At 39.0% G+C, this 72,089-nt stretch overlaps 4 protein-coding genes and 1 long non-coding RNA gene across 11 annotated transcripts; 2 read left to right on the top strand and 3 right to left on the bottom strand.

Annotated features, from left to right (window-relative positions):
* The first annotated feature begins 23,310 nt into the window (after positions 1 to 23,310).
* Positions 23,311 to 25,146, top strand: LOC122040826 (protein IQ-DOMAIN 10-like). Of its 7 annotated transcripts, none has more exons than XM_042600273.1 (5): positions 23,311 to 23,507; positions 23,719 to 23,799; positions 24,083 to 24,320; positions 24,397 to 24,510; positions 24,585 to 25,146. In XM_042600273.1, the coding sequence occupies exons 3-5, from the start codon at positions 24,204 to 24,206 to the stop codon at positions 24,780 to 24,782; spliced, it is 429 nt and encodes a 142-aa protein (XP_042456207.1). In that variant the 5' UTR covers positions 23,311 to 23,507; positions 23,719 to 23,799; positions 24,083 to 24,203; the 3' UTR covers positions 24,783 to 25,146. The 7 variants fall into 7 exon arrangements, with proteins under 7 accessions (XP_042456207.1, XP_042456205.1, XP_042456202.1 ...); XM_042600271.1 differs by having other exon boundaries at positions 23,719 to 23,993; XM_042600268.1 differs by adding an exon at positions 23,889 to 23,993 and having other exon boundaries at positions 23,311 to 23,799.
* A 113-nt stretch (positions 25,147 to 25,259) lies between these two features.
* Positions 25,260 to 26,717, bottom strand: LOC122040825 (transcription factor PCF5-like). Its single transcript, XM_042600267.1, has one exon. The coding sequence runs from the start codon at positions 26,633 to 26,635 to the stop codon at positions 25,457 to 25,459; it is 1,179 nt and encodes a 392-aa protein (XP_042456201.1). The 5' UTR covers positions 26,636 to 26,717; the 3' UTR covers positions 25,260 to 25,456.
* A 24,209-nt stretch (positions 26,718 to 50,926) lies between these two features.
* On the top strand, positions 50,927 to 53,216 carry LOC122040823 (GDSL esterase/lipase At5g45910-like). The gene is made up of 5 exons (XM_042600266.1): positions 50,927 to 51,197; positions 51,284 to 51,499; positions 51,610 to 51,758; positions 51,831 to 52,107; positions 52,864 to 53,216. Exons 1-5 carry the CDS (start codon positions 50,981 to 50,983, stop codon positions 53,094 to 53,096), a joined length of 1,092 nt encoding a protein of 363 aa, XP_042456200.1. The 5' UTR covers positions 50,927 to 50,980; the 3' UTR covers positions 53,097 to 53,216.
* Positions 51,008 to 52,503, bottom strand: LOC122040824. The gene is made up of 2 exons (XR_006128729.1): positions 52,231 to 52,503; positions 51,008 to 52,136 (listed from the first exon to the last, which is right to left on the bottom strand). It is a non-coding gene; the product is annotated as an uncharacterized LOC122040824 (long non-coding RNA).
* Positions 53,217 to 65,172: 11,956 nt separating the features above from the next.
* Positions 65,173 to 66,892, bottom strand: LOC122044422 (GDSL esterase/lipase At5g45910-like). Its single transcript, XM_042604902.1, has 5 exons — positions 66,599 to 66,892; positions 66,301 to 66,513; positions 66,051 to 66,202; positions 65,700 to 65,976; positions 65,173 to 65,618 (listed from the first exon to the last, which is right to left on the bottom strand). Exons 1-5 carry the CDS (start codon positions 66,846 to 66,848, stop codon positions 65,389 to 65,391), a joined length of 1,122 nt encoding a protein of 373 aa, XP_042460836.1. The 5' UTR covers positions 66,849 to 66,892; the 3' UTR covers positions 65,173 to 65,388.
* Between the last annotated feature and the right edge of the window lie 5,197 nt (positions 66,893 to 72,089).

Below are 72,089 nucleotides of genomic sequence, written 5' to 3'. Positions count from 1 at the left end.
CGAAACAGAAGGTCAGGATACAAACCTGGCCTATACAGGTCGCGAAAGTACTTGTCAGACAAAAGCAGGTCGGGAAACAGACCTGGCGTATAGGTCGGAACGTACAAGCCATAGATAACAGTAAATGAATACATGTCAGGAAACAGACCTGGCGTACAGGTCGAAATGTACACGCCATGGATAACAACGAAAGTAAGTCGGGAAACAGACCTGGCGTACAGGTCGAAACGTACAAGCCATGGATAACAGTAAACGAATATAGGTCAGGAAACAGACCTGGCGTACAGGTCGAAACATACAAGCCATGGATAATGGTCAACGTATATAGGTCGGGAGACAGACCTGGAGTACAGGTCGGGAAGTATAAGCCCTGGGTAACAGCAGAGGCAGGTTAGGACACAAACCTGGAGTACAAGTCGGGACATACACGCCATGGATAACGACGAAAGTAGGTCGAGAAATAGACCTGGCATACAGGTCGAAACGTATAAGTCATGGATAACAGTAAACGAATACAGGTCAGTAAATAGACATGACGTACAGGTCGAAACGTACAAGCCATGGATAACGGTCACCGTATACAGGTCGGGAGACAGACCTGGAGTACAGGTCGGGAAGTATAAGCCCTGGGTAACAGCAGAGGCAGGTTAGGACACAAACCTGGCATACAGGTCGGAACGTACAAGCCATGGATAACAGTAGACGAAAGCAGGTCGGGAAACAGACCGGTCGAGCAGGTCGGAATGTGCAAACCATGGATAACAGTAGACAAATGCAGGATAGGAAACAGATCGGTTGGGCAGGTCGGGGAGTACAAGTCATGGATAGCAAGGGATCGAAGGTCAACGTATACAGGTCGAGAGACAGACCTGGAGTACATGTCGGGAAGTATAAGCCCTGGGTAACAGTAGAGGCAGGTTAGGACACAAACCTAGCGTACAAGTCAGGACGTACACGCCATGGATAACGACAGAAGCAGGTCGGGATACAGACCTGACATACAGGTCGGAATGTACAAGCCATGGATAACAGTAGACAAAAGCAGGTCGGGAAACAGACCGGTCGGGCAGGTCGGAATATGCAAACCATTGATAACAGTAAACAAATGCAGGAAAGAAAACAGACTGGTCAGGCAGGTCGGAATGTGCAAACCATGGATAACGGTAGACAAATACAGGACAGGAAACAGATTGGTCGGGCAGGTCGGGACGTACAAGCCATGGATAACAAGGGATCGAAGCAGGTCAGGATGCAGAACTAGAGTCCAGGCACTATTCAGACAAATAAGCCAAGGAATCGCAACTGCTCGTCAGAAAACGTCAAAGAATCATCAGTGTGTCAGGGAATATGCTAACAGTCGGGGCTCATTCCCACTTTGGTTCTGTCGCCAGCCTATCAGGAGAAGCCACGTGTCATTCACCACTAGACAAAGCCTAACATCCGACATTTCCTGACACCTGCCAGGTCCCAGAAGTATCAGTTGTGGTATAAAAAAGGATGCTTTGTCCCTTATGCAGGTACGCTCACTCGTCATTTCTCACTAGTCTTTACTTTTCGTCCTTTCTCTGTGCTTTCAGGGGGAAAAGTACCTGACTTGAGCGTCGGAGGGCCTGACCCGGGGACTTTTTCACTGGTTTCTGGTCTCTAACAATTCGTGGGCTCGTCTGAGTGTCCACAGAGCCGCAGTGTCATCGTCCTGATCATCCTCCTTCGTCAGCCACCCGTACGAACCTTTCCAAGGAGTACCAGGTAGATCCGACGCCTCGATGACTTTCCATCAACTTCCAGTATACCAAGATTCGTCTCCATCCGACTCAGCTTCCAAATGGGATCAACTACTATGAAGATATTATCGAAGTCAATATTTAATTATTGACTAAATCCTTTGACTTCGAGATAAGTTTTGTGGTGTTTAAGGAAATTATCAACCTGATACTTGAGGTGGGAATTAAGTCCACTCGAAGCCCTTAATATTTATAAGGGAACTAGGTGAGATAAAATTCATATTCCATTGCGAAAAAACTAGCAAACTTTGCGGTCATTATTGTACGTCAATTTAGATCTTTAACTAGTTGCGTAGAACAAATAGGTGGTTCAATAGCTATTGAAGAGACCACCGGAGTTAATGGAGATAATATATATTATACATAATTGACTTTAATCAATAAGAGTTCACCATGTATATGATATTTGATGCTACAACTGCATTTATATATAGTTATTATAACTTTTGTAATTGTATATGAAATCAATTATGACTGATTGATATTCATATTGTCTTTTTTGCTGACATTAATGGGCTAAGGGACATGCCACTCAAAGACACAGGATGATTCATATTGTCTTTTATCTTTCTTTGCCTTGTATTACGTGTATTATGGGTTGACTTAAGATGCTGAATTGATGTTTTTCACTAGAAGTGCTTTTTAATTTATCTGTTGATGGATGAAAAATTTTCATAGGATTAGATTGATCCTTCAAAATTAATCAATGTAAATTAGATAGCTAATGTCAACTAAAATTAATTATCATCAAAATATCATCTCTCTATCAAACTTCTTCGGGATAATATCATACTCACACCAAAAAGGATAACTCCATCTGCAGAATTTCAAATTCAATCTCATAAATTGGACTATTTGTGTAAAATAGAATCATGCGATCATGCTCCCGTGGTAATAGTACAGCGACTAAGCCCTTCAAATGATTAACCAAGTATTTAAATGTCACAAAACGCTGACTGCAATCCAACCACTGACTTTCACTCCTTGCCACCACCAGAGCCGTACCTGTATTCGATGGGGACTGAAACACATATTAAAAAATTATCCTTTTACTCTGTTAAATAATGATAAAATTTAATTTACAAATAATATATATATACTAAATATATAAATAAATCAAAAATAATATATTATTATAAACACTACTTGTCTAGCTATTTTAGAGGTAAAAATTATATAAAATCTGAATAATCCAATTGTCGGACTATTTCTTTCTCAATCTATAACAATGATAGCTCATTTAGTATATCCTGTAACATTAAGACCAATGCGGTGGGTGCATGTAGTAGCAAGACGACAAGCAGTAATCACTATACAATTAGATTGTCGTTCGCACAAGCGACCGGGGTAACGTACGACAGTCACCGCACCATGCAATTAGGTCACACGAGCAAAGATCAACCACCAGCCCGTATTGCATGAGATAGCCACTGTGAGAATCGACGTGATTAGGTTGCACAAACAATCATTGTTGCACAATTAGGATACAGTTGGTGTCGTGTGTTGCAAGACGAAGAAGACGGTCAAAGAAGAAAATTAGGATTACCTCTTGTTTAGTGAATCCATGCATTGGTAGAAAAGAACGCTGGAGAAGAAATCACTTGCAAAAAAGAGCAACATCAGAGAAAAAATTACATTCAAAAAAGAGTCGTGCATCGGTATGTGCCTTGAAGCTGTGAGAATAGGTTTAACGGTCATTTAGAGTCAATGTCTCTCATTTTGTTTTAGGTATAATTAAAAAATAGACCCTCATTGGGTTGGGCCATGAGACAATTACCTCTCTGACCTTATGGAAATTAAGACTCTGGCCACCACTCAACTATGTAACCACCATATTAAATACATTAAATCTGGACACTTTTATAACTATTGACTTTCACTCTTTACCACCTCATCAACCTACAAACTCACTAACATTTATATTTAATTTTACCTGTCGAACTGAATAACGATTATTCAAGGCTTATTTCCTTAGAGCTAGGAGTCTTCAAGAAGGACACAGAAATCAATTAACATAGAGAAATTGTCTCTAGGTTACACGAATAGAATGTATTCAAAATCAAAAAGTTCTCTCAACATGAACCAAACAAACATTTAAATAGACTGCAAACTCTAGTAATAAAATTGACAAAAATAATTCTAAAATAATAACAAAAATTAGTAAGATCCTTTTGCATCAGTCATCCCAGATTGAAAATAATTCATCCTCGAATTTAGAATAGTGACCAAGTAGCCTAGGAGAAAGATCTTCTAGTATAAACTTGGCAAAATCTCCTAGTAGTTGCTATACTTATGTTGGCAGATCAGGATTTATGACTATTGCATTGTTCTTGGATGGTAAAACACACAGTAAAGAACCATTTACCATTAATTCTGTCACGGTGGCTAAGCTACCACCTAGTTTAGCTTTAACAACTCCATAAAAAGCCACCATGGTAAAGCATCTCAGCCTTCGGCCAAAACTCTAAGGTTAATCTCTCCACTTCAATCTCATTGTTGTCTGAAAAAGATACATACATGGCCTGCATTCCTTAAAGTGGATGGAATTGGTTCAGTTTCACTTCTGACGGGTTCCACGGCATTCTTCTCATTATTGATCAAAAGGTCTTGATCTTGCATGCTTTCTGAAAGTAAAATTGATATCCAAATATGTTCGTATTCAAAGTGTTGGTAGTCATATACTCATATATATCGTGTTGGATATATGTGAATGAAGAAGTGGAAGAGGTATGGAATTTTATTATGAATGAGACTTTAGTTCCATATTTGGAGCTTCAAGATAAATTAATTGGTTTATATTGATTCACATGCTTTGATGATGTGAACAAATGTAAGGGGGTAGACTCTCTCTTAGTTCGCCCGGTCATTCGCTTTTTGGTCCTCTTCACCTAGTTAGTTTTTTGACTGCTCGATAATTCACTCGACCACTATACCTGAGATTATCAGTTCAAGTCAATTCAATAGATAAGTTAAATTTAAATTTATCTATTTAAATTCGATTAAATTCTCAAAATCTCTGACAGAATATTTTATTCAACCTATCACTCTCCTAATAGATATGTCACAATTTAGCATCTTTTGTTCCCAAAAGATCTTTCTCACTCGTTACTATTTTGTCTTAAACATAGATATTATCCTCCGGCTGCAAGATTTGTTGTTGTTCTTGTTACTCAACATCTTCATTGATAAAGGCAAAGTATTCCTCAACTTCAAGCATTTTTCATAAATTGATGTTGTCATGAATCATATCCATGTCATGTTCATGGCAAGCCTTCATAAGATAATTATCATATTCCTGATAGGAAAGATTTGTGGTGTTTATGGTATCTACAAGATCACTCAACTGCACATATTCTTTCTTGATATTGTTGTTCTCGGTATTTCTCGGAGTGCGCAAACTGATACTGATCGTCGAGATTAGTGTTCAACACTATCTCCGTAAACGATATTGCTCCGCTACGGTGTTAACGGATAGCAGCAATTCGATCCCAAGATACAACGACGAACGTCTCCGAATCGTAGCACTCCGAATTCCGAGACCAGCGAACCTTCTCGTAGGCTTTTTGGACTCTTAAATGCACAAGATGAGATGAATGCTCAAGAGAGAGTAGAATAGATGAATTTGATGATTCGATTGATCTTTCCAGCATCTGGAGGGTTCTATTTATACCAAATGAAGAGGTTGAATGCCTTTTTGAGTGAGAGGATGTGTTCTTTGGGCTGGATCGATCTGGATCGTCCATTCTGAAGAGTTATAACCCTTCACATATTCCACTTTAATCTCATCCATTAGATCTGAAGAGTTGTGACCCTCAGATCTCGCCTATTGTCATCAGCCATCGGATCTGGATCTACTGATCCATTCGATCTGACGCTTCAGATCAAGTCTCATCCCAAGCGGTCAGATCGTGACTCTTCGCGATCCAACGCTCTAGATTGCATCACAAGCGATCCATCACACCTCTTTGATCAACAGTTGCCATCCGTTTACCCAATCAACAGTCCAGTCATCTCTTCTTGCCCACGTGGATGCCACATAGGCATTGTCATGTCAGATACGAGCCTGATACGTCACCCGAGTGTCGGTACTGCAATGTCCTCTAGAGCATAAATTGCAATGTCCTCTGGAGGATAAATTTAAGCTCCTCAATGCTCCTCGCGACGACGCGTAAGTGCAAAGTGCGCCTACAAAGCACCCATTGCGCACGTGGCAAGCTCACAGGTGCGAGCACCTGCTCGCCCCTGAGAAGAGAGCACCTGGTCTTTTTCTGAGTTAAATCCATTAACATAACATCATTAATAAGCAAAGAATGCACATCGAAAATTTCTGATGTGGGACTATTCTCCCATGCATTTCCTTGTATATATCATTAATGAATAATTAATGTTTAGTTGGGTCGACTTTAAACAATTAATTTCTCATTCACCTTTAATCGGTTTTGAGCAAATTAATAGTCTAAATTTATCTACTCGAAACGTAGATTTCAATTTTGAAGTCAATTATGACTTTTATCTATTGATGGCATTCCGATTTTTCCACAAAATCGTATTGGTCCATTAAGGCCCCAATATCCAACAATCTCCTACATGAATGGAAATTAATGCAATGCGTGTATGCATGCTGACACTTTACAAGAGTCTAATCGATAAGTCACTGCATCGGGAGAGGTAGCTTGTGGCTTTGAACCTTCCGTAGTGGAATGCTATCGAGTATACTAGGCTACGCAGTGAACGTGATGTTTTGAACTGCTCAGCTGTTGGTGTATACTAAGACAATAACACCCACACAGAGACCTATCTCACCTACTTTAGGTTCTCATGGTTGATTCCGTTTCGGCCATGGACACCATCTTGGATTCATGAGTGTTTCATTGAAGCGGTCTGTCTTCACACTCATATAGGTGACACTTCTATCAGAAGTATCCTACCATACTCCACCTTATAAGGTATAGAAGTCACTAAAAGCATAAGCTTTTCCTCACTACATGAGGTAAGACAACACAAATTCATCCTAGGATTGGGATAGAGATAAAATATCTCATGTGCTGTAACACAACTTCTGTAACTTCGTTGTCCCATTGAACCAAGATCTTGGGATCTCCAGTCAACAAGGTTGGGTTACCGCTACAGTCATTTTTTAGTTGTAGATTTTTAATTTCATTTCTCTTGATGAGCAGTATACTTGATCTCGACTCAACCCTTTCGTAAGAGGATCTGTCAAATTATCTTTGGACTTAACATAGTCGATTACAATCACTCCATTCGAGATCAACTGCCTAATGGTATTATGTCTACGACGTATATGTCGTGACTTCCCATTGTACATATTACTCTGTGCCCTTCCAATTGTCGATTGACTATCACAGTGGATCAGTACGGCAGGCACAGATTTCGTCCAGCTCGGAATATCTTCCAACAAATTCCACAGCCATTCAGCTTCCTCAGCTGCTTTGTCTAGTGCTATAAACTCGGATTCCATAGTTGACCGAGCAATGCACGTCTGCTTAGGGGATTTCCAAGATACTACTCCCCCACCGATTATGAAAATATATCCACTAGTGGATTTGGAGTCTTTTGTATCCGATATCCAATTAGCATCACAATATCCCTCCAGCACAGCGGGATATTTTCCATAATGTAATCCATAGTTCATAGTATATTTCAAATATCTAAGAACTCGCATCAATGTTTTTCAATGGGTGTCGTTTGGATCACTCGTAAAATGACTCATCTTGTTGACCGCACAAGCAATATCCAGACGTGTGCAGTTTGTGAGATACATCAAACTGCCTATTATTCGAGAATATTCCAACTGCGATAAGATCTCACCATGGTTTTTCACTAAGTGTTGACTTAGATCCATAGATGTTTTTATTGTAGAGAGACCGTACACATTGAATCTTTTCAATACCGACTCTACATAATAGGATTGTGTGAGAACTATCCCTTCTGATGTCCTAAGAATTTTAATTCCCAATATAACATCTGCTTGACCCATATCTTTCATATCAAATTTTTTGTCAACATTTTCTTTGTAGTCATGATTATATCATGATTACTGCCCATTATTAGCATGTCGTCTACGTATAGACAGATGATTACATAACCGCTAGGTGTGTCTTTGACATAAATACATTTGTCACATTCATTTATTCTGAATTTGTTTGACAAAATTACTTTGCCAAATTTTTCGTGTCATTGTTTAGGCGCTTGCTTAAGTCCGTATAATGACTTAACAAGTCGACACACCTTTTTTCTCATTTCCTGGAGCTACTAACCCCTCGGGTTGCTCCATATAAATTTCTTCTTCCAACTCACCATTTAAGAACGCAATTTTAACATTCATTTGATGTATTTCAAGGTCATACAGTGCTGCAATGGCTATTAGCACTCGTATGGACGTAATCCTTGTCACCGGTGAGTAGGTATCGAAGTAATCAAGGCCTTCCTCTTGTTTGTACCCCTTGGCTACAAGTCTGGCCTTATACTTGTCAATTGATCCATCAGCTTTATACTTGCGTTTTAGTATCCACTTACAACCTAATGGTTTATTACCAGAAGGAAGGTCTACTAATTCTCAAGTATGATTATTCATGATGGATTCGATTTCACTGTTGACAGCTTTTTTCCACATTGGAGCATCGAGACTAGAGAGAGCTTCACTTATGTTCTTGGGTCTATTTCCGACATGAAAATCATAAAATCTGGCCCGAACGATTTCTCAGCTCTAGCCCGTTTGCTACGACGTGGCCTTTCGCTTTGATCGTCAATAGTCCTTTTATAACAGCTAAGTTCGGTAACGTCATTTTCGTTTGAACTTCCGTTGTTATCATTTTTAACATTTTCCTTCTTATTTGGGAATTCGTTTTCAAAGAATATCGCATTCCAAGATTCTATGGTTGTTCCCACATGAATATCAGGAATGTCTGATTTGTAAATTAGGAAACGATATACACTACTATTATGGGCATATCCAACAAATATCGCATCGAATGTTTTAGGTCCGATCTTTACTTGCTTTGGTTTAGGTACTTCGACCTTTGCCAAGCACCCCCACACTTTCAGGTATTTGTACGATGGCTTGCGGCCTTTCCATAGTTCGTATGGAGTTTTATCACTTTTCTTATGAGGGATTTTGTTGAGAATGTGATTTGCCGATAATATTGCTTCCCCCCACAAGTTTTGAGGTAAGCCTGAATTTATCAACAAGGCATTCATCATCTCTTTTAGTGTATGATTTTTACGTTCAGCAATACCATTCGATTGAGGTGAGTAAGGCGCCGTTGTTTGATGGATAATGCTAGAATCTGAACAAAATTCATCAAATGGTGCACTATATTCTCCACCTCTATCGCTACGAATTATCTTAATTCGTTTGTCAAGTTGATTTTCAACTTCTGTTTTATAGGTTCTGAACGCCTCTAAGGCTTCGTCTTTACTTATTAAAAGAAAGACATAACAGAACCTCGTGCAATTATCGATAAAAGTAATGAAATACTTTTTACCTCCTTTGGTTTGCACAAATTTCAAGTCACATAGATCACTATGTATTAACTCTAGAGGAGTCGTTGACCTTTCCACCGAATGAAAAGGTAGTTTCGTCATTTTAGCTTCTACACACACTTCATATTTGTGTGTTTCGTCAACATTGACGTTCGGTAATAAATTTAGTTTGGCGAGACGTTTCAGAGTATTATTATGCACATGTCCAAGTCGATCATGCCACAAATTGAAACACTCAACCACATAGACGGAAGCAATTATTTTATTACCATCAAATTTTCATAGTACAATCATTACAACCATTTTGAATAGACTTTGTTCTAAGTACCCCTTCCTTACGAAGACACCATTCTTCGTAAGGACAAAGTTGTTGGACTGGAACACTAGTTTAAACCCGGCCTTAACAAGTGTCGATCCAGAAACTAGGTTCTTTCTGATGTCGGGAACATGGAGCACATCAATCAGAGTTAGTTCCTTTCCAGACGTCATCTTCAGAACAATTTTTCTGAGTCTGACGATTGGAGATGTCATGGAATTGCCCATATAGAGCTTCCTTCCATTTATCGGAGTATACTTGGAGAACATCGCCTTATCTGAACAGATATGACGAGTTGCTCCAGTATCGATCCACCACTGCTTCGGGTTATCCTCCACTGTATTGGATTCAAACACGACTGCAGTGAGATCCAAGTCCTCAAGAGAGGTTGCGACGTGGTTTGCAGCATCTTTTGGCCCCTTGGTTGGCTTCTTCGGGTGTCTGCAATCCTTTGACATGTGTCCTAACTTTCCACAGTTGTAGCAAGAGCCCTTGAACTTCTTTACTTGAGCCTTCTTCTTGAACTGCTTCAGCTTTTTGGAGTTTGGCTCGACCAGGTTGGACATTTCGTCAATAGTCCGCTTGGTTCCTCTAGAGTCGGATAATTTTCGATTATCCTCCTCTATTCGTAGCCTCAGGATCAGGTCTTCCAGTCTCATCTCCTTTTGCTTGTGCTTTAGGTAATTCTTAAAGTCCTTCCATGACGGAGGGAGCTTCTCAATTACCGCAGCTACTGCGAATGACTCGTTTAGCTTCATGCCTTCGGCGTCCAAATCATGCAGTATTAATTGCATATCTTGGACTTGAGCTGAGACGCTCTTAGAGTCCACCATCTTGAAATCCAGAAATCGGCCGACGATGAATTTCTTCAATCCGACATTTTCGGTCTTGTATTTCTTCTCAAGTGATTCCCACAAAAATTTCGCCTTCTCCAATGAACAATACACGTTATACAACGTGTTGTCCAAGGCGTTGAGAATATAGTTGCGGCACAGGAAAACTTCGTGTGACCACGCATCGCAAGCAGCCTTATTACCTTCCGTAGAGGCTGGCGGGTTTTCCTGTAAAAACCGTACAAGATTTAGCTTCGTTAGATAAAACAACATTTTCTGCTGTCATCTTTTGAAGTCGGCTCCGCTGAATTTCTCCGGCTTTTCTCCGTGTGGAATTGATGTTGGCGGAATGGTGGTCAGAACGGCCGTCGGAACGTCGTTGGAAGTAGTCATATCAGTTTGCAGAATATCGTTTATGACTGTTATTCCCGGTATCTCCCGGAGTACGCAAACTGATACTGATCGTCGAGGCTAGTGTTCAACACTATCTCCGTAAACGATATTGTTCCGCTACGGTGCTAACGGATAGCAGCAATTCGTTCCCAAGATACAACGACGAATGTCTCGGAATCGTAACACTCTGAATTCCGAGACCAGCAAACATTCTCGTAGGCTTTTTGGACTCTTAAATGCACAAGATAAGATGAATGCTCAAGAGAGCACCTACAAAGCACCAATTGCGCACGTGGCGGGCTCACAGGTGCGAGCACTTGCTCGCCCCTGAGAAGAGAGCACCTGGTCTTTTTCTGAGTTAACTCCATTAACACAACATCATTAATAAGCAAAGAATGCACATCGAAAATTTCTGATGTGGGATTATTCTCCCATGCATTTCCTTATATATATCATTAATGAATAATTAATGTTTATTTGGGCCGACTTTAAACAATTAATTTCTCATTCACCTTTAATCGGTTTTGAGCAAATTAATAGTCTAAATTTATCTACTCGAAATGTAGATTTCAATTTTGAAGTCAATTACAACTTTTATCTATTGATGACATTCCGATTTTTCCACAAAACCATATTGGTCCATTAAGGCCCCAATATCCAACAAATATTTGGATTGTCTTAGTTATGAATACAATCATGAGCAGGAGGTTGCTTCTCCATTTCATGAGCAATAGTAGCTATACTCTGCTGCTTAGGCTCATCATTCAAGTTGGTAAAATTATCATTTTCAATTATTTCATCTAGGAAATTGGTTGCATCTTCAGCAAGCAAGGCTACCACACTCCTTCCGGTCTAAATCAGCTCTAAAGTTAGAAACATTCTCCTGTGGATTCTTTGAGTCTTCACTCTGCATGAAATCATTGAGCTCAAAAAATTCATGTTCTGTGGCTACATAATCTCCACTATCTAGCAACAAAACGACACTGTCCACTCCTCTTTCTTAGATAAATTATTTCAGACTATCAACTGGTGAATTTCCATTGTATAATCATCAACTGGTTTTGCATCCTGCCTCAACACGTGACATCGTTGAAATAAAGTCTGAGTGTAGCTAAAAGGATGAAAGTGACTCTTCATCTTCTCCCAATCAGTGATCTTGGCTTTGCCTTGTTTGTCTCGTGAGTGTCACAATTGTTCCTATCATGCCGATGCAACCCTTAAGTCTAATGGAAACCAACTTTACTTTCACACAATTGAGTACTTCCTTGTAATAAAAAATCTTCTCCACTTCGTTAAGCCAATCAACAAATTCTGCGGTTTATAACGTACTACAAAACTTGAGAAGATCAACTGGAAACCCGACATCTCCATAACGTTCCTCTCGACCACGACTTTCATGATTGTGATAAGAGTTTTCAAAGTGGAAATTGAATTGAGATAAGAGAATTTACCATCTCTAAGATCTCGCGATGCTAGACGTTGAGTTAATTTTGTGACTTATCTTTGTAGATCTTCAAGTATCTCATCTTAGGTACTACAATCATGATACGAGACTTCCTCAGCTAGAACCTGCCTATCACGATGGTGATGATGACCATTCATGGGATCTAAAGGCTTTGATATAAACTAATGCGAGGCAAAATAATGATTATTCTCAAGGCTTGTTTCCTCAGAAGAGTTTCAAAGAAAGACACAAGAAATCGATAAACATAGGGAAGTTGTCTCTAGGTTAAACGAATAGAATATATTCAAAATAAAAAAGTCCCCTCAACATGAATCAAACAAATGTTTAAATAGACTCCAAATTGTAATAATACAAAATATGAAAATAACCCTATAATAATAATAAAAATTATTCGGGTCCTCTTGCATCAACAATCCCTCCCTTAAACTAATGTTCCAAATGCAACCAACAATCAGTTTAATAAAAGTTCAAACTTTAAAACTCTATGTAGAAACACCAAGTAGTTTTTAAAGTTTTTGAAATGTAGAAAATTTGAGAAGCTTGGTTAATATATCAGCAATTTGATCTTCACTTTTCGAACATGTAGCATTGGACTTATAAAAAGCTTTATTGTTGAACTATTATCAAAATAAATTTGAGTAGGTCCATCCTCTTTAAAATGTAATTATTTAAGGATTTTCTTTAGCCTTCCTTGAAAATCTACTTTACACCAATTCTCTTTTGCTCTTTAAGAAGATCGCATAACTCCTATGTAATTTCATAATCCATAGCCTTTTTTCATTTTAGTTCTTTGACAGATCACATTCATAATAATAGTATGATTCCTCCTTTTACATATACCATTTTATTGGAGTATGTACTATAAGTTTCCTCTTGATCCCATAATTCTGATAAAATTTTACAAATTCATATAAGTTATATTTTTCATCGTGATCCATATGCAAAAACTTAATCCAGTTGTCAATTTCTTTCTTAACTTATACTTTATATAACTTTTAAAAGGTGCCAAGGCCTCATATTATTCTCGCAAAAAATAAACAAATTCATCAATTAAGATAATTATATATCTTTTACTTCCATTAAAATGTGATGTTATTGGCCTGCAAATATCTGAATGAACAAGCTCCAATGTCACCTTTGCTCTCTAAGATTTTCCTTATGAGAATTGATTATAGTATTATTTAATAATAACACAATCTTCACAAACTTGAGAAGGAATTGTAATTTGAGGAAGATTGATTATCATATGTTTTTGTTGTAGAGTTTTCAACCCGCTAAAATTTAGATATTCATAATGAAAGTACCATAACCATACATCATCATCTAATTTTTCTAAAAAACAACATGGATGAGATGCAATGTAAAGATAAAGCGGAAACATACGATTTGTTGTCATGTTAACTTGAACAATTAAACCTAATTTTGTATTTTGAATCTGACAAACTCCTTTAACAGAAACCTCATATCCTTTTTCTTGTAATTGCCTCACACTAAATAAATTAATCTTTAAATTTGGTACACAAAACATTAGAAATACAATGGGTAGAATTCCCTTTAGCTTAGATTGTTACCTTTCCTTTTTTCATAACATAAATTGTAGAGTTATTATCAAATTTGATAGAACTATGAAAGGATTCATCTAAGTTAGAAAATATCTTCTTTTCTCCACACATATGATTACTTCAGGATAAATCTAAATATCATACATGTTGTTGAGTTTTCTCCTTCTCATGACATACCATCAAAAGAGACATTTCTTCTTCTTCTGCAAAGTTAGTCTGATTTGTATTGTATGTCTTCAAATTAGTATAACATTCTAATCTATAATGATCATACATATAACCAGGGGTGGACCCCCCCCCCCCTTCCCGTGGAACCCCCCTGCCAATGCACCAATTGTCGCGACATGCCCTCGGATGACTCAAATTCTGACAAGGATAAGGACGACCTTGCAAATAAGTCTAGAATGTCTGATTGATTTCTAAGGCAAGCGACGACCTCTATTATATTACCTTGTATCAACGAGTAGTGTTTTGCGTTTCAATCGGATAACAATGTGCGTATTTATGTGATCATAGTAGGTCTTAAAAAAGAAGAGCATTGTTGTTGTTCTTGCTTTTCAGAAAATGAATCACTCTCTGTGTCTATTGATGATTAAGGTTCTTTATTTCGCCTAAACTTGTGTGTTGGTCTGTACAGTTTTGAGATTATTTTATATTTTTGCAAAAGCATTTTGTAAAACACTATTTGTCTTTAGATTAATCATAACTTAATTTGCAATAATGTTTTCATTGAAATTCTTGTGTCTGATCATATTATATAATAACAAAGACAATAAAACATGCTTGCAACGCAACTAAAATAAACAAGAAATAAGTGCAAATTCTAAAGGAAAATTCGTAAGTGTCTAGATAAATGTTAAAGCAATCTCATGTTTAGGTGTCGGGTATTGATTTTATTAACTCGGTTTGAAGCAATTCGAAAGGATTAAGTATTAATAAAATTATGTCGTTAACGAAATGAAAATAATGAAGCATTAGCACCAAAAAGGTGCATGTAAGTTTCCCGATGTTGAAAGATGAAAGGAGCATGAGCATTTCACTGCATGAAAAAGCCTGAATACATCAATATGTAGATCGGAAAATAACACAAGGACAAATACTAATTCTACAGTCGCATCTCTTCAGCAATGCATCTGAAGTTACAAAATACATTTGCAACTATCTGCTACATGAACTTGGTATGTACAATCCAGCATCAAGGTTCTGCTACTCCTTCCATATACGGCCAGTGACTCGCAATTGTTAAAGGGGTGTTTCGACAATGCATATTGTCAAAATAGATTGTGAAATAGGTTTGAAGATGAATGGATGAATGATAGTCTAATAGTCTATAATCGAAAAAGATATTTTTAATACTATCGATAATGAGCCACTTTTGTAGCGTTTTCATAACATGAAGTCTCGAAGAATGTAATTATCATGTATGCATTAGTAGACTACTTTAATATTATTGTACGGATTTTTTCATATATTGTACTTTTTTCTCCTGTATATGAAGCTATTTAAAAAATATATTTTTTAATTACATATAATTTATTAACCGTTTAAAAAAGGAAATTAGTCACGCTCAGCTTAAATTGTGATCGCTCCTCCATGCTTGAATTCCTGGATCCGCCATTACATATGACATCTATAGTATTCAACATTGGACTTGTCTATTTACTTTGTTCTATTAGTTGTTGAGTAATGACCTCCACATCCTCTACCTCTTCTTTGAAAATAACTTTGTTGATGTTGATTTCGTTGTTGGTTTCTACAATCATTGTTATTTCTATCTCCTTTGCCTCGACATTCACCTCTTCCTCATCCTCTATTACTTCTACCATTTGTTAAGTGATCTTTTGATAAAATATTCAATGTTTACTTCTCTTTTTCATATTGATTAATTTTTTTCTAATAATTCAATAATAAACTTTGTAATTCATTAATCAAAAGTAGATTTACATCATTAGCTTCTTCGATAGAGCATACAATAAAATTAAATTTTAGTGTCATAGATCGAAAAATTTTCTCAATAATGAGAACATCTGTAGGATCAGTGTCGACCATTTAGAAGGGGGTGAATAGCCTATAAGTTAGAAATTTAAAATCTCTCGCTTTCGTACATAGCAAGGAGCACACAGTTAATTAAAATAAAAACAAATAAACATAAAGAAGTAAGAGGCACAACAAATTTACTTAGTTTGCAACTGGGAAGGTTGCTAATCCAAAAAAATGGAAGCTCAACTAGAAGATCTCCTTCATGAAGGTGGAGTAATATCTTACAAACGTTGAAGCACAAAAAGAAATTAAACCAAAGATTGCATAAGTTAATATGAGTGTGTTGTTTGAACTTCAAGTATCAGGGCTCTATTTATAGCCTACTTGTCGAATCTAGCCATTTACTGATGTGGCACTTCCCGGGTGCCTGGACTCAGTCGAGTCGATCCACTCCACAATGGCTTTCTCCAATGGATCTGGACTTCCCGGGCACCTAGACCTGGTTTAGGTGCTTGGAGTTTGCTGAAGTGGACTCTCTGCTGATCCTCTTTGACAACTGCTATGCTAACGTGGCCGCCCTTCCCGGGCACCTGGAAAGGATGCAGGCGCCTGGAGTCTGGCTGCTTGGACTTGGTCCAAGCGTCTGGAAACGGTCAACTCAGAAGTTGACCATTTTCTCATCCGATCACTTGGGCAAGTTGACCGATTCTCATCTAGTTGCTTGGGTGATACTTCGACCATCTAAAGTTGAGCTCACCTAAACTCAACTCCAACATTCTCCTCGAGCAGACTTCCCCCTGGCTTCTTGTACCTTGGATGAGTCATGCATATCTTTCTCATCTACCGGTGTACTCTTTCATAGCTCATCATCCCTCGGATGTACCGATCTCATCGACTCTCTTTCCATGTCATCCTTCTCGCTTGCTACGTCTTCCACTTGACTTCTTGTGTTTCTAAGTCCCTGCACACTTAAACACAAGGCATCAAATCTGTAGAGGCTAACCTAACTCAGTTGATCACATCAAAACTAACCTGGGGTACTTATAATCTCCCCCTTTTTTATATGTGATCCTGTCCAAAAATAGCGAAGATGACAAGCTGGGGATGTGGTGGCACAATTGATGCGCTGAAGACTCCACGTAGCCCTATAAAATAAAAATTTCATTGCCGGGTCGGGAAGGGATTCCTGGCGTTGGTCCTCTAACGCTTAAGTCAGTTTCCGACGATCTCAAGAAATGGAGAACTATAGCTAAAGGATTTAGAAGATGAAGTTGCACATACTTCTCCCTGTGGATGGGAACCCCCTTTTATAGTGTCACTATAGTATTCGTGCACTCGTCCCAATGTGTATACATGTTTTCTTAAGTGCCCTAGGAAAAGACAAGACGAAAAGTGTTTCTGACGCTATTTCTTAAGCACCCATGCAATCCTCTGACGTGATAATCTGGAAGCTTCGAAAGTATGATTTACCTACTGGACATGCCCTGCTGTTAGCGGCACAAACTCCTAAAAGGATATGATAAGATATTTAGTGGGATAATGCTCGACCGACCGACGTTCACTTGGTCGGGCTTCTCCTGCTTGACAGTGTCATTAGGCCTACTGGCTCGTCCCTTTCAAAGCTTCTCAACTATCCTCAATTATCCTCATCTGACCGGGTGTGGTGCCCGATCGATGAGACTAGTGGCTGCTTATCTATCTTTGTGGTCGGAGGGCAATTTACCCGACCGAGAAAAGCTCGGCTTACTTGTCTCTCAAGCTAGTACACTCGGTAGAACCCGGTTCGCTGAGTAGTACTCGATCTGCTCGATCATAGCCAGTCTGCTCGGCAAACTTGGATACCCTGCTTATCTTTGTCTTTCATGTCAGCCGGTCTTCCTTACTTTGACCTATCTTTGGTGGGACCCCTCATCATTACCGGATCAATGTGCATCAATCCAAGTTAGGGTTAACAAACAAAAAATGATAGTTAAATTTTAAAAATTATAACATTAAATTTTACAATAAAATACATGTTTGTAAAAAATAATTGCAAACTCCCCTTCAACTTAACCCTTCTAATTTTTACCTTTTTATTACATTAAAAAAAATAAGAAAAAAGTGAAAAATAAAAAATAAAAACGATTTCTAGGGGTTGTAAATATAATATTCAAGAATATGTATTTTATCAAAATTATTTTTTCAAAAAAAAATAATTTTTAACAATTAATCCTATTTTTGATAAAAATAATTTTTTATTTTTAAAAAATCTTAAAATTTTTTGTCAATATCAAAGAGAAGAATTCTTACCATGATAAAATTTTTTAAAAATAATATTTTTATTTTAATCGGAATAAATATCTTTGAGCAAATAGTTACTTTTAAATATAAATACTTAAAAATAGATTTTGACTTTGAAAAAATCTTGATACAGAATAAATTGTTGTCTACTGGATTAATTGAATATTTTCTAGTAATATAATTTGTAGATATTTTTACAATTTAACTCTTATAATTCTTTAAATATCATTTAAGGCCTTTATAATTTCTAAAATTTAAACTATAAATAAAGTTTGAATTTTTGCATGCAGAATTTCTTTTAGCATTTCCACTTGATCTTTTAATTTTGCATTTATAGCCTTAAGTTTATCAAACTCTTCTTGTAGTCATGCATATTTCTTCTTTCATATATATATATATTTAGTCATATTTTTACAAAAACTTCTAAATAACATCTTAATTGCATCATAAAGTTGATCGGAGTATAAGAGTCGTATCTCACTTACAGTGTCGGACTTGTAGTTAATCACTTCCCCTTCATTATTGCTCTCGATGCTCATTTCGGAGCAGTTTCTAATATCTTCTTCTTGGTGACTAGCCATTAGTACTAGTCCATCGTATTATTCTATCTTGAATTCAGATGACGAGGATTTGTCCCATATCGCCTTTAAGTTCTTGTTCTTTGACCATCTTGGTCCTTTGTTTTTATCCTTTCCTTTGCCTTTTAGTTTTGGACAGTTGTCCTTAATATACCCTTTTTCTTGACAGTTGTAGCATTAAACCTTTCTCTTTCTCCAGAGAATCTTGTTGACCTATTTCTTATCAAAATTGTTAGATTTAAAGAATTTTGAAAATTTCCTTACCATATACGCTTCTTTGCTTTCGTCGACCTACGATGATTCTGAATCTAGCTCAATCTTCTTTGCTTTTAGGGCAATGTTGTCGTTTGACTTTTCTATATCTTTAAGACTTGCACATCGAGACTCATGAAGTTTGAAAGTCAAAAATAAATTTTCTAATGTACTTACTTCGATGTCTTTGGAGATATAGTAGAAGTTTACTATAGATGTCCATGTCGGTGTTCTCAAAAATGCATTTAAGGCATAACTTTATGAATCTCAATTCATTACTGTTTCTCCAAGGTTCGTGAGTCCGGTGATCAACTCCTTTATCTTTGCATGTAGATGAGCTACTGTTTCTTCCTTTTCCATCCGGAGGTTGCTGAGCTAGTTCTAGAGCAGATCTCATCTTGCGAGTTTAGCCTCCAAGGTTCCTTCGTGTAACTCCAAGAACTTCTCCTAGAACTCTTTAGTGAAGTCATAGGTGTCGATTGTTGGGATCTAGCGCGCTAAACACGCGAAAGCACAATGAAAATTAACTAGATCCTCTATCTAGCAGATCCATGCGAAGGGAAGAAACATTGCTAAAAACAATCTGTACTAAGTTACATGATAGGATTATACCCTTGATGCATGCACACGATCTCCCGATAGCTCGGATCTCAGCACGATCACACGTCCGCGCCTCTATGGTATCCACACGAACAAGCCTTGTCTTTGTTTGTCTCACAAACAAAACAAGATGGAGAGGGAAACACTTAAGGTTGTGCTAGCAACCTCAATAGGAGTTTCGGCCAGGAGAGGGAAGGAGGAAGAAGAAGAATGCTAAAGGCTTTTCACCTTCTCATCCTATTAAAAAATATCATCCAAAAGGATATATATATCCATCCCATGAATACCAAAGGTTTTGTCCTTTCATCTTCTAATCCAATGGCTCAAAATTGACCATTCAATCCAATGGTTCAATTTTGACCATTCAACTTCTTTGGTGAACTCAAGTTCACCCAATGAGTCTAACCCATTGATTCTCATGCAATTTGAAATCAACAAATCTAGTTTGAATTGAACTCAATCCAACAATTGGATTGATTGAGTTAGACTCAAATAGATTTCAAATTGCATGAGAATGATCTATTTGAGTCTAACTCAATCAATCCAATTCAGATTACACTTAATCCAATGATCCATCATATGAACACATCTCCAAACCTACTTGTTCTTTGTGTGTGACCCAATAGGTTCTCATAACGTTGGCAATGTACCCAAATCAACATTTAGATACATAAGCAATAAGTGACATCTAGCAAGCATCATTGCTACCCAAGTGACGAGAAAGTCGAGATCCGACCTAACTTGTCCGTGGTTATTATCTTGTATGACTTGGTTCATCTATGCTTGATATCTAGATTGATCGATGAGGAATAGACCGTGTCATCCTCTTATCAACCTTTGTGTTTCTTGATCTCTAAGTAGGCACACTCAATCAAATAAGTTCAATATCTCATATTAACTCATTTACGCATAACCATGCTTTCTTGTGTCCTACTAATCAAGGGGCCCACAGATATCGCTTCCCTCATATGGAAGGGATAGATCTCATCTACATCACTCACATCCCTCCGCATAATTCATTGTATACCCAGTGATCGACTTTATTGTCCACCTTGTTACAGATGACGTTTGACGATACCAAAGTATCAACTCCTTATGTAGGGAACCGTAGTGACTTCAGGTCTAAGGACTATTCATACCAATAGTCACATGAGAATATTTATGACACTCATATAACGATCCATGAAATATTCTCATGGCGGGTCATTCGGTATATATTATCTAATATATATCCATGTATCAACCTGATATCTCATATCCATGACTTGTGAGATTAAGTCATCCGTTGACCTACATGCTAGTCTCAACGCATTAGTATTGTCCTTGTATATTAATGCTTGACTAGGAATAGTTAAGAGTAGTGTTCTATGTATATCTACAATATCTCACTATCAATTCAACCAATTGATATGTTGTAGATAAGAATCTACTACCCAAGGACATTATTATACTTATTCAATCGGTACTGAATTGAAATAAATATAACTAACTTTGTCTTTTATTAGTAATGAAATATGATACAACAAGAGCCCTTTACAATCATCTCATAATTGGTACTAGGGCTAATACTAATACGATTCAGTTAACTTCTTGGGGTGGAAGTACGTTGAGCAGATGGAACTCTTCTTTGTCGTTGGCTACGAAGTCAGTATGCTCATTTTTGCTCCAAAAGTGCTCTTCTTTTTCTTCTCTGTGCTAATCTCTGAGTGCTATAAAATAATATTTTATTGCTAAAAGTATATAGTCAGTTTAAAAAAAATACCTCCATTCTCCGCTTCCATAACGCAAACTTACTCTCGAATTTTGGCAGATAAATGCTCGATCCAGCCATCATCTTCTTACTTTAGCTTGTGGTTAGTCCTTCTATAGCGGTCATGCTCTGATACGACTTGTAGGATCGGTGTCAACCGTTCAGAGGAGGGGGGGGGGGTGAATATCCTGCAAGTTAAAAATTCAAAAACTCTTCCTTTCATACTTAGCAAGGAGCACACAGTTAATTAAAATAAAAGCAATTAAACATAAAGAAGTAAGAGACAATGAATTTACTTGATTTATACTCGGGAATATTATTAATCTAAAACAGTAGAAGCTCAACTAGAAGATCTTCTTTATGAAGGTGGAGTAGCCTTTTACATAAGTTGAAAGCACAAAAAGAAATTAAACCAAAGATTACATAAGTTCATATGAGTGTGTTGTCTGAACTTTGAATACCAAGGCTCTATTTATAGCCTACTAGTCGAATCTAGTCGTTTACTGACATGGCACTTCTCAGACACCTAGACTTGGTCTGGGCGCCTAGATTTGGTCAAGTTGATCCACTATAATTATTTTCTCTAACGGTTATGGACTTCTCAAGTGCCTGGACCCTCTCCGGGCGCCTGGAGTCTGCTAACATGGACTTCGTATTGATCCTTTTCGACAATGACTATGCTGATGTGGTTGCCCTTCTCGGGCACCTGGAAAGGATCCAGGCTTGGAGTTCGGGCACCTGGACTTAGTCCAAGTACCTGGAAACGGTCAACTCATAAGTTGATTGTTTTCTCGTCCGGCCACATGAGTGATACTCCGACCATCTATAGTTGAGCTCACCTGAACCCAGCTTCGGTCTTCTCCTCGAGCAGACTTCCTCCCGGCTTCTCGTGTTTTGGATGTGCTGCGTGTGCCCTTCTCATCCACCAGTGTACTCTTTCGCAGCTCCTCATCCCTCGGATGTATCGAGCCCATCGCCTCCCTTTCCGTGCCATCTTTCTCACTCGTTGCGTCTTCCACTCGACTTCTTGTATTCCTAAGTCCCTGCACACTTAGACACAAGATATCAAATCCATAAAACCTAACTTAACTTAGTTGATCATATCAAAACTAACCCGAGTACTTATAACATCCTTTTCTTATCGTCAAGGATCCACATTTTGTTAATGATTATCTTCATTCTTGAAAAATAATCAGTAACTTATTCTATTGAATTTCATTTGGGGCATTTCAAACTCTGAATGAAGTGCTACCTCTTAGCCTGTGTCATATCTTGTACTCCTTTTTCATGGATCCCAATTATTTTTAGCGGTATCTTTGCATAAAATTATTTTCAAGATTAAGTTTGGAAAAGATAATTCTTTGATTTAAAATCCTTCAATTATGTATCTATTAACGTAACACTTTCTGTCTGTTCTGATAATTTAGAAATCATGATTGTCTAATATTTTTTTTTTTTTTTTTTTTTGAAGCTTAAGAAATTTTTCATAAATCTACTACAATAGTTATAGTGATCATCAAATCCATGAGTGACAGGTTGTATGAAAATTTTGATAGACATGTCTTTTCGAAACTTGATTTTGATATCATTATCAAGAAAAATAATTAAAAAAAGTCAAGGACAAACAAGGAAGATAAAATAAATTTTCTCAATAATTCATTGATAAACAAATAGTTGTTTATAGGCTAATACATTATTTACTCATTAATCCTCTAAACCTTTAATTATATTCTACTAACTCCTCATCATTAACCGCAAACCCTCTAATACAACCATTATTCCATTATCTCTCATCCACTCACTCAATCACTTAACTACTAAGTTAGATTAGATACATTGAACTTGGATAATTTTTATAACTGACTTTCACTCTTTCACACTTTATCAACTCACTAACTCAATAACATTTAGATTAAATTTTATCAACAATATGTTGGTTGTCGGCGGCTGAACTTTTTGACAAAATCTTTGCACCCATCGTTGGATTTCCCCTCCCACCAGCTGGGAGATGGGAAAGCGGCGCCGTCAAGATGGAAGCGAGTGAAGATCCATTGTCATTGCCTTTCCTTGTCTTCTGGCCCACGCCCTCTCCATATCTGCGTTAGTTGCTTCCACTTGAGGACTCTTAGCTGCTGCTGCTGCTTTACTGATTCCCTCACCTTCTACTGAAACCTCCTCCTCATCCTCGACCTGCCGTTCCGATATCTGAGGGTGCTCCTATTTTCACAAAGATCAATTTTCCCTGCGCTATTTTTCTGTTTATGCTCTTTGATTCTTTGTGTCTGGTGCTCTGAATCGGCCACGATCTGCCTTCTTTTAACTCTACAGTTTTGTTATCGATCAGTTTATCGTTTATACGTGATTTCATTTCTGATCTTGGTCCAATTTGAAACATTTTCTCCATCTTCCCCTATTTTTTTAGGATTGGTTGCAGTTGCAGCAGATGGGTTCTGGAGATTGGTTTAAGGCGATAATTCATAGGAAGAAAACAAAGAAAGCTCGGGTAAGTAAACATTAATGATGCATTTCGATAGATTATATCTGTAAATGAAGGTTATTATGATCGATCGATGCATATAATGATGTTAATAGGATACATCAAAGCCACAATCAAATGACTTTAAGTTGAAGAATGAAGCTAGTGATCATCCAGATGTAGCTGCTATTCGAATTCAAACTTCTTTTCGAAGACTTAGAGTACAATAAATATCCTATTACATCTTCAGTTTGGAGTTTTAGGACTTGGTTAGATAGATTAGTTATATGTCATCTTGTTTATTTCATAGGCGAGGAGAAACCTTCAGAATCTAAAAAGAATACAAAGGTTGCAGCTAGGTTTTCGCGCATCGTAAATCTGTTCAAAAGCAAGCACCCAACGCTCTGCGACATTTTCAATTGTGGAGCAAAATGCAAATGCAAATTAGAGCTCGACGAGCAAGGATGGTTGTCGAAGGCCGCATCCGGCAGAAGAAACATGAGAACCAGTTGAAGCTCGAGGCGAAACTTCAGGATTTGGAGGTCAATGTATATTTCATTTTACAAGAAGAACAGAATATTACACTTACCAAATATCGAAAAGCTGATCTGAAGTTCTGAACAGGTAGATTGGAATGGAGGCACCGAGACGAAGGAGGAAGTGATTGCAAGGATACAACGAAGGGAAGAAGCTGCGGTTAAGCGCGAACGAGCCATGACTTATGCATTCTCCCATCAGGTTTGCTGTAAGGCTCGATGCAAACTTACCATTAGCTTCACTACTAGGAATTGTGTTCCATCTGCTATGTGCAGTGGAGAGCAAGCTCAGGGATGAACCAAGGGCCATTTATGTATGAGCTAGCAAAAGGCAATTGGGAATGGAGTTGGGTAGACAAATGGATTGCAGCTCAGCCATGGGAGAGGAGGCCTTCAGCTCGATCGTCGAAGCTCGGAGGCACTGATGCAAAGATCATAAACCCTACTCGCCCGAGGAGCAAGAGTGTAAGATGAAAGCAAGAAGAGCAACCTTCTCATGGAGGAGAAATTGTCACATGACTTAATTTGTTGCAATACCACAGACCATAGCTATATAAATGATGGTTGATTGAATAAAGAGTTTGGCAGGCAGCTGTGGAGATATTTTCTTGGTGATTGCCATGTTCTATGGAGGGATGGTTTGGATGATTGAGACATATCTGTATTCATATGCAAACATGGATGGCAGGTCAGGTCTCCTTCAGACACATTGAATTCCAATCAATGGAGAATCTACCCAGATACTGAAGTTGTTACTTATTTACCTTGATCTTGAAGCTGATTAAAGAAGGAGAACTTTTGTGCAATCATGGAAGTTACAATAAACTCTATTTCTCTCTGTCTCCTTGTCAAATTCTTGATCTTGCTTATGTAAATTGTATTGCTTGCTCAACTGTTATGGAAACTTAAAGCACCAAATCTAAGGAGCCGTTTTCATGCAACAATAGAGCAAATATATCACATCACGAGTAGAAGTAGTTCGAGCAATCAGGACAGACAATGCATGGGCCTCGAAAGACCAAAATATACTACACACATACACTAGAACGAAGCAATCGACGAAAAAGATAGCAACTTTAGTAAATCGACAGGGAAGCGGCTGGAATTTACCTGCGAGATGGTGGTCTTGTTCTCTTGCTTCCCCTGCATCAATGGCGAGAAGTAGAGGGCAGCCTGTTTGAGATGCTGCCGTGCTCCTCTTCGGCCTGAATCCGCGTTGGGATGCAGAATCGCAAAATGCCAGCTTCGGAGGTGAATCCGATGGGAGAGATCGAGGAATGGAGCACCGGGTGCATCTGGAGCTCCAGTTCTGACCAATCACGGACCGAGGGCGGGTTACTGGACTGAAGGGGTTCCCTCTGAGAGAAAAGCTGGCTCTGGCCGAGCGTCGGGAGAGGCGGCGCAGGTTGCGTTGGCGGAACGGAGAAAAGAAATTCTCCGAATCCGCCGCCGCCGCTCGACTCGGGCATGTACCACGACGCCATCTGCCGGTTCTGTTCGACCCAGCCTAATGAGTGAGCGGAACCGGCGAGTAGAGAATCGTGTGCGGAAGGAGTCGGACTGTGGTGGTGGTGGTGGCTGGGCTGAGAGTGTTGAAAGATCGGATCTTGGAAGGATTGGAGAGAGAGGCGGAGGTCTTGAAGGCCCGGAGGGTAGCGTTGGCAACCAATTGCAAGAGTGCTGGAGGACGGCGAAGTAGCACTGGCGGCGGCGGCCGCCATTGGGAAGAAGGATTTGATCGTATCCGCAATCGCGTTATTGTCGAACGAAGGCGGGAGGAAACCACTGCTCCCACTGCCGTCGCCTTCGAAGCCGAAGGCAGCAGTCGCTGGGGGCTCATCGACCCCAAATCTGTTCTTGTCAGACTCCTCCGTAGGCTGCTCCGAAGCAGAGGAATCGCAGGGTTGCAGAGCAACGACGGAAAAAGATGTCGCCGCCGCGTCGACGGCGATCGGGGTGGGAGTCCACGCGGGGAGCTCCGCGAGCTGGTCGATGGCGTCCTTGGCGTTCTCGATGAGCCAATCGACGGCCTTGCTGGGGCGGTCGTAGCCAAGCCGGTCCTGCACGTCGTAGAACTGGATCGCAGTGTGGGCGGAGAGGCGGACGCGGCGGTCGCGGGGGCCCTTGGCCGTGCACACTTTGCTGTGGCGATCCTTCAGCCCGGTGGACCGCACAATGTGGCCTCCTTCGACCTCCACAATCTCCCCGCCGAAGCCCCTCAGCCTTCCCGACCTCGGGTAAGCCGGCGCCCCCTGCTGCTGCCGGCGATGACCCAGGTGGAGCTGATAGAAGCCGAGGCCTCCGCGGTGACTATGCTCGTCTCCCATTCACTCCGCATGCTCTGAAGACGAAGCCGAGGCAGTCGATTCGAAAGCCCCTACTGTTACATAAATATACATTGAATATTCTATAATTTTGTAAAAAAACAAAGGTGAAATCTGCAACCCTACTACTGTCCCACCTCATTAGAAGAAGGATAATTTCTCGTCGGATGCTTTCCAAATTTATCTCGGTGGCTTATGAGAAACTTTCATGAAATTAGATGATTACTTTCGGGATTAACTGAATTGTAAGAGTTGGATATGATAGTTAAGCTTTCTTGGTTAACAGCGAGAACAACCTTTCTGGCTTCCTGCCTGCTCCCACTAGCTACTTGTTCTGGCGGTGGATCTGTGAACATGTGGTGGTGGCGCCTCTCTCGCTCCCCTGCGAAAAGTCGAGCTTTAATTTCCATACAAGTCTCGGGATCCCATGAGCAATACCAGAACAAGAGGAACGGCCTCTGCTGACAGCGACACAATACACTGAATGCAGTACATCAGAGGACAAGAAGAATCGAACAAAGGAGGAGACACAGCAGAGGGAAATGAAAGCGCCCACTTACTCTTTCACTTCCAAGGTAATTAACTTAATTGGCGAGAAAAGAGTGAAAATTCTTCTCTTTTTTTTTAACAGGAAATTAGCGTTCTAAGAACATGAGAAGCACAAGGGTGGAAGAGAAGGAAGACAGTGAGAATTCGATTCTATCTCCCTGTATATTGTCTACCTTTATCGACTTAATTTATCTTTGGTATTAAGTATCTATCCTCGATCCTCCTAAAAATGTTTATATTCTTGGGGGAATTAATATATAATATTTCTAACTTTATTTTGATATGGTTGATAAATATTTAAATCGTGTATATTTATAACGTGTGCATCATGTGTTCAATGATTTGACATAGTATATGGATGATTAATCAGGTTCTATAACGTCGAATGATTTAGATATCTAGAGAGTGTTTGCTTTTGCGATAAGGAGCATGAAGTGGTCACATGCAGATCGGAGAGCATTAGGGTTGGTTTGGAGATTTACTATAAGTTGAATTTGGAAGGTGAAGAGAATTGGATGGAATATAGTAAAAACTAGAGATGCTAGTGCTTTTGAGTGATCAAAAGCTTAAAGTGAAGTATGGGGATTAAAATAAAATTAACCAAACCGAATTTGTTAAAATCAAACTAGTCGTCATTTTTTTTGGCCAAATAAATTGATTGATTTTTACTATTAGAATTGAATGAATTAAGTTGATATAAATCAATTAACTCGACCAAATTAATTATTTTTTAATATATATATATATATATATATATATATATATATATTAAAACTTTTTAATAAAATCTTAATGGATTTAATAAAAATATATAATTTTAATTTTAAGTGATTTTCAAAATTCATATTCAAAATTGAATTGATTTAAACAAAATAACTTTTATATAAAAAAAAAAATGAACTTCTAAATAGGCAATCAATTGTTTTGATTGAATTAAAATTTTCAAAATGAACAGAAGTTTCATTGATTCTCACATGAATAACAAAGTGATCTTCTAAACCCTGTTAATTACGCAGAATGTTAAGAAATAGACAATCAAACTCGAAGTTTGAAAATAAATGACATACCACAAATTCTTATTGATTCATAACTTTCTTTACATCAACCTAAATAATTATTTATATAGACTCCAAATCTAAGAAACAAAGAAAGGAAAGAAGATATGGCAAAAAGGAAAATTTTTAAATATACTAATAATATAAAAATAAAAAAGACAGGCATTATCAAAAATATTTTAAATACCAAGCTCTATAAAAATAATAATAAAATAAAAACTATTATTTTGTTCCAGTATCAGTATTCTTCTTATGGTGAAGAAAATTCATCCTCAAATTGTTGATTATATGATCTTCAGAAACGTTGTCGATGTGTTGCGGTCTTCTTAGTGTGATGTTATGGAAAGCTATTGAATCTATTGATTCATGCACGAATATTAGGAAATAGAAAAGTAAAATCCGTCGTTCCTCAAGTAAGAGGTGACAACTAACTTTACAAGATTAACCTCGCTTTGATACCTACTAACGTAGTGGAAAACTATTGACTCCGTTGATTTACGTATGAATATCGAAATCAATACTTCTATTCGTTATTGATTAAAAGAAGAATATAAAAAAAAAAAAAAAAACTCGTCGAGATAACGGCTAAAAAAATATTAAATCAAAACTCCTTTAAAATAGTAAACGGGCAAATATAAATATATAGACTCCAACCTTAAATATGTAAAAAGACTAAAATACTCTAAAAAAATTACTCTCCCGTGTCAAAAGAGTGGATTGGTGCATCAGAGGATGAAAATCTAGAGTGCAAGGATGGATATGGTTAAAAATACGAAGAGATGAATGGTGTGAGAGATAACAAAAGTGTTTGTAACCTTAAGATAGAGACTATTTAATGGCTTGGTTTAAAGTCTTGGAATGAGTTATGGTTTTGAAATTTGAGGGTCTAAAAGGCCCAATTATGCAGCAGGGATCCTCTAGTCCGTAAATTGTGGATCAGGAGATGGTCCACTGATGAGGATTTTTGATTTGGATGGACCCCATCTTTAAATAAGTAGGGTCCATCTAAATCAAAGATGCACATGTAGTGGACCATCCTTGATCCGTAATTTACGAATGATTTTTCTTAATTTTAAATTGCGATAGCAGTCCTGAGAATGTAAATTGTTATCATAATAATTTCAAAAACAATAATACATCATTTTAAAAAGAGAGAAAAATATTGATATGTATCTAATTATTCCAACCTCGACAACTACAACCAACTTTCTCAAGCTTTTCTCATATATCATTATTGCTTTGCCAAAAGGCCAGCTACTTTTGTGCTCTCTGACTGCAAAGCATCTGCATCTCTCATTCTCTTGTCTCTTTCTCTCCCTTCTAATTTGATGCCCACAATCACGATCATGATCCTCTTTTGCTCTGCTTAGATAAATAAAAAAACTTATACGACATTTTCATTAATCCGTAACTCTTCCCACTTTTCAAGTACCTACACTTTTTCATGGAAATCTAGCTAGCAATCATCAAAGGTAAGATTTCCCTACAGTGTTCTAAATCTCTCAGAAGATCTTGCAATGTCGATGATCTCTTAGCTTGCTTTCTCTTTTACCGGCTAATTTCCATAGCCTTTCTAATCAGAATTTTTCATGAACAAACTACAGAATTAACAGAGCACCATAAACTCTCAGATCAATTTAATTCCACCTGTTTAATCAGGTTACAGCATCGAACTGTTGTTTTTGTCCTCCCTTTGTTGCGTAGAGATCCTTCACGAAAGAGAAAAGCACAGAAAATTTGTCCATTTCATTCATACAATCATATATATATATATATATATATATATATATATATATATATATATATATATAAAGCTGTCAGTGGATCTTTGACAATCGATCAAAACTAGTCCTTTAAATAACGACGGAAGAATGCACATTTCCCAACACACATTCAGTGAATGTGGTGACTTCGTCATCAGAGGCTATGGCTCAGTGGCTCATGGAAGCAGCGATGGCCAGTGTGCTACTGGAAGCTTTAGAAAGAATTATTGGACCAAAAACACAGAGCCAAAGCCTCTTTAATTTGCCACCTTCTTCTTTGTCTTTACAGTTAGTTCTACATGTAGATGCAGGCCTGTTGGGTACCTCTCCCAATCAATGTCACTTCCTTCCTATTTTGATTAGCGAAGCAGATGAGGCTAGCTCCAGCTACAACGTAACATGCGTAATGATTACATGTTGCACACAGCAGAATCAGTACTGCAATTAATCTATGATAAAAATAGAATGATGATGACGATGTTCCTGGCCACCTGCTTGAACGTTTCCCTTGTCAATTCTTTCACTTTGAGCTCCTCGAGAGAGTTTGAAGTAGCATTTCAGACTTCATTCATTGTCGATATTCGTCGGAGACTGGCTAGCTAGTTCTGTCAAACACCATCTTAAGGGAGTGTGATTGCTTTTGGACCTTTAGTGGCAATCTTCTATCGTAATTCGCTCGAGATGTCCAAGATAGATTGTGACAAAAAGAAAAACACTAGGAAAGTGACTCACTCCACTAATGTTCTTTTGGTGAATGATAATCATGCTTTTAATTATGTGTTAAACAAAATATTTAAATTAAGTTTGTCGGTATTATTGATGTGTGTATAAAGTTTATAAGGATTTGATAAGATGCGCATAAAACTCGTGAAGTTTGTGACTTGAGGAGATTGAATCATGATTATTAACTTGGCATGTTATACGGGGTTTTGTGAGTGACCACAAAGGTAAGTTGTAGTCGAGAGTCAAGTTGATAAGGCAGTAAAAGTCAATATGAGGTGGTAGTCAAAATCAGAAAGTACAGCAGGTCTCCCAGCATAACCCGGGCGATCTTAGAGCCAGTCGAGCATACGAGATTTAGCTTCCCACTTCTCCTGTTCAAATTTTTCAGCATACAACTTGTCGGGCTACAGAGTCGACTGGGCATACGGAGCTTAGCTCTCCACTTCTATTGTACAAGTTCCTCATCATATAGCCGGTCAGGCCATAAAGCAGACAGAACATACGAGACTTAACTTTTCACTTCTCTAGTGCAAGTACTCTCTCAACATACATCCGCCCGAACCCAGAGTTGGTTAGATCTCCAGACTCAGTTCCTCATCTCTTCGAGATGCGGCTCCCAGTCTACATCCACCCGACCACATAGCCAATCGGACCTACGAGAATCAGCTCACTGCTCTTCATATGGGCATGGTTCTCAGCTTAAACTTAGTTGACTCTAGGCTAATCGGATTCCCTCTAAGAGACAATATTATCAAAAAATTATAACAACCTGTCAAAGAATATTCTACTACTAACATATATACACATTGAAGCCTTCTCCTGCCTATAAGAAGATTGTCGTACATCCTCCACTACTCGACCTATGTTGACATCTGACATTCTTTGCAGCCTCATTAATACAGAGGTTGTGAAAAACAGTATAAAAAGGGGTCCTCTTCGTTGGACAAGTACACGTGTGCACACACGTATCCATACTACTGTTCTATTGTTCATCTTCTTCTGCATTTCCAGTTGGGTACTATTCTGACTTGAACATCAGAGTGTCTGCACCAGGAACCCCCTCCCTAGTTCTCTTTCTAACGTTCTCGTTGGCTCTGTCTATGACATGCATAAGTCTGCAGCTCATAGCTCCAGATTTGTCCACATCATTTGGTTCTCCATCTCTTCATCGTCAATATTAGAGCCACTTAGTCAACATGTCAACTCTCTCACTTTCAGATAAGATCGACATGACTAAATTAGTTTGGTTCGATGGTTCGATGGTTCAAAGGTCCAGTGGAGATGGACGAAGAATGACATTATACACCCAAGAGATGATAGAACGAAGAGGATAGAAAAAGCTTAGCAACTTTGATGGTAGTTGCAATTGATTATGTTTAACCTAATCACATTGTTTGTGTTGACGATAAAATTCATACATTTTATTAATGATAATATGTGGTATATAAATACCATTACAAAAGTGAAAAATAGAAAAACACATAAAATAGAAAAACATATAAAATACTATAAAACAAATAAATATTTAATAATAATAATTATTCTCTAATAATTAGAAAACAAATAAGTATTTCCTAATAATAATTATTCTCCAATAATTAGGAAACAAATAAGTATTTACTAATATAATTATTTCCTAATACACCCCCTTAAGGTGGTGTCCCAGAAATGATATCAATCTTGCTGCAAATAGCAAACAACCGAGGTCCAGAAAGTGACTTGGTAAGTGCATCAGCCAACTGATCCTCAGTAAGAATATGAGTAACTCGTAGTTCGGAGGCATGCATCAGATCACGAACAAAGTGATAGTCAATAGCCAGATGCTTCATCCGAGAGTGAAAAAGAGGATTAACTGAAAGATAGGTGACACCCAAATTATCAGTGAAGAGCACAGCAGGCATGGTAACCGGAAGAAGCAGGTCTGTCAGAGTGACTTAATCCATTAGATCTCAGATGTCGCAGAGGAAATGGCGCGATATTCAGCCTCAGTTGAAGAGCGCACAACCGTGCGCTGTTTGGTAGATTTCTAGGAAACCAGATTAGCACCCAGAAAAATAATAAATGCACCCATAGAACACCGATTATCTGGATCTCCTGCCCAATCTGCATCGGAGAAACCATGAAGAGTAAGAGGTGTATCCACAAGAAGACGAATGTCAAGATCCCTAATTCCACTGAGATATCAAAGTAGATACTTCACAGCGCCCCAATGCATCTCTGAAGGAGCATGTATAAACTGTGAGAGCTTATTGACTGCAAAGGAAATATCAGGACGAGTCATACGGAGATGTTGTAAGATCTCAACCACTTGTAGTCGCATCAAAAAATGAAGACCCATCATGTAGAGTAAGACAAGAGCCAACAGTAATAGGAGTGGAGATCGGCTTGGAGTCAAGCATGTGGTGTTTGGAGAGAAGATCAATGACATACTTTTGCTGAGACAAGAGAAGACCATTTGAGGTTGGGTGAACCTCAACACCGCAGAAGAGGGTAAGAGTCTCAAGATCCTTAATCACAAATTTTGCATGAAGTTTACATACTATGACATCAACAGAAGAAGCATCACTCCCTGTAATGATTAGATCATCAACATATGTATGGAAATAGATAAGAGTACCATTATGAAAATAAACAAATAAGAAGGTATCCGCCCGAGATATGACAAAGCCATGAGAGACCAAGAAAGTGCGAAGTTCCAAATACCATGCGCGCGGAGCCTGCTTCAGGCCATAAAGCACCTTATGCAAATGACACACATGATCTGGAAACTCAGCACTGTGCATACCCGAAGGTTACACCATAAAAACCTCCTCTTCAAGGCAACCATTAAGAAACACATTATTGACATCAAGTTGGCAAAGGCATCACCCCCGATTCATAGCCAGACTAAGAACAATGCACATTGTTACTGGATTAATAATAGAGTTGAATGTATCATGAAAGTCAACATCAGAACGCTGATGAAAACCTTTAGCAACAAAGTGAGCCTTATATCAATCAATTGAACCATCAGAATTACGCTTAATGCGAAACACCCACCTGTTACTCACAAGATTTTGGTCTAACAAAGGTGGGACAAAAGTCCAAGTCTAATTACGGAGAAGTGCATCATACTCTTCGTGCATGGCTTGCACCCAATTCGAATCTTTGAGCATCTGCGTGACAGAGGAGGGTTCACAGGATTGTGGAAGGCTGGTATGAAGAAAATACTTTGAATTGGGTTTGTAGATGGTATTTTTGGAGAGAGTTTGCATGGGATGTTGGTTTTGAGAAGCAAGATGGGGATAGAGAGGCGGTGAGCTAGAGGGGCGGTCGCCACCAGGCAGCGTGGACGGCCTGACAACAAGAGGTGGTTATGACGGCGACGATGACAGCGATGAAGAAGTCGGTTGTGGGCAGCTACGGCTAGAGGCAGATTGTCGAACCGGTGTCGGAGGATCCCACGAGAGGACTGGTGCAACAGAGAGCTTAGAATCAATGTATATTACTGTGGAATTCAAGAAGGAGGTGATGACAAATGGAAAAATATACTCCACAAACTTAACATGACGAGATATAAAAACTCTTTTGAGAGTGACATCATAGCACAGGAAGGCACTCTGGGTGAGAGAATAGCTAAGGAAGACACAAGAGGTTGACTTGGGATCAAGCTTGTGGTGATATTAGGGGCGCAGACACGGAAAGCATAGACACCCGAACACTTGAAGCTTAGAAAGATCAGGAATGGTGGTGAATAATTTTTCAAAAGAGGACATGTGGGAAAGACCAACCTTATGCATGCGGTTAATCAAATAGACTACCGCAGCAAAGGCATATGGCCAGAAAGTGAGTGGAATAGACTCTTTCTGCAAGTTCATGTCGTCCCTATTACCTTTGATGAGCTATTCGAGCAGCTCCTCAACTATCCGAATAGAAGAGACGTGAACTGTAAGCGCCGGGCAGAATAATTGGAGGTGGTGAGCTTCAACAGTGCTTGAGCATTGACATTGAGAACCACAAGGGTGGAAGGTAAATCAGGAGTATTTGTGAGAGATAGCCTGCGAGTGATGTCGTCGGCGACAACCATTGTAGAAGGCGGCTAGTGGATATTGTGGAGAAAAGAAAAAAAAAATTGTTGTTAAGCTTAGCGCTCTGATACAATGTTGATGATAAAATTCATACACTTTATTAATGATAATATGTGGTATATAAATACCATTACAAACTGAGAAATAGGAAAACATATAATATAGGAAAACATATAAAATACTATAAAATAAATAAATGTTTCCAATAATAATTATTCTCTAATAATTAGGAAATAAATAAGTATTTCCTAATAATAATTAATTTCTAATAACTAGGAAACAAATAAGTATTTAATAATAATAATTATTTCCTAATAGTTTGGTTTGACCTTCCACAAGACTTAATAAGGGCTTACTCGACCGACAAACTTGATGATCCAAGATGAGTAGTTGAGCCAGCCCAATCGGTTTAGTCTCTCTAACCTATCCACTTGATTTGTGCCTTTAAATTGCCTGACCCGATCCGATCAACTTACTAGACTCAGTTGGGTTAGATAATTTTGTAGGACTAACCAAATGTGCATTTGAAGATATAATAAATTACAAGCGGTGGGCTTTGACTTAAAAAATAAAGGAATAGGTTGCCTCGGGTAATGGTGTAACGGAAGTGTGCTCTGATAGATCATCTATTGTGATTGTTTCTTCATTTATCTATAGAATCGAGATACGCTAGAGGGGGGGGGGATAAATAGCCCTTGTAACTTTTTCATACTTTTTGGAAAATAGAGAATAACATAGCGGAAAGAAGGAAAAGAAAAACAAGGCTAACAAGACCAAGTTTTACTTGGTTCGGAGCCTGTGACAACTCCTACTCCAAGGCTCACGATCGTTGATCGCTTTCGTTGGGCAATCACTATAATTTCAGAAAAACTTTACAAATTGTGGAATTACAAGTGCAAAACTTAATTACATAAATTTAAAATTATACCGACAACGTGGAATTCTGAAATTAGAGCTTTCAGTCATCAGAACAATGTTACGGCTTCATCGGATCATCTTTAGAGTAGCACGCAAGAGAAAGATTGTGAAGATGAGTTGTATTGAAGCATCTGCTCTGTTGGTGCAGGTTGTACTAATAATCTGATTTTGATGTATAACAAATAGATTAAAGTTAGATGTAATGTTTATCTAACCTTTTCTACCAAGTGTACAATAGTTAACTGGTCAGAGAGACCTAATACCAGGCTGAAATCCAGCTAGCTCCGTGGGCCTAATAACTGGTGGGAAGTTCAGATAGGTCTGCAGGACCTGATATCTAGCATGAAGTCTGGTTGGATCCGCGGGACCTGACAACCGACCGAAGTACAGTTGGGTTAGCGGACATGATAACTAGCAGAAAGACATGGTGGGTCAGAGGCAAGTCAAGTGACTACAAGTGATAAGTAAAGGTAAGCAACTGGAGGAGAGTTCCAGTGAGGACATGTTCTCCATTAAGCGTCGAGCAAACTTAGATCTATTTGGGAAACCTAAGTTAAGATCTTGACTAGGTCTTGATCTCGTGGAGACAAGATCTAATTAATACTCATATTTTATCATGTTACGCTAACTCTGTTTTGCAGGGTAAAATCTATTTTTTGATTGTCTGGACTAACCTTTTCTTGCAGGTGGAAGTTGATGAAGAAAAGGGTTCGGGCGCCTAGAGCGGGCATGTCCAGTGGGTGCTGAGGGGGTCCAAGCGATCCGGGTACTTGGAACAGAAAAATCATCCACAAGTTGATGTGGAGTGCGTTGATTGACCGACCCATATGGTTCAAGCGCTTGGAGGAGGTTCCAGGCGCCTGGAATGGACCTATTTAAAGGCCTTCGACCCGGAGCTGCAAAAGAACAACTACAACAACCTTCTCTTTTGCTCGGTGCTTTGAAAAGGCTCTCGCAATGGTACTACGCTCCACCAACAACCGAACTTCAGCTTTAATTAGTTTTTTATTGTCGGTATTTTTTATATATAGTTCTTGTACTTGCAATTTGTAACCATTTCGAACTATTAGTGGATTACCTAACAAAAGCACTCGACGAGTGTAGACCTTGGAGTAGGAGTCGTCGAAGGCTCCGAACCAAGTAAAAATTTGGTCGTGTTAGCATTGATTCTTATTCCTCCTCTGCATATCTGTTTTAAATCGAATTTTTGGCGATCATTATTCACCCCCGTTCTTTCCGATGATACATGCTCGTGGTCTCCTTTTATGGACTATTGAAAACGCCTTCAACCCCATTGAAGGCTCCTCCAGCTCGGATTTTTATCCCCAAATCTGTGGTATTGATAAGCTCTGCTTTCTACGAACTTCATCCGTTCGAAAGCGCCTTCGTGCCTCTCCACGCGGGCTTTCATCCAAGCGTCTCGAGGTGCCTCCAATAGCCCCGGAGGCACCTTGAATATTGTTTATCCGAACCTTTTATGTGATTTTCACTTCTTGCCAGATACGTTAGTCCAAAATGCCAAACATATCCTGTAAAATAAAGTTAGCACAATAAAATATGAATAATAAATTATTTGACAGTTTCTGGACTGTCTGGTTCTAACTTTTAGATTTTTCGGAAATCCTAGGTCGAACTGATGTCTATTGTTCCCTCAACGGGGAATGCATCCTCACCTACTCTTCTCAGGAGAGTTTACCTTTTGTCAAACCAGTCCCTTAGATCGACTGGACTTTTGTTCAGCGTCCGAGGCTTCGAAACTTCATGCTAGAGTCTGCTCCATGATCTGTCCAGTCTTCCACCTAGTATATATCCGCGACCCCCAGGATTTTCACTAGAGTCCTCGACTCTAGGATTTTTCCCAAAATTCTCGATTCGCCAAGACTTCGCCCAATTCCCCGGACTAGAACTTCGTTGTCTAACTGCAGCTAAGACTTTCCACCTGCTTAGAATCCACTAAAATTTTTACTTATGATAACTTAGGATTTTACTGTAGGTTTAGTTACACTTGTTAGATAACAAGGCAACTTAAATTTGAACTTTTTACTATTATTAAAATATAAATTTGATCATTTAGTGCTTCTTATATCAATATTATCTGAATAGTCGATGAAAAATTTTTATAGGACTGGAATGGAATGATTATTCCAAAATTAGTCAACGTAGGAAAAAAAGAATAGTTGTTCCACACCACTCGAGTTTAAAGAAAACCTTGCGAGGGAAACCGGACAGAGCATCTGCCGCTATATAATGCAACCTTGTGGTATGAGCTCACATATACTTTAAACAGCCACACAATGAGGGCAACTGCGTTCCTTAAGTTGTTATTGTGCTTGCTTCTTATCTCGTCCAGCTCCGTCGGCAGCTCGGAAGCCCGGCTACTAGTGCCACACGGTTCGGTTGCGTATTTTCCGACGACCACCGCTGCAGGAGGAGCAGAGCAGACGGCGGGAGAAATTAACTACGAGGACTCCAAGAGGCTGAGCCCCGGCGGTCCAGATCCTCAGCATCATTGAACGCCCCTTATTTTTCAAGGCTTTGCATATTGTTCTTAATCTGAAGTTACCGAATTGGTCGATTGTTTCTCTTGTAGCCCGTCTTGTACTTCAGAACTTGGATCATATTATTCTCCTCGACGCCAAGATAAAGCTCCATCTATAATAGAATAGATATGGAAGTGCGTTTCTCTTTTGCCTGATAGTGCAGTTTGGTGTGCTTTGATTGATTAGGAGTAACGAATCTCCTTTAAACGACTGAAAACTATTTAAGAAAAGGTCATTTGATCAACACAGAATTAATAATATACGTTAACTGGCCCAGAGAGTTCTCTGTGGATAAATAAACCTCCACTCAACGTAGACGAATTAATTTGTAGTTTCTGAAAGGTGCAATTGGTGAGAGATTGTCCTAAAAGTTTTAAGTGCTCTTGAAAGCTTAACTTTGAGCACTATAATCATTCCGTTGAAGCATGATTAGTGTGTATATTATATATGTAGATCGAGTGAACAGCCTGATCAACTGTGAGGGTTATAGACATGAAAATTTTGCTAGTATTTAAGTTTAAGAATGTTAAATTAAAAGGATAAGTTTTTTCTTTCTGCATGGACACCGTTTGTATTTGTTTATCATTTGGTCTCTTCCATAGCATGGAGCGTTATATTACTTCAGTGTTTGAGTGGCCTATTATTATAAGAATCCTGAATTTAATTTTATAGATTTTGAATATTTTGCTAAAATCGGATAGAATAATGATTATTTTGTGTACTATATTGATCAATATTTCGTTGATTGGAAGACAAATATCAAGAATAATCTTTGGATCTTTCTGTATCATTTGTGTAACAATAGAACACTCTTTTTGAGCAGGCCAAACTCACAACATAAACATACCAAAAAAAAACCAGAGTAAAAGATAATTAAGCCTTGCAAATTCTTAGACTATTCTCTATATGTGAATGAAAAGATAAGTAAATGTTGACCCCATTCTTTGATCCTATCTGAGAACGTTGACAAACAAACTATCGATGAGTTGGTGGAAATGCTAATTTGGTCGTCAATCGCCTAGCAACAACGAGTATTGGTGGGAAGATTTGTGAGAGTCTGAACTGAAAAAGATGAAAGAAAGAGGGTTAGAATGCTAACCAAGGAATTCCTTGGCGCAGCCACTCCGATGCTCAATTAAATTTTTGACGGAGGGGTCAAAAGAAGAACAAAGAGGTGTTTAGGATTTTGGATGTGCATGTGTACGTGTACATGAGCCCATAGGGCGGGCTACTTTTTAAAAAGTGATGACTAATTCTGATGTATTATTTATTTATTGAAATAGTCTGAAATTCTGAGATCCACACGATCGCTATCTTCTTGAAATAGTTTAAAATCTCAAGATCCATGTGATCGTTGTCTTCTTCTTGAAATAGTCTGAAATCTCGAGATCCACATGATTGTTATCTTCTTGAAATAAACTGGAGTGTCATGGAGTCGGCGGGGAGCTGTCGAGTCTAGAGGTGGCTTGGAAACATTCAACCTGGGATCACAAGAATGTCATGAAGTTGAGGTACCGCCAAGTTAGGAGCAACTCGGGGATGAACAACCCGAGGTCGAGAGCATCATGGAGTTGGGGGCTATTGGTATTTGAGATCGTACGGAATCAGAAAGCGACTCAGCTCTTCCTCTACTCTTCTTGCCACCTCAACAAGATTGTTGACCTTCTTATCTATACGATGCCTTCTAATTACCTCCTGGATGAGTACACAAAACTCAAAAGGGATTTTTTTAGGAGAATACTCTTTTTCTCTTAGAGCGATACGGTAGCAGTTGTATCCAACCCAAACTAAAAGGAGAGCTATCATGTCTGGCTCAAACTTATGGGCTCGTACTAAATAGATGGGTCATGCCTACACTGGCCTGACTTGTCTCAAGTGAGACACGACCCGAGTGCATGTTTGGTCAAGCATTACCTGTGCGCTAACTTAGGCACAAGTCTTGCCCAAGACAAATGTTCTGACTCCAGAGATTTCCCCTAGCATTAAAATTTAAATGGATGTTTTGGCCAAAATTCTTCCAATTGTTAAAAAGAAAATAGCTAATTAATTTAGATAAGTATTTTGGTCAAATATTCCTAAATTACAAAAGAAAACCCCATAAAATATTTTAAATTTATTTGTAAATACCCTTTCCAACTTACTCTCATCTCAAATTAACACTCTCACACTCTAATACACTTTCTCCATTATCCTAAGCGAGAATCACTAGTGAAATTTGCTCGAGTTTGAATTGGATTTGGACAATTTTCCAAGATTGTATTTTTTTTTCTCTCCACAGATCTAATTGAAAAAGTAATGTATTTAAGATGTTTTTGCTATCACTCTCATTCTTGTTTGCTGTTCCAGAACTAGCAAAAATTGATGATACTTTGCTTCTACTCTTATTCTTGTTTTGCAGAATACTATAGTTGGCCTTACGAACGAGCTTATCAGTGAAGGATAGATATTTCTACGAAAGGAAGATGGAAGTGTAAGAAATTTGATAGGGAGAAATGAAGTGAATGATCAATGAATAACTGCCCCATATCATAGATGAAGGAAGATTAATCAAGGAACAGAGTATATTTAGAGGATGAAGAAGATTAAGCAAGCTTTTTTGGTTTTTACTAGCATATGTAAAATAATACATGGTCTTCTCCTTTTATATCCTTTTGAATTGCTTGTAACACACATCAACATTAAAGAAGACATTAAAGACAATTTTAATTTGTGACTCTTTGAAAACCAAAATTATTGTAGGAAATGAAGAGTTTTATTGGGAAGTTATATTGTCACTTAATCTTCAACGTGCAAGGAAGATGAAGATGAAGAGGGTTTTTTTTACTCCTAGAGCTGTAATATTTTTTGAAAATATAGATCCTCCGAGTGACTTTGTGAAAACATCAGCAACTAGCTTATTGCTAGGACAATATTCAAGATTGATTTCACCTTCATCAACAAGTTCTCTTAAGAAATGAAATCGCAAGCGAATGTGCTTTGTTCTTCCATGCAGTATTGGATTCTTTGAGACAGAAATTGCAGAACTGTTATCACAATATAATATTGTTGGATCTTTTTGTTTGCATTTTAAATTTTCAAGAACTCCTCTTAACCATAAAGCCTGACATCCAGCTGAAGAAGCTGCTATATATTCTGCTTCAGTAGTTAAAAGTGCTACAATTTGTTACTTCTTTGAACACCAAGAGATTACCCCACTTCCAAGGTTAAAAATATAGCTAGAGATACTTCTAGAATCATCAATACTTCCTCCAAGATCACTATTTGTATAACTAACAAGTTTGATAGACACTTGTGTTTTGTAAAAAATTCCATAATCAATTGTTCCTTTAATATATTGTAGAACTCTTTTTGCAGCTTCTTAATGGTTTGAATAAGGTTTTTCCATAAATCTGCTAATCAAACATACTGTGTACATGATATCAGGTCTAGTGGCAGTAAGATACATCAGGTTCCCAACTAAGCTATGAAATATTGTTGAATGCACCATCTTTCCTTCACCAATCTTACTTAGTTTCAGACCTGTGATGCAAGGAGTTGAGACTGGGTTTGTATGTTCCATCTTGAACCTTTTAAGAATTTGAGTTGCATAGTATTCTTATGAGATAAAAGTTCCTTCTCTCGATTGTTGAACACTAATGCCCAAAAGTAATGCAACTCACCCAAATATGTCATTTCGAACTCTCTCATCATAGAGTTTTAAATTTTGTCAATATCTCCTGATTATTTCCGGTAAAAATAAGGTCATCAACATAAAGACTCACAAGTATAAAGTCACCTTCAGAATTTTGTTTGATAAAAAGTGTATGTTCAAAAGGACATCTTTAAAAATCATATTTAATAAAATAATCATTAATTCAGTCATACCATGCACAAGGTAATTACTTCAAACCATAGAGAGCCTTTCTGAGCTTATATACTTTGTCCTTATCACCTATTTTCACAAAATCAGGGGGTTGTTCTATATAAATTTCTTCTTGAAGAAAACCATTTAAAAAAGCTGATTTGATGTCCATTTGAAATAATTTCCAATCCTTTTGAGCAGTAAGTGCAATTAATCGAATTGTATCAAGTCTAGAAACAGGAGCAAATACTTCATTGAAATCTTCACCTTCTTTCTGTTTTTATCCCTTTGCAACCAATCTTGCATTGTATTTATTAATGGAGCCATCTGGATTTGTTTTAGTCATGAAGATCCATTTCACACCAATCGGATATTTGTATGGTGGCAAAGTAGTGAGCTCTCATGTACCACTTTTCTCAATGGAGCTTATCTCTTCATTCATGGCATGCACCCATTTCTTTTCTTTTGATGCTTCTCCATATGTGATTTGATCTTCTCCTACAAAGAAATCAAAATAGACTTGATCTGTCATATTTACCTCTTCAGTCACATCATAAATATCTCTCAAACTTCTTATTCTTCTTTGTGATGGTGGTGGAGACATGTTTATTTCAGAAATATCAGGTTGTAGTGGTGAAGGATCATCTTCAAATTCAAGAATTTCTCAACTTGATGAACCTGCCGAATCTGAGAAAACATAAGAAGCTTTTTCATCTAAGCGGGCGTCCCTGCTAATCACAATTTTTTTTTGTTTTTGGATTGTAAAGCTTGTAAGCTTTGCTTCTTTCGCTATATCAAATAAAAATGCATTTTTCAGACTAGTCATCAAGTTTAGTTCTTAAAGCATCAGGAATATGAGAATATGCAAGACAACCAAAAGTTTTTAAATGAGTAACATTTGGTTTCTTTCCGTACCATGCCTCATTTGGAGTAGAATTCTATAACCTTTTTGTTGATGATCTGTTGATTAGGTAGACGACACAAGAAGCTACTTCAGCCTAAAATTCAGCTGATAAATTTTTCTTCTTCAACATGCATCTGACCATGTTCATGATTGTCCTATTTTTTCTTTCCGTGACACCATTTTGTTGTGGCATATACCGTGCTGTCAATTCATGTCTAATACCATGGTTTTGATAGAATTCTTCAAATAAAGAAGATAGAAATTCACCTCCTCGGTCACTTCTCAGATTTTTTTTATTTGATAGCCAAAAAAAATTTCCACTTGACTTTTGAAGATTTTAAAGCAAGAGAGAGCTTCTGATTTTTCTTTAACAAAATAAACCTAAGTTTTTCTGGTGTAATCATCAACAAATAATAAAAAATATAAGTTACTTCCGAGAGATGATACACGCATAGGGTCCACAAAGATCTGTGTGGACAAGTTCCAAGGGTGAATGTGATTCCCACTTAGATTTAGATGGGAATGTCTCTTGATGTTGCTTTCCAAGTTGACACTCTTCAAAGACTTCACTTATTCCATCAATTTTAGGAAGTCCTTGAACAATATTTTTACTTGCTAACTCCTTCAAGATTTGAAAATTCAGATGCCTAAATTTGTCAAGCCACAACTTGGAAATTTCTATTGGGACCTTGATGTCCGCTAGAGGGGGGTGAATAGCGTCTCACCCAACACGTCGCTTTCTATAATGTTAGTGCACAATGGAAATACACAAACAAATCTAACGAATAGAATGCTAAACCTAGAAGTAATAACCAAGATAATCAAACCTCTAACACATTTATGTAACGTGGTTCGGAGATCACTTACTCCTACTCCACGGCTGTCCATAAGATGGACGATCCCGATCCGTCGATGGATGACTCCCCGGAAAACCTTCGGCTAGCTCAAGCTCCTTGTTGGTGGAGAAACATCACCACAAACACTTGAATACAAGCACACCAATCACACGAGGGCTTGGGAGATTCTAATTGGCTTTAACCAAGTCTATTTCGTCAACCTTAACCAAGCTTCTAATGCTTGGTTATATAGGCCACGAGTTGGAAAACCTCGCCTACCAATCGACTACTAAAACCATCAGTCGATTGCCCTCTATAGAGATTCGATCGTTACAACCTAACGGTTCGATACCAGTCGACTGATACTTCCATCAGTCGACTGTTCCACACTAACCAAATGAACAGACGCATTTTGTTAGCTCCCAGTCGACTACCCGGTCGACCGCACCAGTCGACTGCTACAGTAACGCTACATACTGCTGCAGTAACGCTACAGTGTTAAGCCCAAAGGATGTTCACATATCTCCACAATGGCATGATATTGTCCACTTTGGACCTAGGCCCTCATGGCTTTGCTCTTGGGCTCTACCCAAAAGACCTCATGCCAATGGAGATATCTTGTATCCTTTTAACCGCATGATTTTTACCAAATCTTTCCAATGTGGGACTTTGATTGAACCCCAACAATCCTCCCCTCAAACGAAGGACCATAATTACTCTCATGGTCTGGGCCTCCCCGCGAGCATCTGGTCACTCTGACCTGCTTTGGGCCTCCCCGTAAGCATCCGTACCCGGTCACCTTGACCTCCTCCGGGCCTCCCGTGAGCATTCGACCACCTTGACCTGCTTCGGGCCTCACTGCGAGCATCCGGTCACCCTGACCTACTCGCCTCCCCGCGAGTATCTGGTCACCTTGACCTGCTCCAGGTCTCCTACAAGCATCCAGTCATCCTGACCTGCTCCAAGCCTCCCCGCGAGTATCCGGTCACCCTCACCTGCTTCGGGCCTCCCTGCGAGCATCTGGTCACCCTGACCTACTTGCTTCCGCATAAGTATCCGATCACCCTGACCTGCTCCAGGCCTCCCACGAACATCCGGTCACCCTGACCTACTCCGGGCCCACCCTCAAATTTGTTCAAGGCCACCCCACATGGTATCTGGTCCGTACCATGGCTCTGATACCATTTGTTGAGCCCAAAGGATGTCCACATATCTCCACAATGACATGATATTGTTGTAATGACCCGCCCTTTGGCCTCTTGGGCGGCCCAACTGGCGGCCCTTATGTCGTCGGCCCATTTGGCGACCTCTCATGTCGTCGATCGACGATCCTTTGGCCGTGTCGTTACTCACTAGGACTTTCCACCTCTGGCAGTGGATTTTTGCCTCCCCTAGGATTCGAACTCTAGACCTCCAGGCTTAAGTATTAGATGATCTCACTTGGTTACCAGGATTCATAAACTCTAATACTTAAGCCTGGAGGTTTAGAGTTCGAATCCTGGGAGAGGCAAAAATCCACTGCCAGGGGTGGAAAGGCCGCTAGTTGGGCCGCCACAAGGGCCGCCCAAGAGGCCAAATGGCCGGGTCGTTACAATAAAAAAAAAATAGCTTAAACGGGAATCGAACCCGGGACCTATCATCTCACTTGGTTACCAGGATTCATAAACTCTAATACTTAAGCCTGGAGGTTTAGAGTTCAAATCCTGGGGGAGGCAAAAATCCACTGCCAGGGGTGGAAAGTTCTAGTGAGTAACGGCACGGCCAAGAGTCGTCGGTCGACGACATGAGAGGTCGCCAAATGGGCCGCCAAATGAGCCAAGAGGGTCGGGTCGTTACAATAAAAAGGCGCCTTTTTATTGTAACGACCCGGCCCTTTGGCCTCTTGGGCGGCCCTTGTGGCGGCCCAACTAGCGGCCCTTATGTTGCAAGTGAGTGATCTCACTTGGTTACCAGGATTCATAAACTCTAATACTTAAGCCTGGAGGTTTAGAGTTCGAATCCTGGGGGAGGCAAAAAGCCACTGCCAGGGGTGGAAAGTCCTAGTGAGTAACGGCACGTCCAAAGGGTCGTCGGCCGACGACATGAGAGGTCGCCAAATGGGCCGATGACATAAGGGCCGCTAGTTGGGCCGCCACAAGGGCCGCCCAAGAGGCCAAAGGGCCGAGTCGTTACAATTGTCCACTTTGGGCCTAGGTCCTCATGGCTTTACTCTTGGGCTCTACCCAAAAGGCTGCATGCCAATGGAGATATCTTGCATCCTTTTAACCCCATGATCTTTACCAAATCTTTCCAATGTGGGACTTTGATTGAACCCCAACATACAGTACTGCTACGATGACACTATAGTAGAACTCTAATCCTAGGATTTAACCCCTGAGTACATTCACTCATCACTCATCCTCGTCCGACCAACCTAGACCTAGCCTTCTAGCCTCCTCCATTAGTCTTGCGTCTCTTGGATGCCTCCCCATCCTTCATATATTGCCTTTTGGAGCTTCCATCGGCCTTGTTATTGTTGTCGGGTCTTTCTTTTCCAAGAGGTTGCGCCTCCAAGACTTCATCCATTACCAAATCACACTTGGACTTACGTTGCCAAGACTACATGCTTGGACTTACACCACCAAGACTCATCCTTGGACTTTCCTCCTTTGCTAAGATCACACTTGGACTTTCCTTATTATACATGTATCCTGCACACTCACAATGCATATCAAATACAACAATAAACCTAACTTAAACCTTTGTCCAAACATCAAACCTAAGGTACCTAGATTGCTCCAACAATTTCTTCATTAGCAGTAAGATAACAAGCAACATTTATAATATCAAGTTTGAGAGAAAATAAATTATTTGAGCCCAAACTGATCTTTGCTACATACTGATTTTTCTTCTTCATGTTGTAATACTTATCAGCAAAATGAATATCGAAACCTTTTCTCAATAAATGACCAACACTAAGTAGATTACTCTGTAAACCAATAACATAAAATACCTCAGACATTTTGTCAATTTTTCCAGACTTTGTTTTGAAAGAGATTTCTCCTACTCCTTCAATTTTGTAGGACTTAGCATCTCCAATAGTTACATGCCCATGGTTAGCTTTTGCTAGGGTTAAAAATAAGCTTTCAGTCATATGCTGACTTGCACCGCTATCCAAATACCAAATATTTTCAATATTTCCATCACTAGCAATCAGTAAAGTTTCAAAATTTTGAGATTCATTTTCATGTACTAATCCAGCTTCACATTTTTTCTCAGGATATTTTTCCCAACAATAATTTATTTTATGTCCTAGCATATGACAATAATGACATTCAATATAAGGTTTTGTACCTTTGTAATTTCCACGTCCTCTTCCTCTTTGGAAATTATAGGAAAATTGTCTCTCCCCTTTTTGAGACTCTTCTTTTCCATTTTCTTGTGACTGCTGGTAAGAAAATCTACCACCTCTTCTTTGATTCTGACCTCTTCCACGTCCACGACGATAAGAGCCACGGCCTCCCGTGGATGTGAACTGGGATTTCAAAGTTTGATTTGAAGTAGAGATAAGAGGACTTCGTTGAAGAATTCTAACCTCATGAGCTTCCAATCTTTCTTGCAAACTTTCCAAGGACATTAGTAAAATATCTTGTGATTCTTCAATAGCAACTATCACACGATCAAATTTGTTTGATAGACTTCGTAAGATTTTCTCTACTACCCTTTGGGTCTCCATGATTTCTCCATTTGATGTCATTTGATTCATAATAGAACCGGTTCGAGTGAAGTATATACTCTGAAACTTTTTCATTGTCTTTCATCTCTAATTTTTCAAAATCTGCTCGTAAAGATTGTAAGCGTACATTTTTCACTTGGTCTTGGTTGGAATAAGTTGTTTGTAGAATCTCCCATGCTCTTTGAGTACTCGTTGCTTTTGAAATCCTTTCATAAACTGAAATTTCAAGGGCTTGATAAATCTGAAAAGGAGCTTTTCTATCCTTTTGCTTCTTGTTCTTCAAAATATTTCTTTGTGGTTCGGTTAATTGATCTTCCTCCTCTGGTACTCCTTCAATAACAATCCATAAGTCTTGTGATTCAAGACCTAACTTCATGAGAGTGCTCCAATAATCAAAATTTTCACTATTGAAACGAGGCACAAGAGAAATGAGATTGTTGGTCATCGCTATGATACCATATTGAAAGAAGATTAACCAAGGAACAGAGTATATTTAGAGGAGGAAGAATATTAAGAGGAAGTCAAGCTTTTTTTTATTAATACATGGTCTTCTCCTTTTATACACTTTTGAATTACTTGTAACACACACCAACATTAAAGAAGACATTAAAGACAACTTTAATTTGTGACTCTTTGTAAACCAAAATTATTATAGGAAATGAAGAGTTTTGTTGGAAAGTTTTATTGTCACTTAATCTTCAACATGCAATGAAGATGAAGATGAACAAGGTTTTTCTTGGGAAGTTAACTTTAATTTAATTAATCCATCAATATATACTAAATGGATCAGCCTTTGAGTACTTTGGCTTTCCTTTAAACTTGAGAAAAGAGAACTTCACCTTGATTTATAGCTCTTCCTTGGAAGTGTGTGGTCTTTCTGAAATATTCCTTTTCCTCTCAATGTGTGTCTGTTTTCTTTAACAGCTTATTATTTCTTGGCATGCCCTTCGTTTCATTTGTGCATAAGATGACAGCAAGAACTTGAAAACTCAAAAATATGTAGCAGGATTTGACAGCATCCAACTCCTGATCATCTACCTTTCACTTTCAAGGTCTGTAACAAGGTGTGGTAGATTGGAGAAGAATTAAGTAAGATGTCAAGAAACTATGATTGATTTATATGAAACTGCAGGAGTATAATTTATTCCTTGCACACGTAGTATACCTTTTGATTTTTTAAATAGTAATTGGTGATATTTCTTAGTTGTTGTAGTTGGTGCATTAAACATTTTATATATAAGTAGCACCATCAATGGCAATGTTAAATATTTTCTTTGGCCGACTTATTTTTTATGTTAATGAGATCGCTGTCGAGTGAGTAAGTGAAAAGTAATTATCAGAAAGAAGGTTGCAGATGATATGATGATAAAGAAAAATCATAAAGTTTATGTGAACACTCAACAATTTAGTAGCTAGAATGAGCGTTGGCCGTTGAGGTTGGATTCTGTGTGACCGCTCCGAAACTCAAGTTAATAGCTAGAGAGAGGTGAAACACAAGAGAACATTGATGTGGGTTCGACATAGTAATCTTTCGGAGGTTATAATCTTTGACTTAGGACTTAAAATGAGACTTTATCAATGATCACGCGTGTAAAATTCAAAGAACTACTTTTATTATTGAGGAACTCATAATCGTCAAGTTTCAGATCCAAAATCTACATCCGAACCTTCAAGTATATTTTTATTATTTTTAGTAATTTTTATTTTTATATTATTTAGAGTATTTTTCATATTTCTAGTATATATGAGTTAGGATTGGTCTATATCAATATCCTCTTTTGTTAATTAATATTCCTATTAAGAAATTTTTTTTCATATGATTTCTTTTTTTTTTCTTTATCATATAAGAATTGATTAAGTCCATATATGAGGACTTCTTTAAAGAATATTATAGTTGGAGACTATGTATATATTTTAGTTGTAAAAGATAGTTTTTTTATTAAGGTAATTTTAACGGTCTCCTTTTTGAAATGACGAGTTTATCTTTTTATTAGTATTCTTGCACGAATCAACATGGATTAGAAGGTCGCTTTCGGTATTCATGTCCAAATCAACGGATTCAATAGTCGCTTCCAGTATTTATACACAATCAATAGAATCGATAGTTATCCACTGCATCAAACATAGAAGAGTTTGAATATCCGTGTGTATACCTATGCCCGTGAGAGTGGGTGACCTTTATATAGGACTGCAGCTGTGCACTTACGTTACCCACGTATTTGCCCATGACTTTCGAGAGAAACAGCTACGCTATCCACATCTTCTGAGAGAAATGACTACTTTATTCACATTCTTCAAGAAAAATGATACAACAAACTTAGTAGGATGTAGTTCTCAACCGACGATGATCAAGCTGAAGGAGTCCAGTGAACCAAGTTGAAAAAGTTTGTTAACTGAGTAGGAGAAGTTAGATGACTGAGCTGAAAGAGTTTAGTGATCGAATAGGAGGAGTCGATAAGGAGTCTGTTGAATTGAGTCGAAGATGTATGTTGAAGATGTATGTTGACCGAGTAGAAGGAGTCAGATGATCACTTCAACTCTAACTTTACTCGACATTTAAGTAAGACCTTTGACCGGACCATATCAGATAGATATGGTGCCTATGTCGACCACATCAGTTAAAATCTAGCGTAGATTGGGAAAACAAAGTGGTATATCTTGTCACTGTGATGGTTTGGATAAGGCAAATCCTGACTACTATAACTCTACATCTTCTTTTTTGTCGATGCAACTTGCAGCGAACAGAAGAAATTAAAGGCAATGCTGCAGTATCGTTCTGTTAAGGCGCTGCCAACTAATTTGCTAGCTAGCTCACCTAATCCACAACCTTCTTGTTGGAAAAGAAAACATAAATGAGAGAGTTGCTTGTTAGTTGAACAGACTCAAGTTTCCTTAAAATATTATCACGATCCCAGATGTAGCAAGAAATTAACAACTTGCTCTTATGTTTATTAAATCAATCAGTGAATCTTTGTCTATAATTTTTCGCACCTTGCCCTGATTACATTGTTGCACTAACTATGCAGAATTGGTGATAACTTGTAAATGCAAAACAAGCATAGATTCTGTGCTAATGTGTTTCTTATTCAAACTTTCAGCAATTGGCCACAAGATAAAAACATTAAGAAGATGGAAGTCAACTGTGGCCAGGTAAAATTCGAATACTATTCCTGCCATTAATAACTAATAATGCCTGCTTTTTCTATCTATTTTATATATATATATGGAGTACTTTTTTATTTATGAAAAATTTTAATAGGACAATAAGTCATCTCAGATTTGATATTTAAAAAATGAATATTTAAATTGATAGAACAGTGGTTGACGCGAGAAATGATGTACCATGTGGCTTTTGCCGGGTCCAATCGCGCCATTGCTTGTGGTTTTAAAACAGTGCGTTTCCAAGCCACGACGAGGAGGAAGACTCTTCTGCAACAATGGAGAATCTCGCCCTCTTCTTCCTCTTCATCCTCCTCCTCCTCTCCGCCTTCCTCCTTCCTTCCTCGTCTCATCAGTACAACGCCTTGTTCAACTTCGGAGACTCGATGTCCGACACCGGCAACGTCCGCATCGGCCGCCTCCCCTACGGAATGACCTTCTTCGGCCGCGCCACCGGACGCTGCTCCGACGGACGCTTAGTCATCGACTTCATCGGTACGCACGCAGCACGATCGAAAAATTCGATAGCTACTCTTGATTAATTAATTAATTAATTAGCATATGTGTTGGGAATTTGGCAGCTCAGGACCTGGGATTTCCATTGCTGCCGCCGTCGAACGAGAGGGAGTCGAATTTCAGCAAGGGCGCGAACTTCGCCTGGGTGGCGGCCACCGTGCTCGGCTTCGACTTCTTCAACGAGCGAGGGCTGAGCAAGGGCCTGTGGGTCAACGCCTCCATTTACATCCAGGTCGACCGCTTCGAGAAGCTCCTCCCCTCCATCTGCGGCTCCACACAAGGTGCGTGCTCCGTTAGCTTCATTCTGCAGCTTGATGTTCACTCTGAGCTAGCTCCCTGAAGTTAATTAATGGTTACGGACGTTCATGACGACGCCGGCGGCCGGCGGCAGACTGCAAGGATTTCCTGGGCAAGTCTCTGTTCGTGGTGGGCGAGTTCGGGGGAAACGACTACAGCACTGCTCTCTTCTTCGGGAGGTCCGTTGACGAAGTCACCACCTTCGTGCCTCACGTCGTCCGCGCCATTTCCGACGGCGTCGAGGTAATTATATTTGAATTAATCATCTAGACCATAGAAGCTCAGAATTAACTGAAAAAATGGGGTCGCAAGCAGAGGTTGATCGGGCTCGGGGCGGCGGACATCATCGTGCCGGGGCTGCTGCCGGTGGGGTGCTTCCCCTTGTACCTGTCCAACTACCACACGCCCGACCCGCAAGACTACGGCCCCAGGACCGGCTGCTCCCGCAGATACAACGCCCTCTCCTGGCTGCACAACACACAGCTCCGGCGAACCCTCGACGACCTCCGGCGAAAGAATCCGGCCATATCCATCCGATACGCCGACTACTACTCCCAAATCTTCGATTTCGCCATCAACCCGCTCAAATACGGTCAGTCTTCTTCTCTTCCCATCTGCATTCTGAAGAAAAGTCAATAGTTCAATTGTCATGAGCTGATATCATCGAGGCTACCGCCATTAATCTGCGCCATCGCTAGCTTTAGGTTGAACTGACCTTGTCAGCGACGAACTAGCCACCCACCTTGCGTGAATTGAACAAATTAAGCATCAATTTGAAATTGACATGGCTCTTGCGTAGCAGAGTTTGAATCTTCCATGAATAAGTCACGATCGATCATATACAACTCAATTTTCTGATAGTTTCTTCGCACGTTCTCTGCGATCCTGTAGTGGTTGGGCGATTACAAAAGATAATATATACAAGAATTCGGAGGTGGACTGTTAGGAGATGAGAAATAAGAAATAACAATAATTGAGTTGAGAATCCTCTTACAAAAATATTTGACAGAGCTCGATCGTAATTAAGTTAACCCACCACGATCGAGGTGTTTGGTTGACGGTCGCATTCTCGGGTCAGTGTAGGGCATTATTTAAGTCGAATAAAGCTGAGGGAATTATGGAACCCTTTTGAGAAGGCATCTCCCCCCATGTCATGTCCTGCCAAGTTCCTACGTGACGCACGGGTGGGGGACCGATCGATGGTATGGCACTTGAGGTGGCACACGCCGGTGGCTGGACTTTTCCTCCATTTGGAAGAAACAGAGAAACAGAGCATGCAGTTGGGTTTCAGCTCTTCCTTCTGAAATGTCTGTCGACTCACCGTTACCTGTTTTTTCCGACCTGGCAGGGTTTACTGCGGGAGCGCTGAGAACTTGCTGCGGGAACGGCGGGGGGCTTTACAACTACGACCAAGGTCGCCGGTGCAATGACAAGGGTTTCACGGTGTGCGAGAACATATCGACCCATGTGAACTGGGATGGAATCCATATGACGGAGGCTGCCCACCGTGTGATCGCTAATGGATGGCTCTACGGACCCTACGTCGACCCTCCCATTTTGACCGCCTCCTTGAAGAGCTAGCTTACCCGTTGTAATTAAGGAGGTGTTAGTCGCGTTATTGTTTACAACACCAACTTATCTATTCTTAATCATTATTGTTCTTGATCATTATAAATCAATGTGACGTCGATTTTTTTTAAAGTTAATTTTTATGGAGGAATTTTGAGTCTCTAGATTTAAAAGATTAAAATTAATTTAAAATAAAAATAATATCATAACAAATAGTCTTAAAATCCTAACGAGGGAAAAATGAAAATAATTTTGACAAAATTTATTTGAAGCCCGCCTCCGTAAAGACTTTGAATTTTTTTTTTTTTTGAGAGACAACTTGGATGTCCCTAAAGTTATGGTGTCATGATAGGACATTCATGTTGTCTCCCAAGTACTCGCGGTTCGAACTCCAGCTACGACGTATTTGTAGGAATTTTTCCTTCAAATGGGGAGCGTAATCAAAGGATGCTGGGCTTATGGACTTCTGGGCTGGTCGCTGCGTGCGCTTCCCGATTTACCCTGGTGGCCTGTGGGAAACTTCCGTAGAATCGGGTCGGTCACCCCAGAGATAGTCAATGAGGCTAACTGAGATTATCATTTTGTCATCGGGGCATGGTGCCATGGTAGAACATTCAGGTTGTCACCCAGGCGCCCACGGTTCGATCCCCAATTACGGCGTATTTGTAGAAATTTTTCTCGTTGGGCGTCTGAGTTGGCTGTCGCGTGCGTTTCCCAATTTACCCTGGTGGCCGATGGGAAACTTTCGTGGGACCCGACCGATCACCCAGAGATAATCAATGAGACTAACTGGGATTATTATTATTATTTTTTTAACTTTTTGGACTTAGATTGGGTCTCAAAATTCGGATTATCCTACGTCACAATCACGGTAATTCAGTTTAGGAAATTACAATGTCTTATTTATTTGAAGAATAGAATAAATGATGCGGTAAAAAAGAATAATTTTTATCTTTTCTTTATTTGTATCGAGTTTGATATTTTAAATATTTTTGATAATTTATGTCTTTTATATTTTTAAAATTTGAGATCATTTAGGATATTTTAAATTTTTAGTATTGATTATATTTGAAATTGGTGGAGATGATGTACTGGATAGGTGACTCTGATATTGACTGTGCAAAGACTCCAAACTAGAAAAGAGAACTCCGAAAGGTCATGTGCATCCGAAGGAGCATTAATAACCGGGCTAGGGAGAGGGTCTCCAGTGTAGGTCCTCCAACATTCAAGTCAGTGATTCAATTGAAGGTAATGAATAGTAAATGAACAGTGACTATGAGTATATAAAATTGTGTAGCATTGCATATCTGCGCCTATAGATGGAGACCCCCTTTTATAGTGTTATTGTTTGTTTATTTTTTTGGGGGAAGGGGGGAGGTAAATGTATTATACTCTCAAAAAGAACAAAATACAATCATATGATGTCTACAAAGTGCATATGAATTTTATGACTTTGTAAGATACCATTAAGCAAACTTCATACATAACATCACACATCTAAGCCTCACTAATGTCTACAAAGTATTAAACATGACTTGGACTTTGTAGTTTGTATGACATCTGAACATGTCACAAAACATTACCACACATTACAAAAGAATTACTTGATATCCACAAAGCGCCAAACATGAACTTGGACTTTGTGAAATATCTTCTCAAAGCAAGGTACAACATTCTCAAATCGGCTTATGTTACGTGCATTCCATATGAGATAAATCATGGAAGATAAAGCAAGATGTCTTGCTTTCATTTGCCGTCATTTACCTTTGTAATTTTGCCGAAATGTATCAAGAAAGGAGGTCATATCAGTGATATCAAAAGTGATACCCCATCCATGTCTTGACTTTATCAAGTAGGGGCTTGACAATGTCACAATAAAAAAAAAATGTGATTATTGGATTCATCTTGTTGGTGGCACAATGCACATAATTTGTTGGACTCATATGAGATGGTGCCCGTCGTTTTTAGTCTTCCATGAGCAAGTAACCAAGAGGTAAACCTATGCTTGGGCAAAATATATGGCTTCCATATCACCGAAAACCAATCCACTTTAGTCGCTCTTGGATGGAAAAACTCATATGCCAAGGCCGACCCATTATTTTCCCTCGTAAACCACTCTATCATCTTCATGTTTGCAGCGCCAATAGAGGTAGTTCGTTGTACAAGCTCATCACGAATATAAAGTAAGCATTTAATAAGGGGAGAGTCCGAAGGCTTACTCCTCTATTGTCAAAAGTCCATATTTCGGAGATAGTGATGATGAACCCATCGGACCCAAAGGGACTCTCTTCGATTTTGAATATTCCATAGAATTCGACATAAGAGAGTCATATTCCATGTTTGCAAATCACGTAAACCATATCCTCCTTCTTCTTTGGGTAGACATATAGAAGTCCAAGAGATTGGTAGATGTTTTGTTGACCATACAAAGGAGCGAGAGATGTCATATATCTTGTCAATAACTCCACTTGGTATTGGAAGGATATATAACCAAAAACATTCCACTTCTTGAAGTACCGATTTTACTGTAAGGAAATAGGTTGCTAAACACACAAACGCGCAGCGGAAAAGACATATTTCCTCCAGAAGATCCATGCGAAGGGCGAAGAAAAATATACTAAGTTTACATAGGAACATGAGAGATTATACCTTTGTAGCGTGCTCACGGACTCCCGACAGCTCGGATCACAACACGATCTCACGTTCGCGCATCTACGGTATCCACACGAACAAGCGTTTGTTTGTCTCACAAACTCACAAATGGAGATAGGTTGTGCTAGCAACCTTGAGAATGGATTTTCAGCCAAGAGGAGAGGAGCAATGAGAATGAAGAGAATTAAGCCAAAATGAAGAGAAAAATACTAAGTATTTTCATCCAATGAAAATACTTAATTAGTATTAATAACCTTAATGAGCATTTACACTCCATTAAGGATCACACACTTGTAACTCCTCATTTCAAATAACTCCTCATTTCAATTTCAAAAATTGAATCAAATGTATCATTGAATTTTGAAATTCAATGAATGTCTCATTAATCCTCACTTGAGTTTAACTCAAGTCTCCTCACTTGAGTCTAACTCAAGTCTAATTTACGTGAGTCTAACTCAAGTATAATTCAATCGAGTCTTACTCAATTAATCTCATACAATTCAAATTCAATGAATCACATTTCATTAATTTGAATTGACTCCTTAAGTCTAGTTTGAATTGGACTTAATCCAACAATTAGATCCAATTGAGTCTAACTCAATAAGTCTAATTCGGATAAGACTTAATCCAATGATTCATCATATGAACCCATCTCCAAATCTATTTGTTCTTTGTGTGTGATCCAATAGGTTCGCATAACGTTGGCAATGTACCTAAATCAACATTTAGATACATAAACAATGAGTGACATCTAGCAAGGCATCATTGCTACCCAAGTGACGAAAAGGTCAAGATCCGACCTAACCTGTCCGTGGCTATTATCTTGTATGATTTGGTTCCTCTATCTTTGATATCTAAATTGATCAATGAGACATAGACCGTGTCATCCTCTTATCAACCTTTGTGTTTCTTGATCTCTAAGTAGACACACTCAATCAAATAAACTCAATATCTCATATTGACTTATTTGAGCATGACCATGCTTTCTTTATGTCCTACTAATCAAGGAGCCCACAGATATCGCTTCCGTCATATGGAAGGGATAGATCTCATCTACATCACTCACATCCCTCCGCATAATTCATTGCATATCTAGTGATCGACTTTATTGTCTACCTTGTTATAGGTGACGTTTGTTGATACCAAAGTACACAACTCCTTATGTAGGGAACCGTAGCGACTTCAGGTCTAAGGACTATTCATACCAATAGTCACATGAGAATGCTTATGACACTCATATAACGATCCATGAAATATTCTCATGGTAGGTCATTCAGTATATATTCTCTAATATATACCCATGTGTCAACCTGATATCGCATATCCATGACTTGTAAGATCAAATTATCTGTCAACCTACATGCTAGTCTCAACGTATTAATATTGTCCTTTGGCATTGAACTGAAATAAATATAATAACCAACTTTGTCTTTTATTAATAATGATATATGATACAAAATAAGTCATTTACAATCATCTCATAATTGGTACTAGGGCTAATACTAACACTTACAAGTTCCAATCTTTTGGCATGGGGAAAGTGTGTGCTTCGGCCAAGATACAACCTTCTTTCTTATGGAGTCAAGAAGTACCCCATAATTCGCAATCCTCAATTTCTCCGTCGCTAATGGAATACCAAGATATCGGAAGGGAAAATGTGCCTTGTTGAGAACCGGTTATGTGTAATAGTTCCTCCAATAGTTGATCACTAACCTTGGTCATATATAAGTTGGATTTCATTGGATTTGCTCGAAGACCCACTTTATCACCAAAAACCAATAGACAATCCATAATGAGGCTAAGAGTAGAAACATCAACCCTTGCAAATAACAAGAGGTTATCGGTATATGCTATATGTGTGAGTTCCACTTCTTCACATTTTGGATGATAATAAAAAGCACTTTGCCTTGATACAACTTTCATAGAACGTGAGAAAACTTCTAAACATAGGCCAAATAACAAAAGAGAGAGAAGGTCACCTTGCCTCAAGCCTCTTCTTCCACTAAAGAAACCATGAAACCCACAATTTAGACTAAAGGAGTAAGAGACCGTGGTTACACATTCTCTTATCCATCTACAAAATTGTTGGGGAAATCCAAAACCAACAAGTGCGAATATAAGGAAACTCCAATCAATCGTGTCAAAAGCCTTGCGCAAATCAATTTTGATCATACACCTTGGAGAAATCCGCTTACGAGCATACTTTCTCAATAATTCTTGGGCTAAATGAATATTATCACCTATGGACCGACCTTTGATGACAGCCACTTGAGTCGGATCCAACAATATATCTATAACTTTTGCCAATCTTGCCGCTAATACTTTTGAGATGACCTTGTAGAAAATCGTACAACATGAGATAGGCCTAAAATCTGAAACTCTTGGAGTATGATCAGATTTAGGGATGAGAGCTATCAAGGTGTGATTCCATTGCTTGAGGAGCCAACCATTAATGAAGAATTCATGTATCGCCTTAATGAAATTAGCCCTTATGTTGTCCCAAGTCGCCATGAAGAATTTTGCATTGTAACCATCCGGACCCGGGGTTTTATCGGCTCCTATATCAAATAGAGCCTTCTTGATTTCTTCCTCCGTGATTGTGGCTTCTAGGGCTAATGCTTGGGCTTAAGATAATCTAGTCCCATACAAGGAAGAAACATCAAATGGAGAGCTTTGACCGACCTCACCCAAGAGGCCTTGAGAATATTCCACAAATTCTTCGACAACTTCATCCAAACTAGTTGTTTGTTCGTCGGATTATTTGATGAGTGTAATAATAGCATTTCTTTTGTTGTTTCTCTTCACCAAGTCATGAAAAAATTTGGTGCATCTATCACTATTTTTAAGTTAGATACTATTGGCACGTTGTTGGTAGAAAAGTCTTTCCACCTCCGCTAGCATTATTGCCTCCTTTCTTATTGTGCCATAGTCACTTGGGGGCTCTTCTCCATTAAGAAGAGTTCTTTGAACATCTTCTAACTCTGATTTTGCTCTTGATGCTTGCTCCTTGATATGATGAAAATGAAGCTTATCAAGTTCCCTTAGTTTACCTTTCAACCGTGTAAGCTTTGTCTTGAGCATAAATTGTGCGTTGCCATAAACGGGTGCCTCCCATGTGTTTGCCACCAAGTTTTTGAAACCATCATGTAATGTCCACATATTATAAAATTTGAATGACCTATTGTATCTACTCTCTACTCTCCCTTGCAAAAGTTGAAACTATGCAACAAGAGTGGTCCGATAGACAACCGGGGCGGCGGGGGGGCATGAATTCCACATAACTTTCATAGTTCGCAACAAGCCATTGTGAATTCACCATACCATGATCTAGCTTGCAAGAAACCCTTCCATTCGTCCATGTCAAATGGCACCCAACAGAGCGAAGATCAACCAAACCACAATTGTCAACAAAGCACTCCAAATCATGTATCCCATAATTAGAAACTGGTTCCCCACCTTCTTTGTCTTGGATTTCCAATGGTGAGTTACAATCACCCATAATAAGCTAAGGTTCCACAATCGTTTATCCAAGGAGGGTAAGAGAAGTCTATAAGGGTCTGCTTGTCATGATAGAATGAAAACCATATATAAATGTTACAAAAGAAGACCGAGCCGTAATTGAGCAACAAACACGACAATGTATATATTGATCTGATATATCGAGAACATCTAAAGTGACTCTGTGCATGTCCCATAGAAGCAAAATACGACCTCTATTAGAATAAATGAAATTAAAATGGACAACACTATGATAGCACTTTGACACCTTTCTTATAATGGACGTGCAATTCCTACATTCGGTAGGCTGGAAACTTATGGCGTACAGTTTGCATAGAGAATATCAACTACCCTACGTGGTACAAAATGCTGAAAAGGAATATAAGGTCATTGGCTTATGGAGTCTACACTATGGTCACCTGGCAAGTCAACCGAGTCCTTCATAAAGCTCGACTGACTATTGCTTGCAAGAGCCACGAGGTCGGATTTAGGAGATGTTGTCGGGGATTCCTCCTCCCCTCGGCCTTTCAATTTGGCCACTGAGTTCGATCAAACCAAGTGTCCATTTTATCCGATCGAACCATAGGTACGTTTGGTTGGATAACTCGATCAGAATAATTAATTATATTAGCCCGAGTGATGAAGAGGATGTTGGATTGAAAGCGCTAGAGAGGAGGAGGGCTGAATATGGCTCGTGACTTTTCACTTTTTTCGTAAAAACTCGATCAGAATAACGTAGCAAAATAAAGATAGTAAATAAAAATAAATGCTAACACTTTTTTTTATACTTAGTTCGGAGCCTGTGACGACTCATACTCCAAAGCCCACGATCAACAATCGCTTTCATTGGATAATTCACTATCAATTTGTAAATTACAAGTACAAAGACGAGTATAATAAGATTATAATATAAGTGCTATAGACAAAAATTATATTGATGACTCAAGGATTCGGGGAGTCGTGCTTTCAGTCATTGGAGTCGCATCGCAAAGTCACATCGCAGAGTCGTAGAGCCGTCTTTGAAGTAGCGCGTAAGAGAAAGATCTTCAAAATGAGTTGTGTAGAAAGGGCTACATGAACAACTCTTTTATAAGGTGTTGAGAGGGCCCCCAACACCATCCGAGGTGTCTCCAACTATAGATTTTTATCACCTACGTCTTGGTTGCGATAAACATTGCAATCTACGAATTTTATCCTTCCGAAAGCGCCTTCAAGGCACCTCTAGCTGCTCGAGGGTGCCTTCCATGCACTATAGGACACCTCCCCATGGCGAAAACCTTAACGCCAAGGTTTATCAGCGCGAGGGTGCCTTCGGCTCATCCAAGGCGCGTTCCACTAGTTTCGAGGTGCCTTCGAGTAGCTCTGAGATGCCTTGAGCACTGCTCACCTGAGACTAACTTGTGTGTTTTAGTTCCTGTAAAAACACGTTAGTCCAAATATACAAAGATACCCTGCAAAACATATTTAACATAATACAAACATAGTATTTATTAATTTGACAGTCTTCGAACTGTCTAGTTATGACTTCTGCGAGGAACGCCTACTGAAACCCTAAGTTAAATTGACACCTATTGTTCGCTCAACGGGGAATGCGTCATTACCTACTTCTCTCAGGAGAATTTACCTATTGTGAAACCAGTCCTTCAGACTATTTAGACTTTTGTTCAACATCCGAGACTTTAAGGCTTTCACCTAATGTCCTTGATCCTAGGATTTCCTACCTGGTGTTCACGACCTCTAAGACTTTCACCTAGTATCCTCAACTCTAGAATTTAGTCTGACGTCCTCGACCTATTAAGACTTTGCTCAATCCCACGGACCAAGACTTCATTGCCTATCCGCAATTAGGACTTCCCACCTATCTAGTGTCAACTAGGACTTTCACCTTACCTAAGATCACTTAGGACTTTTCCTGCACACTCAATTCAACTTGTTAAAACAACAAGATAGCTTAATTTTAAACCTTTGCCAATATCAAACCCAAATTTGATTAGCTAGTTCTTCGAGCACCGAAAGAGGACTTTGCTATAGAGGGTAATGACTTAGTTCAGAACTCCAACCATGGTCCGACCGCCCAAAGGGTCCGATCGGATGAAGGGTCTGGTCGGATGAACGCTCGGCTGAGAGAATCGTATGCACTAGCCCTTAATGATGATACTCTTTGACTTTGACTGTCATGTCAACTGACTTCCTTAACTTTGACCTGACTTAGAGGTACTATCTTATTCACCGCATCAAGTATGTTTAGAAATTTTTTGTTTTACGTAGGATTTGTTTTCTTTGTTTGTGTTTTAGAGTTTGAAGTTTATATTGTAATTCTTTGGGTTGATGTAAAAGAAGCTTTTGATTAATAAGAATTTATTAACGTACCGTTTCTTTCCAAACGTCGAATTTGATTACTTATCTCTTAGTATTCTATGGAATCAATCGAATTTATAATATCGCTTCCGATATTTATGCGTGAATCAATATAGTTATATGCTTTATCAATAATTAAGAAATTTTAATCTGTAGAATTGAAAAAGTGATTATTCTTATGATTTTAGGATGACTCTACATTTATTTGACAATCAAGGAGAAAAAAAATTGTCAAGAAATAAGATTGCGATTTTTTAACAACTAGAAAGTAGAAAAAAAAGAAAATTTTGCAAACCATATGGACCAATTGATCTGAAAATCTCTTTTTTATTTGAATATAAATTTTTAAATGGATTTATATATTTTATTTAAAATTTAATGATAATTATAATATAATTTAATAGTACGAACAATAAAATCCATACAATTACCAATGTCTAAGCACGTTTTAATAGTACCACCAACAATAAAATTTAATTTGAAAAAATGTAGTCAAAGTTCCCAATGTTAAAACTTACCAAACACTTCAAAACTTGAATTATTTTAATGTCTAAGCACGTTTTAGCACCTTCAATTTGTTTTTCTTTAAGATGTGAAGTTCAAAGCGTGATATTTTTTTTTTCTAATTTAATAAAAATTTATTTATATTCGTTTCAATTAATAAATGAACAATGTTTAACAATTCATTTTATTAAATAAATAAATACTATTTAATTCAACCTTATAAAAAAATCAAGTTAAACTAAACCATCATTTCAACTGTTGAATTTATTTTAAACTCAGCATGATTTAATCCGGTCACCTAACTAACGACGATCTGATTATAAATTGACATATAATTTATTTTATTTCATATAATCCGGAATAATCCGGAGAATTGTAAAAATACGTAATATAATTATCTTTACTATCATTTAAGTTTCATATTTACTTAAAATTTTATTTATTTTTTTTATGTCCAAAGAATAAAATTTATTTTAAAACACTTAATTCTACGTCTTTTCGTACACTAGGGAATAATAATAAAAGATAGAATTCGTCATTAAACGATCAATCTCACGATTATTCATGATCAGAAAAATGGAAAAGTTATAGTTGACAGTAGAAAGAGAACTTTTAATTTGTTACTGAGTTTCATCCTAATTTAAATTTTTATTTAAAAAAAGTCAATTATTAGTGCACAAGATGCACAAATCACAACGTGGTGCATGAATGCAAGGATGACCGGATCACAATGAATGCAAGGATGACCGGATCCATCTCCTGTTGTTAAACAAAGACTTCTTGGGCAATGACTAGATCAAATCTTCCAGTACAATGCTAGTGATGTCAGTCTGACACACCTTAAGATAAATTTGATATTACTCTGAATTTTATTTTATTATTTTTATAATACATGTGTGGACCTTCCATCCAATTAATTTCGAACGTCGACGGTTTTATCCCATATATCGATCGTCAGATAAATCTGGAACCACGGGTGATTTCTTTTCCAACAACCGTGAAGATTTTCCATTCTGTTAAAGAAAAACAATACAAGCATAGTTAGAATTTAAATCATGAATACTTTGAGAAATTAGTTGAGAGTATGACCTATCAAGAAAATGAAATTAAAAAGAAAAAAAAAGATATTAAAAATAAAAAAATCTGTTATTTATCGGAAAGATGATTGTTCAAATAATTGAATAGATATTTATATATATTTTGACCTATAAGATTAAAAAAAAAAAGAAATCGTAATATATAAAGGAAAAAATTCTTAAAAATTCATATGAAATAAATTATCAAAATAGGATGTTTACTTTAACTTATAAATTTCCTACTTATCAAAAATATCTTAAATAACATAAAAATAAAAAATACTAAAAAATTAAAAATATATCCAGAGGCTCTAAAAAGAATTTAGATAGTAATTTTTAGGTCTAAAATTTGACACTTATAAATTTTACTGTAATAAATATAGATTTTTAAATTTTATAGGTGTGAGTATTGGTAACGTATGATTTTAAATTTGAATAAAAAATTATGACAGATTCAAAATTGAATACTCTGTTATTAATATTGTGTCACTACTTGCGTGTTTTATCATTGTATCATGCACCCAGCCCCCGCCCCAGAGGCCGGGCCGTCTTAGGCGATTGCCTAGGACCCCAAATTTGGAGGGACCCCCAACTGTTATATATTTATATAATATATATATATATATATATATTAATTGTTTTAAGGATTAAGTTTTGTAAATGTATACTGTTATACCTGCTCTTCCGCCGTCGCGCAAGCTGAAGGCTCCAGTTCTTGGAGGGGCCCACAACTTTATATATATATATATATATATATATATATATATATATATATATATTAATTGTTTTAAGGATTAAGTTTTGTAAATGTCTACTGTTGCACCTGCTCTTCCGCCGCTCCAGTTCTTGGAGTGTCCACAACTTTAAATGATTATATATATATATATATATATATATATATATATATATATAAATTGTTCTAAGAATTAGGTTTTGTAAACCTTGCACTGTTGTCTATTCTATGTTGCATCTGTTCTTCCGTCGCCGCACAAAGCTCAAGCTCTTTCAATTTCTACCGACGATCTCCTCTTTCGTATTCTCTCTACTTCTCAGTTTTCTCGTGAATTTTTTGTTTGCTCTCCTTTCTACCGGAGACTCCGCGAGACTACGACGACATCACAGCGAGTGAGCGAGGTTGTACCTTTGCCACTTCTCTACACGACTGCACCAGCACCTCCGGCACGCTGCACTTGAAGTTTTTGAGCTTACTGTGCGGAGGTTTGCGAGTTGCGGTGGTTACGGGTTGTCATCTACTCATCTTTATAATTTTATCTATTGAAAAAGAGATTTTAGAAAATCTTGAAATTAATAATATTATATAGATGATTTTACATCTAAAAAAGTTAGAAGAATTCATTATAAATAATTTTTACTTTATGAAAAAAAATTAAGAGCCTATTTTGATTGTTTTACCCCGGACCTCCTAATTGTTAGGACCGGGGCTGCATGCACCAGGACTGATTTTTTAAGTTTATGATTTAAGGACCGATTAGCTGACATAAAAATAATAATAATAATCTGTTATCATATCATTTATGATGGAATATTGATAAAGATAAATAATAATAATAAATGGGATTGTTTTTGTTTTTTTTTTTTTAAATTTTACTTTCTTATTTGTCATTTTTTTTTTCCGGTGAAATCATTCCGATGTCTAAATCATTATAGTATTTCAATAAAAAAAAAGATAAAAAAATAATGAATTCAATTTAATCCTATGAAAATTTTCTACCAAATACTTGGATATATTAGAAAAGTATACACGAAGACTCATTTTGATAGCTAGCATCCACATATCCATTATCCATTAAAGAGAATTTTTTTTAATAATAAGTCGTTGTTGGATGAAAAAGGGATAAAGTAATTAAGTGATGCTGAGTTAGAGAGAATAAGAGCCCCTGCCCGGAACATATACCCGTCCTTATTTTCATGTAAGACGAGTTGATACATATAAACATGAGCTGACATCATGGGGGAGTAGGGAGGAAGCTCACGGGGGAGTGGTGGGTGCGGTGGGAGGGTGGGCGCGGAAGCGCATAAAATAATTTATATTTATCACACTTTTAGTCCTTTTTAATATGTTTTTTTTTTAAGTTTCATATTATATAGAATTTTAAATTTATTTGAGATGGGAAAAACATAAAATGCACGAAAGCAATTAAGGATGGCCACCGGATCCATCTCCGACGACGCCATTAATGATGGGTAGCAGCGAATTAATGCTTCCTCAATGTCAGGATGGGAGGGTCAGCGAAGGGCCCGTGCAACCAAGAATCCGCGATCCGATGGTAGGTCGCTTCCGTAGCGTGCCACCCATCCCAATCGATGGCGGCGGACGGCTCTGGGCAGGCGCTCGATCCGGGCTGGCCGCACAGGGCGCGCACGTCGAAGTGGTAAGGCCCCTCTCCGCCGCAGCAAGCGTTCAGCTTCGGCCGGTAGCTAAATCCTATTCGATCCAGTCAGATCGACAGTCACGTTTCACGTCGAAATTAATTAATTAAGCAGGAATTAACGGATCCATGCTCACCGAAAGCTTCCGGGTCCTTGGCGAATTCGATGATGGGCGTGTAGAAGTCCGCGTAGCCAATCCTCGCGTGGGGGTGCTCCTTCCTCAGCTCCTCCACCGCGCGCCGGAGCAGTCGGTTGTGGTACCTGATCAAGTCGTTGGCCCTCCTCAAGCATCCCGTGCCCGGCTCCAACTCTTCCGCCCTGGTGCCGTTCAGCAGCGTGAGGATGCTGGCGAAGCAACCGGACGGCGGGTTCCCCGGCACCACCAGATTCACAGCCCCGAGCTCGATCAATTTCTGCGCAGGTTAATTAAATCGTCAGCAGCTATTGAATTTTGTCGTCGCGTTCTTGATGATATATCGATCGTCACCTCCGTGGCGTTCTTGATGGCCTCGACGACGGTGGGGACGTAGGCCGTCACCTGCTGCTCGGTCTGCATGTTGAACACCCACGGGCCCAGGTAGTCGTTTCCGCCGATCTCTCCGACCATGAACAGAGATTTTCTCCAGTACTTCTTGCACCCTGCGATTGGATATGTAAATTACACTTTAATCGATCAAGATCTGGTCAGTGAATTAATCAGTTCGCTAGCTGGCTGCAATTGGTCGATCGATGATGACCTCTAGTGGTGTTGCAGAGCGAAGGAACGAGCCGTTGGAACCACTCGAGCTGGACGCTCAGCGACAAGTTAGTCCCGACTCCGACGCCTCTCTCCTGGAAGAAGGACACGTCGAGAGCGGTGGCGCTGCTGACGGCGAAGCTTGCGCCCTTCGAAAAGCTCTGGTCGTCGCCCGACAGAAATGGCGGAAGCAGAGGAAGTCCGAATGCCTCAGCTGCATTATTATTTCCCCCCTTTTTGTTTGTTTAATTACGTACGTACGTTGTGGCAAGGGAAGAGATCGTGGTGGGAGTAATTACCGATGAAGTCGACGATGATGCGGCCGTCGGAGAGGCGGCCGGTGGGGTGGCCGAAGAAGGTGATGCCGTAGGGAGGATGGCCCATGTTCGGGGAGGAATCGGCGTTGGCGATGAGGAAGTTGCCGGTGTCGGAGAGGGAGTCGCCGAATTGGAATATGGCATGGAAACCGTTGTGGTCACCGTAGGAGGGATCGAAACAGGAGAAGATGATGAGGAAGAGGAAGGAGATCTTGCAGACGGAAGGATTCATGGCGGCTAAGGAAAGTCGATATGTTTACTGAAGGATTGACATTTTACTTGTGCCCTATAATAACGATTGCAGGTTGGATCCGTTGACCGGATTGAATAAATTAATGTGATGTATGAGGTGTCAAATGTGTGAAAGTCACAGACTGATTTGATTGTGCTGCGAGGAAGATCATGGGTCGTTCTCTACGGTTGACTTTTGGGTTTCAATAATTTTCCAATCAACCTTTGACGATCATCAAGAAACGATTCATGAAAACTCCGTCTATTTGGAATATTAAAAGGTATACAGCTGACGCCAAATTTTAACAGAAATATTTTAGGGAAGAAATTGAATGACATTAACTCTAAAAATAATGCTATAATATCAACTAAATAAATATTTAAATAGTCTCAAAATAAAGGAATAAAAATTATTCAGAATTTTTTAAAAAATTCAAATAATATTTTTTTTTTAGTTTAAGATGGTGTCTTACAGTGACACAGTGCATAAATATGGAATCCGATAAGGTCAGACAATCAAAAATTAAGGAGACGTGATAGTCAGAAGTCAAGGGGACGTCGTAGTCAGCAATATGGAGCGCGGGCCTACTTCACAGTCCGGACGCTCTGAAGGGATCTAGGCGAGGCGCCCGAAGCACTTCTATAAAAGAAGGCCTCCACTAGAGCTTCAGATAACAACTGCTTCCTACGACTTCTCTATTGCGCTATGCTCCTGCGACGCGACGACACTTCTTCGACAACCTGCAGCTCAAGTTCTTTTTATTGTTGTCGGTATTTTCTTTTTAATAGTTCCTATACTTACTATTGTAATCCTGTTTGCAAACTATTAGTAATTGACCAACGAAAGCACTCGACGAGTGCGGGCCATGGAGTAGGAGTCGACGAAGACTCCGAATCAAATAAAATCGATTTGTGTTAGCGTTATGATTTTTATTTTCCGCTGCATACTCGCTTCAAATTTTTATTAGCGACTTCTACGATTCAACAAAAACAGTATGAGGATTTCTCTCAAGCCTTCTATCAAGAGTCCTACCCAGATTATTACAACAAGGGGCTGGACTGTTATAATAAGAAAGAGCAGCCACATGCCTCCATGCCCGAGAGCTCTTCGCCTAGGGATTCAAAGAAGGGAAAAGTCATAGTCCTCCGGGAGGAGCCCAAGGAGGTGCCTGAGGAGCAAGTGCCCTTCTCTCTAAGGGTACTCGAGGAAAAACTACCGAAAGGGTACAAGCCCCCAGCTATTGGAGAATATGATAGTAGCAAGGACCCGGAGGATCATCTCCGAAAGTTTCAGAATGCTTCTCTGCTACACCAATACAACGACGACATCAAGTGCCGAGTGTTCTCTGTCCGACTCGACACAAAAATGGTTCGATGGACTACCGAACGGGTTCATCACTTGCTTTCAAGACTTCAAGACCGTTTTCCTGCGCCATTTTGCTAGTAGCAGAAAGTATCAGAAGACAGTCCACTGTCTCCTTGCCCTCAAACAGGGGTCTGCGGAACCCTTAAGAAGTTATATCAAACGTTTCAACCAGGTAGCCTAGGACGTACCATCCGCTACCTCAGAGATATTGATGAGCGCATTCTCCCACGGTTTGGTGGAGGGGGAGTAGTTCTTATGGGCTCTCATCCGGGAGCTAGTAAGGAACTTTGATGAGATGCTGGGGAGGGCCGCCAGCTACATCAACGTAAAAGAAACCCAGGCGACTCGGCAAAAAGCAGACAAAACGCCTGCTCCTGCCAACAAGCCGGAGAAAAGGCCACCCCAACTTCCATCTCAGCCCTTTCCCCTCTCCAAGGATTCCCGACTAGGATTCCCGCCAGGTCTGGACTCCAGGATGGCTCAACGAGTAAAAGTTGTCCAAGCCTCAAGACCGGGTCAGTGGGGGCCTCATTATTGTACTTACCATAGGTCCCACACCTATGCCACTGGGGATTGCGTTTAGTTCACTCGTGATTCTCGGCGCACAGTTGAATTGGGTCTGCCTCCACCTGAGATCTCGCCCAATATTCAGAGGCTGCTAGCTAGCCAACCTACTACAGCAGGTCAGTTAGGTAAATCTCTGCTCGAAAATATAGGTCAGGGAAGCCAACAGCCAGGCCGGGGCAAGGAGTCGGGGGAACCTTGGAGGAGGAGAATAGGAAAAATATGGTCATCCGAGAGATTGACATGATCTCCGGAGCGCCCACTTATGGAGATTCCGCTAGTGCTTGAAAATCTCATGAACGTCGCTTGGAGATACATGTTGTGGGATGCAGTCGGGAGCAAGCTGTCAGGCTCATAATCAGTTTCGGGCTGCAAGACCTGGAAGGATTGGAGCTCCCTCACGATGATGTCCTAATAATCAAAGCTGTCATAACTAACAATCGCGTGGCCAGAGTTTTCATGGATACCGGAAGCTCTGTCAACATGTTGTCAAGAATGCGTTAGAGGGCATGCAAATTGATGCCAGTGAGCTCCAACCAGTAACCACTTCATTGTATGGGTTCACTGGCAATTAGGTAAGACTAATGGGCCAAATTAAGCTAGTCATATCTTTGGATAGTGAACCCCTAGTGAGGACGCGGAGAAGCACTTTCATCGTGGTAGATTCATCATCCTCTTATAACGTCATCATGGGAAGACTGGCACTGCACGAATTCCGGGCAACAGTCTCTACCTTCCATCATAAGATTAAATTCCCTATGGGAGACCAGGTCGAGGAAGTCAAAGGCGAGCAACTAGTCTCTTGTAGGTATTATATCTGTAGGATCGAAAAGCACTAGAAGGGGGGAGGGGGAGTGAATAGCACTCATGGTTAATTCGTTCATTTCGAAAAACTTAAAGTAAATACGCAGCGGAAAAGTAAAGACACGGAAGTAATGCTAACACTTTTGGTTACTTGGTTCAGAGCCTGTGTCGACTCCTACTCCAAGGCCTGTGATTGTCGATCACTTTCGTTGGGCAATCCATTATCAGTTCGGAAATTACAACTATAAAATAGAAGTACAATGATTTATATTTTAAGTGCAACAATAAAAGTATACCAACAACTTTTCAGATATGAATGGTCGTGCTTTTGATCATCAGAGTCGCGTCGCTCGGTAGCCGGAGTCGCGTTACTAAGTAGCAGGTTCATCTTGTAAAGCAGTGTGTAGGTGCAGCGGAGACCAGCAAGAGGGGGGTGAATTGCTGAAAATAAAAATAAAATATACCCTCCTCGTACTTTCAACTCAATTAGTGCAATAGTGATAAAATAGTAAAGCAATAAAAACTAAATACAGAAAAACAGAGAAGACCGGGATTTAACCTGGTTACAACTAAGGAGGTTGTTAATCCAGGACAGTAGAAAAAGCGCAGTAAGAAAGATCTCCTTCTCTGAAGGCGGAGAAGCCTTTTACACTTTGGAAGCTCACTAGTTGTTTAGGAATTGCTTACAAATTGATTGCTTGAGTTGTTATTGAATTCCTAGCTCCAAGGGCCTTTATATAGGTCCTGGAAATCCTATCCCAAGGCTCCAAGGCGCCTCCAACGAGGGTCCAAGGCGCCTCCATGGGAGTCAGCGGATAAAACTTTATCCGCGCACAGAACGGTCACTTTGACTGGTTGAAGGCGCCTCCAACCTGGTTAAAGGCGCCTTCAACCTGGTTGAAGGCGCCTTCAACCTGGTTGAAGGCGCCTTCAAGCTGGAGGCGCCTCCAGTCAGGTTGGAGGTGCCTCCAAGCTGGCAGCTCAGCTCCTTTGACTTCGTTTCCAGCTTGTTGCGACTTCCGATGCTCCGATCTTTTCGGTGATTGTGGCCAACCGAAATAGGGATCACCCGAACCCAATTTCCGACCTTCCTCAAGCAGCCTTCTGTCCCGGCTTAACATCCCTCGAACGCCGCGCACGCTCTTCACGCCCACCGGAGTACTCTTCCGCAGCTCTCTCGTCCTTCGGACGTACCGAGCCCGTCGGCTCCCTTCCCGTGCCGTCCTTCTCACTAGCTGCGTCTTCCGCTCGACTTCCTGTGCTCCTAAGCTCCTGCACACTCAGACACAGGGATCAAATACAGCAGGACCTAACCAACTTGGTTGATCACATCAAAACTACCACGGGGTCCAACAATCTCCCCCTTTTTGATGTGCATCAACCCAAGTTCAAGTTAGGGTTAAAATAGACATAAAAAGTAATTTTAAAGAAAAATTACTAAACTAACAAGTTAAGTATAATTTTTGCAATTAGTAAAATTGCAACAAAAAATAGAAAAAGAAATTTAAATTTTAAATTTTTTCTAACTCCCCCTAAACTTGTACTTTTCTCTCCCCCTTTGATCACAGCAAAAACGGGGTTAATAAAAATAGAGAGAATTATCCAACAATATGTTAGGTAAAATAAATGGTTCAAAAATATTCCAAGTAAGAATGAAATTTTGAAAAATTTTCTAGGCAAAATTTTGCAAGTCAAAAAGTTTCCACAAAAAAATTTTCAAGTTAAAAATTTTCCAAAAAATTTTAGTAAAATGAATTTTTGAATTTTTCAGAAGAATATTTTAAAAAAAAATTCTAAGTTAAATTACTTTTTAGAATTATAGAAAAGGCTTTTAACTTAGGCGAAAATAATAATTTTTTTTATTATTAAAACAAAATTCATTCTCAAGTTATTGTCATTTCTCTAACCTTATTATGATATCTAAATTTCCACTTTAGTTTATCATAATTTTTTAGATTTAAGGAAAATAATATTAAGTATGCGAAAAATTGTTTTGACAAAATAATTGATAAAAGATCTTTTGATAATTCGTTCGACAAATTATTTTGTAACTCACAAGAATCTTTTGGCAATGTTTTTAGTTTCAGAAATTCTTTCAACAAAATAGTTGGTAAAAAATATTTCGACGGTGTTTTTAATTGGAAAGATTCGTTCGACAAAATTTTTTCTAATCCAGAAAATTCTTTCGAAGATTTAATTTTAAATTCGCAAAAATTTTCAGGTACCTTCTCGATTAATGTAATTAATTGTTCAGAAGGTGGAGACCATACCTGACTTAGCTTGTCAGCTGTTGATTCTCCCCCTGTCGAATTGCTTTCTTCCGAAGTCTCTTCCCCTTCTTCGATGCTCATCTGGGATGAGCTTTCTGTGGCTTCAGGATGGAATTCGGCTGTTGGGCCTGTTGCGGCATTTACCTTGGATTCGGACTCTTCATAGATCTTTAAGAACTTTTCCCAAAGTTCTTTTGCGCTATTGTACTCTCCGACTTTGTCGAGATCTTCATTTGGT

The sequence above is a fragment of the Zingiber officinale genome, chromosome 2A, assembly GCF_018446385.1.
Source record: "Zingiber officinale cultivar Zhangliang chromosome 2A, Zo_v1.1, whole genome shotgun sequence".
NCBI lineage: Eukaryota > Viridiplantae > Streptophyta > Magnoliopsida > Zingiberales > Zingiberaceae > Zingiber > Zingiber officinale.
The sequence above is the reverse complement of the archived record's forward strand: the minus strand, read 5'-3'. Positions and strand labels throughout refer to the sequence as shown.

Bases quoted from the DNA above. Each gene is read 5' to 3' on its own strand.
- LOC122040826 (XM_042600273.1), top strand. From the start codon at position 24,204: ATGCAAATGCAAATTAGAGCTCGACGAGCAAGGATGGTTGTCGAAGGC. The intron at 24,321-24,396 runs GTATATTTCATT...AGTTCTGAACAG, and splicing joins TTCAGGATTTGGAGGTCAAT to GTAGATTGGAATGGAGGCAC. The intron at 24,511-24,584 runs GTTTGCTGTAAG...TGCTATGTGCAG, and splicing joins CTTATGCATTCTCCCATCAG to TGGAGAGCAAGCTCAGGGAT.
- LOC122040825 (XM_042600267.1), bottom strand. From the start codon at position 26,635: ATGGGAGACGAGCATAGTCACCGCGGAGGCCTCGGCTTCTATCAGCTC.
- LOC122040823 (XM_042600266.1), top strand. From the start codon at position 50,981: ATGGAGAATCTCGCCCTCTTCTTCCTCTTCATCCTCCTCCTCCTCTCC. The intron at 51,198-51,283 runs GTACGCACGCAG...GGAATTTGGCAG, and splicing joins CTTAGTCATCGACTTCATCG to CTCAGGACCTGGGATTTCCA. The intron at 51,500-51,609 runs GTGCGTGCTCCG...GGCCGGCGGCAG, and splicing joins CATCTGCGGCTCCACACAAG to ACTGCAAGGATTTCCTGGGC.
- LOC122044422 (XM_042604902.1), bottom strand. From the start codon at position 66,848: ATGAATCCTTCCGTCTGCAAGATCTCCTTCCTCTTCCTCATCATCTTC. The intron at 66,203-66,300 runs GTCATCATCGAT...ATCCAATCGCAG, and splicing joins GCTCTGCAACACCACTAGAG to GGTGCAAGAAGTACTGGAGA. The intron at 65,619-65,699 runs GTGAGCATGGAT...TGGATCGAATAG, and splicing joins CAAGGACCCGGAAGCTTTCG to GATTTAGCTACCGGCCGAAG.